General features: G+C 46.0%; 1 protein-coding gene across 3 annotated transcripts; it reads left to right on the plus strand.

Moving 5' to 3' along the window:
* Window positions 1-22,009: 22,009 nt before the first annotated feature.
* Window positions 22,010-58,917, plus strand: WT1 (Wilms tumor 1). Of its 3 annotated transcripts, none has more exons than XM_017826997.1 (9): window positions 22,010-22,841; window positions 27,072-27,194; window positions 27,414-27,516; window positions 33,439-33,516; window positions 42,594-42,696; window positions 44,056-44,206; window positions 51,504-51,593; window positions 53,271-53,363; window positions 56,721-58,070. In XM_017826997.1, the coding sequence occupies exons 1-9, from the start codon at window positions 22,451-22,453 to the stop codon at window positions 56,840-56,842; spliced, it is 1,254 nt and encodes a 417-aa protein (XP_017682486.1). In that variant the 5' UTR covers window positions 22,010-22,450; the 3' UTR covers window positions 56,843-58,070. The 3 variants fall into 3 exon arrangements, with proteins under 3 accessions (XP_017682486.1, XP_017682487.1, XP_017682485.1); XM_017826998.1 differs by having other exon boundaries at window positions 53,271-53,354; XM_017826996.1 differs by lacking the exon at window positions 56,721-58,070 and adding an exon at window positions 58,177-58,917 and having other exon boundaries at window positions 22,345-22,841.
* Window positions 58,918-61,243: the final 2,326 nt, after the last annotated feature.

Genomic DNA, 61,243 nt, shown 5'->3' on the forward strand with positions numbered 1-61,243 from the left:
CTGTCCTCCTGTGGTGTGTGAGAGGGAGCGTCCTGCTGTGAAAGCCAAGTCACTTCATCCCCACTCTGCCAGGTTCTGTTCCTCAGGAATTCTTGAAATGGAAACAGAAAGGAGGTAAATCTATTCCCGTTGCTTTATGGCCTTTCAGTGTAGAAGGCAATTTCACATAAGTGTAATGTGATTTAAAGATGAAGGAGTTACCTGCCAAAAGCATTTAAAAATAAGGTTGTATGCAAAGCCCAAAATACTTACTTTGCCAGTGCTTTTCATTCTGATGAATTATCATTTAAGATACTACTTTGGACTGTGAGAGGTAAGATTTCATTGCCAAAATTTCATTGCCGTTCCTACAAAGACTGTCTCTTGTATTTAAATTTGAATTAATAATATGAGTGGCCTCTGCTGTAATTGCTACAACCTGATTTGGGATGTGCAGAAAGCTTGTGAGATTAAAACTTTTTGGAGGTTATTGTTAATGCAGACACAGTCTTCAGCTTCAAACTGCCTTGGAAATACTTGTATTTAATGGTACAGCGCCTCAATGTGTGTTTTTACTGTAACTTATAATTTTGTTAGTTAGTGTCTCTTAAATATGTATGTTTCATAGGTGTATATACAGAAACACAACAGAGAAATGTTTGAAAAAAGACTAGCAATCTCTGGAATAGAGAGAGATGGTGAAAGGCTTCATGAAATCTGCCCTACCACAGGAAACACGGTTTGCTGTAAAATGTTCAGTGGTGAAAAATGTGACCACACTTACTCTCTACTGTTTGAAATATTCCTTTCCCCCTCCTCCCCCAACATTCTCTTGACTCTTCGAAATCCTTATAACAACAGGGTTTTTTTAAGGTCACTTTCATCCCACAGTTCCTACTGAAAAATGCTTTGTAGGTGAACACCTGCTTTATTTACACAAAGATGAGCTAACTTTCATGTTTTTTTTAAAAAAAAAAAGGCTTCATCATCTTTGGTGTTTATGCCAGATAGAATACAGCAAGTGATTCCTCTGCTTCAGAATGGAGAATGAACTTTCTGAGTATTTACAGTAATATTTGATGAACAGCACGTGTCTAAGGCACTCTTTAAAAAGTGTAGTAACTGAGAGGTGGCTCACGATGCCCTGAAGAGGATTAACAATTAGAGGGATTAGCAGGTTAGAAGCTTTAACTTCTTACATACTGCTTTTAATCTTTTACTGGGACCACGCTGCAAGGAAGCAGATCTTTCAGCTCTTAACCCACATGCAAAGCACACACTCTGGCTTTTATTTCTGATTTTTTTTTTTTATTCAATACTCTCTATGCCAGCTTGCCTTAATGCGGAATTTGGTCCTCGGAGCTGAGGGGTCTTTTGCCTTCCTCCCTGTAAATCAGCTAATCCAGAATCCCGGGCAGGCTGCCTTCCCCACGCACAAGTGCTGAGGGAAGTGATACTTGAGGGAGCTTACAGGCTCCCTCTTTAACTGAGCAATGATTTATGGCTTTTCACTGAGGTCATTGCTTGGCACATGGTGACGACCAATTTGATGGATTAAGGCCTCAAGCAACTCAAGGGCCCTTAACATTTGTAACCAATCATAATCTGGCTGGCAGTGACCACAACAAAAAACCCCATGTATTCTTGTTTGGATCTATTTTAAACTGGTTTGGATTTGTTTTCTTCTTAGAGACCTACTGCTGCCCTTAGATACTCTTTGATTTGGTTCCAGGGATGGGTCGGAGTCACATTTTTCTTTGATAAACCTATTTTGGTCCCCTCATTGATGTGCACAGCTGAGAGTTGCACGTTTCTTTTTGGTCTGGTATTGCATTACCACATCAAGGAGAGCTTGAGGGGCTCTGAGTTCTGCAGAAGAGGAAAGAGGGGATTTCACATGTCACTGAGTGCACATATGCTATTTTTCCTTCATGTCCACTGAAGAAGCAGGTTCAACTTAATAGCACCTTAGTTATCACCAGTTCATCTACACCTGTAAGGTGTGTGGAAGGCAGAGCGCTCCAGAAACAGCATCAGTAAGACTTTACTGCAGAAACTGCAAGGAGGAGTGGTGAGCTCTTAGAGAAACCACTTTTTCCTAGATGGACCTTCTGTCACAAGAGGTACATTGTCACCCCTGTACTACTGAGCAGTTGGTAGCTCAGGTTTGTGAAGTGTGGAAATTTCCTGCCTCTGGAGGGTCTGCACAGACAGTTTCTCCCTGTTTCCATAAACACTTCTTAGTGAAAGCCATTCTCTCCTTTAGTCTTGGAGATGCCATGAGTCTCTGCCTCTCCATGTGTCTTTATTTTGTCTCATTATTTAATTTGGATTGTACAATATCTTGTAATACTTGTATTACTGCCTACTGCAATGTGAACTGTACAACAGTCTCCGAGGATGGAGTAGGAGAGAAGCTCTGAATAAGGGAAAGTCCCTGAGTATACATTGCTCACTTATTTAAAATTAAGCCCAGTTCAGGAAGAAAACAGTCATGTCAACTGCAATGCCCTGCAAGGCTGATACTAATGTCAGTGGCAGTGTAATGCTCTGTGGCTTTGGTACTGAGCCCCTTCCTGTAAAGTTAGGCTTTGGAAGCTGGCTTTTTATGTAAAAAATATCTTGCTCTACTGCATGTCTGGGAAGGAGATATTTCTCCCATATGTAATGTAGGCAGCTCAAACAACAGCAGTGAGAATCAATATTAACTATATATGTACTTATTTCACCCACTGTAGTGAAATAGCATCTCTTGCACAGGAAAGTCCCATTTTATTTAGGCAGACTTGTTCTGAAGGTGGTGATTTATTTTTCCTCCATGGTATTTCACAACTCCAAGAGCTTATTTAGAGAATATTGTTATGCCTTTTGGGTTTTACTTTTCTCTGTTACATTCTGAGTGACTATAGGTTGAAAATAAATTCCCTAAATACTTATTATTGTTTTATTCTGTGCCGGTGCCTTGGAGCTGTGCTGCTGCTCCCTCCCCAGTGGTGGGGGCTGTATGAATGTAGGAAAAGGTGAATTTTGCTTCAGAGAGAGATAAAATATTTCTGTGACATGCAAAGGAAAATAAATACCAGAAAGGTTGTTCTTTTGCTCAGTGTAGCTCTTTCAGAGTGACTTTGTGTGGATGAACATGTTCTTTCCTGTGAAGATCCTCTAGCTCAGGATTGTATATGCAATGCTCCTGAGCTAAAATCCATGCTGGAAGCATCAGCACATGCCTTCAGCACTTTGGGGCTCACACACATCTGTTCCAGAGAGCTAAGAACTCTCCTCCCAAATGGCCTCAGATCTTGATGTTCATCTTAGAAAGTGCACCTCCTCCTTTTTACAGATGGAGGTGGGAACCAAGCACTCCTTGACTATGGTCATACGATATGTCCCTGCAGGAGCTGGGACCAAGACCTTCTGCCTTGTAACCTCGTCACCTCTGCCTTGTCCACAGAAGGGTGGGGATGAAATGAGTTTTCTTCAGATCGCCAAAAATGTCATCAGACATCAGATCTCCAAACCTAAACTGTCTCCAACGCCTTCTCATGAGTCCAGGGCCTCACCTCTTCCCCTCTGTGCAGCTGCCAAAACCTCTTGCTTCCTTTCGCTGACAGCTTCACCAGTGCAGCTGTGTATTTTCAATGAGTAGCACTAGGAAAATTTGGGGATGGAATATAATGAAATTTTTAAAACCCACAGGAAAGTTTCTGGTTTGAACATATTAGTCACTCAAGTCTGATTAAAGCTTAATTTCTGAGGAAGATACCTGATGATCCAAGGAGCTGCGGGGTGATCTCTGCTTTGCTGTGTGCCAGTCCCAGCCCTGTCACTCACATCCTCATTAGAATCAGTAGGAAAACCAAGGTACTGAAGGCCGGTGACAGATTCATGGAAGGATTTGTGTCAGAATCAGTTTGGGTCTTGGGAATTTTTGGTTCTGGTTGCTGTGCAGGGAGCCATGGCAGCATTCCCTTTGGGAAGCACGGCAAAACATGGCCTCTCCTTGTCATCTGATGAAAAGCAGGTAAACATCAGATGCACTTCAGTTCTGAGCAATGCTGAGTTAGGATTCATGCAAGCCTTGTTCAGCAGAAATAAGGTAATGTTTCTAATGCCTTGTAATCCCTCTCTTTCTTTTATGCAGCCCTAGGTGCTGCTGAAGCACATGCCTGGGTAATCCTGCTTGCTTCCTGAGCAAGGGATTCTTTAACTTATATGGGGCATTTTCATAGCTGGTGTCCCTTCTTGGATCTGTTTTGAAGGTATGGGAAGTCGGTGGTGCATTATATGAGACACTGATAAGCTCTGGATTTATTTGCTGGCTGTGGAGTTGTTTAGCCCTGTCAAAGTCCTTGTCTGGGCAATAGGAAATCTAAGAACACAAGTGCCAGATGAATGGAGCCACCAGAAAATGATCTGGGCTTTCTTGGGCATACAGCTCTCTCAGATACAATCGTAGCTCCGTGTCTGTTCAGATGGAAGGTTAGCAATGGGAAAGAATTGCCTCCAGCTTTGACTACAAAAAAGCATCTGGGGATTCTCTGGTGTGAAAGGTCACTCTTCACCACTATGACCACTTTATTCTCCTGAAACAACTCTGCTTCTCCTCAGCAAAGACTTTTGGCTGCACTGTGACACACCCAGTTCTGCTCCACAAGTGAGTTTGTGTGGTCCTTTCTGGCTCCTGCATCTTCTCTTTCCTCTTACCTCTGCAGAATGCTGCAACCCAAGTGATGAAACCACCTCTAAAACTGCTCATGGGCAAATTCTGCTGCTCTTCTTCCTGCAAACGTGCCACATGTTACACCTGAACTGCATGATCAAGACCCTTTTCCTCTCTGCAGTGTGCTTTGGCCACTTATTCTGAGTGAGACCTGGGCACATACCTGTCTTTTTAATTCTTTTCTGTTCCCACATCTCAATTGCAATGAAGAAGAAACTCCCAGAGGTCCAGTGGAAGCCACATGGGTGATTCAGGGCCTTCAGGCTCAGGTGTCTTCAGGACAAGCTGTAGCAGGTACCTCCAGTGGTTTCGACAGACACAGTCACTGGGATAGGAAAATTTATCAAGAAGGTTTAGCCCCAGCTGCTCCTAGTTCCACCCTGTAGCTAGCAAGGCATTGAAGAACTGTCCAAACTTCTCCCTCCTGAGGGTTTTGAACTTGCTCATTGGTAACCTCAGCTAATATGGTATTGAGAACAAACTATGAAGGAGTTAAACCTCTGCATTTAAGAAAAAAAATAAAATGGTAAGCAGAAGAGGCTTTCCAAGGGTTTGTACCATTCCTTTGGGGATGGTGTGGTTAGAAATAACAACTGGAGTTTGAAGTGACAGCTACTGATCTGATATACATTAGAACACGCTGCTGATAATTCTGCTTCTGCCTTTGTAAAGCCCCCTGTAAATGGCTGAGTCTGTGCCCTATCCAGAGCAAAACTGAAGCTGATTTTGGATATCAGTCATGCTTAACAACATTCAGGAATGAAAAGTACCAAAACAATGGAGATGGTGTCACAGGTCTTGTCACATGGGAAGAACTGAAGACTGGGAATGAGAAGGCTGAGATATTCCTTGTAAGACTCTGCATTCTGGACTGACCTGGGCACTTTTATGTCATCTAGTCAGCTTTTGACAGAGCAGGGAATTGATATAATAGCTCATAAATACATCTCTCTGGGGTGGTTTCTGCCGAGTGGGCTTTTTCTTTTGTGGTGTCCTTTTGTGGATGTCACAGGACGACTTTTTATGGGGTCCTTTATAGGAAACGAAGGAGAATCGGTTTACATCCCGCTTAGAAAAAATGGCATCAAACAACTTCTTCAAAGTTCAGCACATTTCCCTAAGCACAAGTAAAAGCCTAAATGGTTAAATCAGTCTCAACTAATTCAATGTTTAGTAAACTCTGTCCTTACTCACACATTCTACTGTTCCCAGGCAGAGCAAAATGTTGATTTATAGGAGACAGTGGTGCAGATGAAAAGAAACAGAAAATATCCTCCTTTGGAAGGATACAGGTTCTTCTCTGGAGTATTTAGATCAACCTGGTGTTTGCACCTCTAGATCAACGTTATTATACATCTTTTCCTTCCCCCATCAATGCAAATGTTCGATTCAGCTTGCTGAGGATTGATCAAATCTCCTACTGCCACAGGCCTCCATGGTTGGAGGCAGGATCTGAAACACCAGCAATAAAAGGTTTTGAAAACCCAGTATCGACTGAGCTGTGCAAATAACTCCTTTTACTAATTTCCTGGCTGAACTGAAACACTGAGAAACAAGTTGTTCTGTGACAGTGGAACTAATGAATCCTAGCTGCCTGGATTCGAATCCTTGCCTCTGAGCTCTCTGCCCACCCCTCAACCCCTGCTCCCTACATGTCCCCCGTGATTCCCTCCCCTCCCACTATCCTTGCTTCCCTTACTTCTCCCCAGATGACAGCTGGGCAGTGGTAGCATGTGCTGTAGTTTGTTCTGGTGAGTAACTGGCCGGGGGGGAGCCAAACTGTGCGAAGAACTGCTGAGCTCACTCGGCAGAGCTTCCTTCCTGCACCATTGGGGGCACTGGTGTAGGTCCCTTTGTTTCTGTTGAGCTGCCAGTTTCTTGAACTTTCTGCTCGCTCAGCATTGCTGGGAATGTCACGTCTGGACAGAATCTGGCTGAAACAGGTCTGAGGTTGAGAAGTTATTGGAGAGACAGATGGACTGGCAGTGCAATCACACAAGCCTTGTTTCCTGAGGGAACCTGCCTTCAAATGCTTTGCTTGAGCTAAGATGAAGTATTTTTGCTTTGTTTTCCAAGACTTGTTAACTGCTTGGATTAAACTAAATATGTGTATTAAATGACACTGCAAGCATGTTAGTACTTTTCTGTCAGTTTATTCACATATTCTTTGGAAAAAGAAGCAGTGCATTTATTTCATTACATATTTTACAAGTAAAGCATGGCACAGCCAATCCTGCCTAGTTTATGTTGGCTTCACATAATTTTTGCTGTCATGATGCTATTTCTTTTATATCCCTCCTCTTTCCCTCTGCATTTGATGCATCACCCAAATGTTGCTGTCTTTGTGGGAGAAATACACAATATCTTTGAGCATTTGCTGTCTTCTTAAAAGGTTATGGTACTAGTCCTTAGCATGGTTTCAGGTGTTTTAGCTTACTTAATGCAGAAGGTCAAAAATTATATAGAAATGGCTAAATAGACCTAAAGTATTAGTAAACTGCAGCCTTTGGGAATGACAAGCCCTGGTTTGCCATTTCCTTGAACAGGCATCATGTCCAATCACTCTGTTTGGACAGACAGAATTGAATACTGGAATGGAGTCTCCTGGCATGTATTGCCACGTCCTATTTAATGATAAAGGTGTTTAGGTTTCCTCTTTGTGAACGTAGCAACCATCAACATTAATGGATTGCTCATCCTCATGAAAAAGGAAAGATGACTTGAATTCATAAATATCTCATTCACTAGACCCAGTTCATCTCAAATGTTTGTCTTCCTTTTCTTAACTCATTCTACAATTTTGACCAGCATTTTGTACTGCACTGCAGGGCATTATGTGATCTTGGTGTTTATAGAGACAACACAACATAATTAGGGTTTCTTTTCCGAGCAAGGAGCTGATTGCTATTGCTGTACTATTATATAGAAAGAACAATAATAAAAAGATAACCTCAGGAGGCCATCAACACTATCATCATCTAACTTTTGAGTAAGAAGAGTCGTAAGTACTATAAAAAGGATGCAATTGGCAAAATCAATCACTAACTCAGAATTGTGTTGAAATCCAGGCCCTAGTTGCACAGTACCAGATGTTAAGCTAAACTGTTAAGAATTAAGATATTCTAATAATCAGTTTTCATCTGCTGTTGTTCTTTATTTGTACCACTGAAGCAGCTGGGAACTGTGGTGACAGACCAGTGCCATACTGTTCTAGGCACTGTATAAACACAGAACAGAGAGTAGGAGTCCTGCATTTAAGGGTTTTAAATTCTCATAAAATATATCAGTGCTTTGAAGAACATCAGGGATGACATTATCAACTATTAATCTATACAGTAAATTATATATTGTCTTTTCGTGTCTTCATTTCTAGATCCTATTCAGAAACATTTTCTCTTGCATATATTTATTGATTTTTGTCCTGTATTTCATTTAACATATTGTGTAAATGTACTAAAAGAAGTTATACTTTGCGAGAACTATCTGATCACTCCATGCTGCAGGTGAGCTTTAGCTCATTAGTCTTTGCATTGCCAGAGCAAAGAGGTGATTATTGAGGCAGGTTAGATGGAAGTACAAATGTACATTGGTAGGTTATAGGGTCTTTTATTATTACTGTATTCAAATCCAGTCTCGACTGTAGTAAATGCATCATTGTCACACTGCTAGCTGCTTGGTGTCTGATAAATGGAGTTCACAGAGTAATTCCTACTCACAGGAATAGCCAAACTTGATGCTAATTGCCAACTTTGTTGCCATGGTTATGCAGAACAAACATCTCCCTAACCCCCTGGGCAGGAATCAGGCATAGCACAAAGGTAGCTAATTTACTGCTCTGAATAGAAATAGGTTGAATAGAAAGCTTTGGTCAGTGAGGGATTCTAATCCAGTTCCAGTCATTAAGCATCCCGTGTAGAGAAGTGATTTTAGGGCTTACAAGCTGTTAAAGCAGATGCACAGGTTTCTATTTTCTCTGTTACAAATATCGAGCCCATTTGTGCTTTCGGTTCCGAAATTTGACAAAGTTGTTTGGCCATGGCAAAGGAGAGGAATCATTTCTACACCTCCATTATCTGCCTTTGTTAATGGATAGACAGTGTTGGTTTATGTGAAAATTTGTTACATTTTTATCCACCCGCTCAGCTCTGCCTTCACTCCCAGTAATTGTGAGCTTCCATAATGAAAACATCAGAGAGAGTTTTAGTATGTCATGGTCTACCCAGCTAAGACATGGCTGAACACTTGTGTCTGTTTGATGCCACTCTGTTGATAATAACAAGTGGAGCTCATGATGCAAATTTGATGGGTGTGCCGCAGAGATGAGAAAGAGCTAAGCTGTTTCTTCTAAAGGTGGGAGAGTGAGAGGAAAAATAAAGACTAGGGCACACATGGAAAGCCAAAGCAGTTGGTGAGGTGCCTGACGAGTTGGTTTGAAAGGATAGAGGACCATTGTGCTTTAGTCCCCAGCTGTAGCTACAGCCCCTACTTCTGCAGTTCTTCTGCTGGCTGCAAGAGCAAGTTTGGGAGATGGAAAGGAGATGAAAGTGTGATAATTTTGATGTTTTGTATGGCTCACTTGCTCTGGCAACATCCTTTCTGGCCTGTGCTCAGAGGGAGTGCCGTGCACAGCCACTGGTGCTCACAGCAGTGCAGCAGATACAAAAGAGTTGTGCCTCCAGTTCACAACTGCAAAACCGACTCTGTCAATTGGCAGCCGTGTTATGTTCTGCCAGCAAACTACACAAAAATATATTTTTAATTAACTTCTTCAGTTATAAAGGCCATTTAAATGACATATGACTTCCAAAACAAGATATTCTGTGGGGTCTATATATCTCTCCCCACTCCTATGTTTGCTTTTCCTGCTTCGGCATCTGACATTAATGTCTGTCACTGAACATCTCAACCTCTGTATCTTTCTCATGGGAGACACAGATCAGAGTGTTTAAGCTTTGTAATTTGGCATTGCTGGCATTTTTGTTCACCACAAATGTTTCTGATGATCCTAATGACTTTTCATCAAGTTTTGGGGGAAAAAAATCATTAAGAATGGAATAAAAAACCCCACCTTGTTGATCTGAAGTGCTCTCTGAATGAGCTCTGGGAAGTTTAGATTCGGACACGGCATCCAACCTTTCCATTTGTACTAGAAGTGAGACTATTTGTAGATACTGTTTGAGAGAAAAACAGCACTGAAAACTTCAGACAAAAGGTTTTGGGTTTGTTCAGCAGAGATGTGACTACTGATCAAAAATACATTCTGTGTGTTTCCAGTTTATTGAGGCATACTCAATTCCAAGAGCAAAACTGCTGTCTTTTTATTTTTACAGTCTTTGTTTGAACTGAGATCCACATTCATTGTTACTAAGCTTTAATAATCTAAGGGTCACTTGAAGGGCTTTTGTTTGAGAGACCTTTCAAGCCAAGCCAAGGCAGCAGTTTAGAGAACGTTTCTTGTTTGTAGACAAAAATATATTAAAACAACCAAGGGAGCTATTACTCTTCCACATAATTATTTTTAATGTCTCATTGGACATGTATGAAATGCCTTTCAGTTCCTGTGGGAGAATTACTTTTTTGCATTTTGCAGCATAGCTTTTGTTAAATTTCTGTGCTGCTTTTCCATTGAGCAATCCTCACCCCAAAAGACTTTATAAACACGAACAGTATCTCCAGGAATATGCTCCCAGCATAATCCACATAAGTACTCAGAGATTTGTCAGTGGTCATGGGCCTGATACCTCACATACCTTGTGCCATCTATTTTATTTTCTAGCCATAGTCAGGAAAGAACGTGACCCCAGTTCACAGTGGGAAAAGTCAGAGAACAGCCAAGAGTCCTGCATGAGATGGGGCAGGGCCATGTGCTGCAGCAGCCAGTGGTAAGGGCAGGGGGGAGAGGGGAAAGGCTAAGACTCCCTTCCACCCCCTTTCCCTTGGTAAATGCACGCCAGGTAATCGGAGCACCTTTGTGTCTTTGAAATAAAAACGATCGGCAAACGTTCTGCGCGCTGCGTAGCTCCTTTCAGTTATCTAGGAAAGGCTGGAATGGTGGGCATCCTTCCCAGTTATAACAAGAGTGCCTTCAGGGGGAGGAGAACAAGCACAGAAGTTGAGGGGAGAGGGAAAGAGTAGCTTTATGGAAAGACAGAAACCATCCTGCAAAAATGTAATTCTAGTAAAAAAATATTGGGGCTTGGCTTGGCAAATGCACATTGTCTGCTAATTTAGCTCCACAGAGGTGCAGCCTTATCAGGTAGATGCAGGGGCTTTACTGGGATGTCTCCTTCCTATTGTGTATTCATACTCCTTTAAATCTGCCTGTTGCCCGTTCCATTTTGAAAGGTGCTCAAATACTGCTTGCTCAGGCACTGAGAGCTTCCACATAGGAGCTGTCTTAATTCTGCAGCCATCGCCCTTCTCCCAGGCACAGCAAAGCTTTCGGTGGCCCCAAATGGACTGTGCTGCTGGAGTGGTCCTGGCACTCGCTTTGGACAAGGGCCCAGAAGGCATCAGGGCTTACTCTAAACCTGAAACCTTGCATGGGTTAAAAAAGAAGTTATTTCTATTGCTAGTTCCAGTGAATTTACCTGTCTTTTCTGCTGTAAAAAGAAGGTCTGACTCTTGAGCTCAAGGCTCTGTGCCGGTTTTGTCACCTTGCACAAGCACGCACCATTATCAATGTCTCATCATGAAGCTGACAAAATTTAGCAAAAATGGGCATCTAGATAATTGTATTTGCTAACTAGATGTAAATCTAATTTCAAATATATAGTGGTCCCAGGCTTGAAAGAGAGAAATTACCATGTTCGGCATCTTCAGAGGGCTAAACTTGAAGTCTTTCAAGCTAAGCTTAAAAAAACGTAAGTTACGTAGATAAAGTATGTTTTTCAATATGCTCTGGTTTGTGGAATGACTTTGCCTTGTTTATGGATAAAACTTAAACATTTTTAGCAGACTGTGGAAGCTGGATCTTCGAGCAGGATATGATTATAGAAACAAGTTACTGTAAGTGTGGAACGCAGTGATGTTATAATGTTTTAAACATGACTTGCTCAACAGTAAGTGATTTAATTGGGTAAAAAATTGCCTTTACATTAACTTCAGTGTCTTGAAATAATCATTATGTTGTATTTCAAGAATATATTATAAGACTGTAAGGGTAACATGCACTTACCAGTATCTGCCTGATGTCACAGTGGCAGAACACTTATAAAATATTTTGTACATAAAAATCCCTGCAAATATGTACCTAACGACACATTCTTTGAGACAAGGATTGTAAAGCAACCCAGGGCATTTTTTTAATATATCATTACTTGAGGGCTTCCTGTGAAGTTGATCTTGCAGTGTCATCCAAAGTTCCCTGTCCTGATTTGACAATTTTATGGCTTTGAACTCTCACTCAGTTGTTCAAGGTGATTTAATCATTGGTTTGTGTGTCTTTACATTCAGAGACTGCCAAATGTGATTGTTTGCAGAATATTTGTTCAATTTGGAGTGTTTCTATTCAGGAGAGATGCTGTTAGAGGGAGCTCAGAGGAGTGGACAGTGGGAAAAATGAAAAAGACTGAGTATGTGCAGCCTGTATAAAGGATAGGAAAAGCTGGGATGAAAGAACATGATAGTCTATATGTAACTGAAACATGTAAGCATGAGAGAGAGAGAGAGAGAGAGAAGAATTATTTAGAGTTTGGCAGGAGGATGTAATGAGTAATAGATGGAAAGATGAAGGGGAAATAAAATGGGCTGGATGAAGAAAAGCTTCCTGACCGCGAGATCTTGTTTGATTACTGAAGTTTCCCAGGGGACTTGTGTGATTTGGGAAAAGTTGTACAAAACTGTTCAGAGCCTCGCAGTGCTCCACAATGCATAGCTCTGTAGTCACCTAATAACTTGGCATCCAGGAGTGGATAGTGCTTCCCACCTTTCAACTGTGTTTGAGGTTCTTTGGATTCCTTGGATTTGCTGGGCAGCCCAGAGCATCCCTTGTGTGCTGGCCTCTGGCTTCTTGTTTAGGTAGGATTGCTAAATAATATGACAGATCTTGAAGAAAACCTACCTCCTCTGAGCTTGTGCATGCAAATGTGTTTATTGTGGTTGTGAGACTGATCCTGGTTCTTTGATGCTGAGGGCAGGAGACTGCAAGGTTGGATTCAGCTGTCCAAGGCAACAGGATCTCTGAAGATGCATTAGGTGGCAATTGCAAATGCCTTTGTACATGTCCTCATGAACCTGGGCCCAACCCTTCACGGTATCTGTATGGATATCACTGATAGATGGTGTTGGAATGGAGCATATTTCAAGTGTTAAATACTCCGAAATCCTTATTTGGCCAGAGAACTTATTCAAGAACTTTCATTCCATGATAAAGCATATGTAGCTATTATGAGGTGTTCATGTTACCCAATCATAGAATTATTTCGTTATAGATCTGGTGTCTGGCTAAAGCTGACTCCAGTAGTTCCTCTGAGAGAAGTTTATCTGATGAAAAATTAAGTGTGTTTTTAGCTGATATCCAACCAATTTGCTGAACTTATTTTGACTTCTGCCTAGAGGTTCTGAGAGTAAATTGATAACTGAGACTCCATTTGGATTTGAACAATTAGGAGAGATGCATGCAAAATCCCAGAGGTAGTGAAGACCACAAGGCTTCCATAAATTGGGGAGCTCAGATCATAGAGTTAGAAAAATGGGTTGACAGGCTGTTTTCCTGGTGGGTCTCTTCTGCTTGGCCTTTCAGTGTATTCTTTGTTTCCTAGCAGCTGCTCGAAGCATTTCCTCAAATGCACGTAGAATATTGCAAAGGCTGCTGCTCCTCAGGGTGAAACAACGAGATAAATTGGGAACAGCACTGTTTAACATCTTTGTCAGTGACACGGACAGTGGGATGGAGTGCAGCCTCAGCTGGCTGACAACACCAAGCTGGGTGGTGCAGTCACTTGCTGCAGGGAAGGGAGGCCATCCAGAGGGACAGGCTGGAGAGGTGGGCTCATGGGAACCTCAGGAAGTTCAGGGGCCAAGAGCAAGGTCCTGCACCTGGGCTGGGGCAATCCCAAGCACAGATAGAGGCTGGGTGGAGAACAGACTGAGAGCAGCCCTGAGGAAAAGGACTTGGGGGTGCTGCTGGACAAGAAGCTCAACAAGAGCCATCAGTGTGCACTCACAGCCCAGAAAGCCAAACGTGCCCTGGGCTGCATCCAAAGCACCGTGGGCAGCAGGTCAAGGGAGGGGATTCTGTTCCTCTGCTCTGCTCTGAGACCCCACCTGGAGCACTGCATCCAGCTCTGGGGTCCCCAACATAAAAAGGGCACAGACCTGCTGGATCAAATCCAGAGGAGGCCACAAAGATGCTCAGAGGGCTGGAGCACCTCTGCTATGGAGACAGGCTGGGAGTGCTGGGGTTGTTCAGCCTGGAAAAGAGAAGGCTCTGGGGAGACCTTCCCACAGCCTTCCAGCACCTGAAGGGGGTTATGTGACAGCTGGAGAGGGACTTTTTACAAAGCCAGGCAGTGATAGGACATGAGAGTGGCTTTAATCTGACAGAGGACAGGTTTAGATTAGATATCAGGAAGAAATTCTTTACTGTGAGGGTGATGAGGCCTGGAACCAGAAAATTTGTGGCTGCCCCATCCCTGGAAGTGTTCAAGGCCAGCTTGGATAGGGCTTTGAGCAACCTGGTCTAATAGAAGGTGTCTCTGCTCATGAGGGGGGTTGGAACTAAATAATCTTTGTGGTCATTTCCATCCCAAAGCATTCTATGATTCTGAATAGTGCTGAGAGCTCAGTTTTGAAACTGCACACAACCCAATGTCTGCTCTGCTCCCAAGAACTAATTGTTTGGAACTGTTGGAAGCCCTGAATTTTGAAACAAATCACACAGAAATGTAAGGTTTTTCCTGTAAATTAATCCACTAATAAATAATTTTTTGAAAAAATCTTCTTATAAAGATACTCCTTCTTTAAAATATCTTCTTATTTGAATTTAATATTTATTATCTCATGGGTGCATGATTAACTCCGTATCAGTAGGTACATAACTTGTACATTCTGAGATATATCTAATGTCTACCAAAGGAAAAAAATAAATCATTTAGATCTGGAACAGTGATCACAATGGAAGTTTCATTTGCAAAGGATTTATGGGGACTTGAAGTGAGTATTATGTTTTGAATAAATGCACCATTGACCAGTATCAGATTTCCATAGGCTTTATCTTGTTTTTCCTAAGCAACTGCTCATAAACTTTTTTAATATCTTGACTAGCATGATAGTGCTACTTGCAAATCTGTTCATAGAGCTATTAATCTATGATACTGCAATCTAAAGAAAGGAATCACACTTACTTACTTGTTCCTTTCACTATTTCATTTAAAAAACATAAATAACAAGTTGACAGGGTTTCTTTGTGCTTCTTTCTTTCCAGCTAACATGTTAAATATTTCAAGAAAGGTTTGTCAAGACATCACAAAAGTAGGTCTCGGTTCTGATCTGAACTTTATTGAACTCTGCTTTCATGTAACAGGAAGGAAAAACAAGGGTAGATTTGATCAGTCTGCGCCCATGACTCAATAGCCACAGCAAACTCTCAGCGCTTTTAATTCCTGTGTCAGAGCAGTACTCAGATGAATTTAGTGGAATCAAACGTGCATAAAATCTGAAGGGAAAAGAATGTCCTGTGTCTCATGACGAAGAAATTTGACTTCTAAGGCAAGTTCAACACGTGGGCTCCCTCCCTCCTCTCCTTTCTTCCCTCACCTCTCTCTGCAAGCTTAGTCACTGACTGTCCCTGCATGTCCCACTCTCAGCACGAGCCCTGTGGGACAGGTCTGTTGGTGGCAGTAGGGTCAGCAGAGGCTGCAGCTGGACAATGACAGACACGAACGTGAAAACAGCCCAGTCCTGCAGTGACAGGCTGATGAGAACCATGCAGGCACCTCCACAGCCGGGCGGGATTGTATTTGATTCTGTGGGGGACACCAGGGCTCCTTTCCCTGCTTGTAGCAGGTCTCTGTTGGGCTGATGGCCTGGAGCCATGGAGTTTTCAGATGGCTGTTCACGCTCGTGGCCAGACCAGGCATCCCATACAACAGCATGTGATACCTACACAAGGGAGAGAGACTGGCTGTAAAGCTTCAGTTTTGAAGAAAAAAAAAACATATTGAGTTGGAAGGCTCACAATTAAGAACTGGGAAAACTTTCGTTTCAGTTGGAGCTACATTTTTTGCCGCCTGTTGCTTCCAGCCAACTAGACGAGAAAAATGATCTTTGCTTTTTGCTGCAATGCACACATATCAGTACGTGTAGTCCAGAGACAGAGGAGAGACACGCACCTTCATGTAGCTGTGATAACGAAGGACTGGGTTTGCTCAGTTGCTAAGGAAGCTAAAGGGCTGTGCTGGAGGACTGGGGGCAGTGGAATCTCTGCCCAGGCTGTGAAGGAGCCGTGGGTGTCGGCGGGTCTGTGCTGATGGGGCTGGGAGGAGGGACTCGCTGTGTTGCAACACATTTCCAGCTCGAGCCCTGCCACCCCCTCACGGGTCACATCACTGACACATCGCACAGAGCTGTGCTGTATAATGCAGCCATCTGCATTTCTTTGCTTACCCAAGGTCTCCAAGCACTCCACAAATACTGCTGGAGTCCCCCATTGTTCTGGCAAAATTACTGTCACCTCTTCCATTTCTCTGGAGCATGCAGGACGTATTAAACAGAACTCAGGAGCTTTTGTTTCTCTTCTGCTTTAGGCAGTAGGCACATTGTCCCCACTGCTTGTCTTTACACTCACCAAACATCTGTAGGCAGAGGACATGCTTGGCTTTCCCCACTGCCTGGGCCAAGTACTGGTGGACTGACATCCTTAAGCAATGATTTCAGTGGGACCACTCTTGCTGTACACCACCCTTAGTCAAGGGTTTACAGGGACGAATTCCTCTGAGGTGTGTAGGATGAGAACAAAACCCAGTGGGAAGGGGTTTAGATCCTCACCTAAGACAGACCAGCTTGCTGGAGCCCCTGGTTTCCCTCTGAAGAGGACTGGTCAAGAGAGTATCTTTACACAGGGGCTGCAAAGGGACTTTGCAAGAGCCAAGTGAGATTTGGACGTTGCTTGCGTTGTTAAAGTGTGTTTGTTCAAGAACGAAGTTGAAAGATAAAGGCGTGGATGGTTAGTGTTTAGGAAAACATGTTCATGGACAGTCTGCTGGAGAAACTGGTAAAGGATAATTCATCTTCTGTCCCTGTCCTGTAATACCTGAGGCTACTGGTGCCTTTCCTTACCCGTGAGGTACCAGGGATACTGCAGTGTGTGGCTGGGGATAGCAGGTACACTTCAGCTGGAGCCTTTCTCTTTTGAATGCATAAATGTTTCGTTTATGTTTCTGATGTGTACCCACATTCAAAGGTGGTGCTCAGGTGGCTCAAAGAATTCTTTGAATTGGTGTCCATGCAATGTATTGTTACTGAGTTGTTTCTATATTATTACATTTCGAGTTCAGTGTGCCTTTATAGTGGGATCTGCATTCTGCAACCAGGGAGAAATTAATTCCTTAGATCTCATTTACCTTACATCCGTTTATAATCTACTAAGTTTTAGAATATTTTTATTTTCCTCAGCCAAAACAATAATTTTATTACTTTCAAAGCCATTAGAGGTATTGTGAAGAACTGAGCATATTACCTAAGAACCATTTCCCCCCAAATTTCTTTTGTATGTAAGTACCAAATACCTATAAAAATTCTATGTAATAGTTTCAGTATATCCCATTGTATATCTAAGACTTTAAAAACGTCACACACGCCAGATCTGAAAGATGTTACCGATACCCGGCTTTCCATGAACTCCTATTCACCAGAACCCCGGCGAGGGGCAGGATACACGGGGATGCTTTATGGCCCTATACAGCCCCGTGATTTATACTGAGCCTCGTCTTAGCAGCACGCTAATAAATTTGTCGGAGTGGTACCTCGCCGCTGGCTGAAGCCCCACCTCGCAGCCCTGCGGGCACCGCCCGGGGGCAGGTGCGGGAGGCGGAGCGGGGCCGCCCCGCGGGTTGAACGCGGGGTCAGGGCCGCGGTCCCGGCGGGGCCGGGCCGGGCCGGGCCCATCAATTTCCCGTGCTCGGTGCCTGCGTCCCGGCGCGGCACTAATGCGGAACAAATTGAGACATATCCTCTCCGTAATTAGTTCCAGCGCTCCCAAGATTTACGGGACGGCAATGGCCCGAGCCCGGCCCGCCGCCGCTGCACGGCGGGCTCGGCGCTGGAGGGGGGGCGGCCCTCGCCGCTGCCCTCGCCGCGGCCAGCGGGGGAAGGAGCCGGGGCGAAGGGAGATGCTCAGCACCCCTCGGGCTGTTCCCCATCACCGCCGCTGCCCTCCCACCCCGCCCCGCGCCGGGCCGGGGTCCCGCCTCGGAGGGACCCGCCTGTGCCCCGCTCCTGTCAGCAGAGGGACGGGGAGAGGTCGCGCATCTTCCCTTCTTTGTGCATCAAAAAAAACCCGAAACAAAACAAAAAACCCGAAAACTCATTTCCCTCACCGGATGAACAAAATGTCCTTTATCCAGCTCGAAAGCGTTCCAGTGCCCCCGTCAGCCCGGACAGGGAAGGCCGGTCCCGCCTTGCCCGCGGATCCCGGCTCCCGCAGTGCTCGGCAGTGAGGAATGCGGGATCGGGCCCGCCGTGATGAGTTCCTGCCCCTCCGCGTCCTGCGCTCCTGGAGATGCTTCGCAGCTTTGTTTCTGCTGCTCTTGGCGCTTAAATAATCAAACTCTGATCAGCTCCCTGAGTGAAAGCAGACAGATCCCCCTGCGTGCTGGGAGCGGCGTGAGCAGGCGTGGAGGGGCTGGGGATTTATCTCTGTTTAAGTCAGTCTCCCCCACCCCCGAGCCGCGCGGGGATCTTTATGGGTTTAGTAAAAGTGTAGTAAGAATTACCGATCCCATAATTGGTTAGTATGGCGGAGGGAAGCGGAACGGGAAAACATCGGCTGGGGAGGTGCTTCAGCGCTGCTCAGGTTGGAGCAAGTTCCCGATCCTGTTTTTCCCAGGATCAAGTGGGACTCTCAATAGAATACTCCTACTCCGGTAAATATCTGTTGTTTAATCTTGTCGAGTATGCCTTCGAGCACAATCGAAGATTAAGCATTATCAGGAATTACCATAGCTATGGAACAACGGGCAGCACAATGAAGCCTAATTGCTGCCTGTCACAGATTTGGATAGGGCCGTGTTTGGAGGAAAGAGGGCAAAACGTTCCGGGCCGCCTGGGTCTGGACATGGACAAAGGAGATGCTGTCCCAGAACTGCCACCTCTCCCCGGCCATTGTTTTCAACTGGGTTTTCCCGGCGTGCGGGACTTGAAGAGATTTACGCCGCATGTGATTGGAATCCAGGTCGGGATCTCCGGGGAAGAGGCAGGCAAGCGTCCCCTGCACGGGGGGAGCAGCTCCTCTCGGCTGCCGGGGCGCCCCCGAGGGCACCTGCCGCCAGTGCTCCCGACCTGGGCTAGAGGAGATTTTTCACTCTCCCTGGTGCTGGATAGAACGGAACGGCTGCGGGAAGTGGCGCTGGCCGTTCCCCAAAAGTCCCCAGCCCGTCCCGGGGTAGAACGGTCCGGGCTTTCCTCCCCCTCCTCAGGCTCCATCGCTGAGGGTTTCTCCCAGGACATCCCGGGACGCGCCTGCCGGGCTCTCTCCTTTCCCCGCACGGCTGAGCAGCCCTGGATGCCCTGGCAAGGCTGAGCTGAGCTGAACTGAGCTGGCAGCCCAGGAATCCCCCGGCCGAGCGCTGCTTTCCCCATCCTCGCTTGGGCTGCTGGCAGCCGCGGGGAGGGAGGATGCGCTGATGGACAAGGGGTCGTCTTGTTTCACCGCTGGGATATGCGAGAGAGGCGAAGATTCGGAAAGGCTTCGGCAGTTCTTCCTCCCAGGTGGAATAACGGCAGACCTAAGCCATCAAGAAAACAGTTTTTTCCTTTCAGGAAGATTAATCAAGCTAGTTTATTTCAAGAAAAGAGAAAAACCCCACACTATTTCGAAAAACAGCCCGCTGCAAGAAAGGCTTTTTCTGTTTTAACCAAGAGAGGTCTAGTTTTCATGGGAAATTAAATACCCTGCTTGGGCTGGCCTAAGACTTCTATTTCTGTGTGTGCGTTGTCCATCGTAGAGCCGAAGATCATGGAATCGAACATAGAATCGTTTAGGCTGTAAAAGACCTTTAAGCTATCGAGTCCAACAAACCTCATGTCTCCGTCGGCCACCGAAACGAGCAAACCCAGCAGCAGCCCCGCTCCCGATCCCGCACCTTCCCGCAGCCCCGCAAGGCCCCTGCGGGTACCGGGCAGGGGGCGAGCGCGGTGTGCGGGAGCCCCGGTGCGGCCAGAGCGGGAGGCAGAGCGGGAGCAAGCGCCGAGGCCGGCAGTGTCAGCGAGGGCAGCGCAGTCCCCCCGCACGGGCATGGGCTGCCTTCACAAGCGCCATCCGGGGGTGCTTTAGTTTGCTGAAGACTCTTAAGAAGCGGCAGATCCTCTGAGCTTAGGGGATATTTACTATCGGCAGAGATAATCAACGAATCTTTCGCACGTACGTTACACGTAGATTTCTGTAATAAGTAGATTTGTGCATCAAAAAACAGATTTTTAAGGGAAATTATCTGTAGATAGTTTGTGAAAAAATAAAGTAAATTTCACTAATAACAAAATCCGACTGTTACGGTTAATTAGTTTTAAGAGAATATGAATTTATACTTGGCTACACCAATAACGACCTATTTTGATTTATTTTGCTGTAGAATTTACCCTTTGAATCTTAAAACATCGCTTCAAAATTGGCGATGCTGGCGGTAACCTTTGATGCCGCGGCGGGAAGGAAACACCGAAAGTGCACATTATCACCGGGAAGACAAGAGGGTCGGTCTGTCCTGCGGCAGGTAAGCGTTCACGGCGTCTCTGTCACTGCTTTCGCTGCAGAGGGGGGTGAGGTGCGGGCAGGACGCGGCTCTGCGGGGGGGAGGGGACCCCGGAGGCATCTGCGGTGCCGCGGTTTAAAAGTGGCCGAGGACGATGCGCAAGGGACAGAGCGGCGGGTCTGGTACTTGGCGAGTGCCCTGCGCCGGGGCCAGCCCTCGGGAGCTGTCCCACGTGTGCTCGTAGAAGCAACATCCCCCACCCCGGCTGATTTTTAATTAGTAGTTCCAAAGGAAGGCGGCAGGATCCCTCTTATTGCCTTTAGTGAGAGCGTGTCCCGCGGGGGCGACAGGGGCTGAGGGCTCGCCTTTGCCCCGGGTCCCGGCAGGCTCTGCCGCCCTCCCCGGGGGCTTCCTGCCGGGACAGTCGGTCTAGGTGGGCTCCCGCACCGCCAGAATCATGGCACCCCTCGCTGCCAGGGCCGCCCCGAAACCCGCCGTGTCTCCTGGGAGGAAGGACCGTCCGGGGATAACGTGTAAGGTGCCCTCGGGGGCCTTCCCGCCTCCGCCGCTGCCCAGGAATGCGCGCTGAGGAGCTGCTGTCCAGGAGGCTGGGGAGGAAAGAGAGACTCCGGGGCTTCCCAGGAGCAGTGCCAGGTGAATCTCTCAAAAGCAGGTTGCTCACAGCGCTGCCATCCTCCCCCGCCTGCCCAACCCTTCCTTCCCTCTCACGTACAGATAGGTCGGACAGATAGGGCCAGGACTGGGCACACGCCGATCCCGGTCCCCTTGCAAAGGGCACCCCCCCCTCCCCTCGCCGGCGGAGCCCTTGGTGCCCTGGCACGGCCGGCCCTGCGCCTCCAGGGACAGGGAACACCCGGTGTGCGGGGCGGGACCACGGGCAGGCAGCCCGGACCCCGCAGGAGCTCGTGGAGACGCAGGTTCCTCCCGTAGCGGGAGAGAGGCACCTGGAAAGACACTTTCCCCTCGCAGGAACGGGGTCCGCCCGCAAAGGGCTGTGTCACTTCCCCTGGCTCCCGCAAGGGCGGAGGCTTCCCCGGGCGGTCCCCGGGGCCTGCGACCCCACTGCCCTCCGGAGTCCCCACGGACACGCACGGAGCTGGCGGGGGAAGTCGTCCAGCACGTACTTACTGGCCACCTGGATTCCTCTAACAGTCTTGCAAGTCTCTCCCAAAGCGAAGGGACGTTAGGGTGAGATTTAGTGGCGCTTGCACCAGAAGAAGGGTGGGAGTGATGCGTAGGGGAGATATATTCTCCCACAGTCACCTCTCCCCCTCCATCCCCGGCTCTCCTCGTTCCCCCCTCCCCCCCGCGTGTCTGGTCCGGCTGGGTTCAGCAGAGCGGGCTGTGGGCAGCCCCTCGGCGGAGGTTGTGTGAATGGAGGATCGGCGCGCTGACTCCTCCTCCCCTGCAAGCGCCTCTATTTGAGCTTTGCAAAGTTGAGGGTGAGCAGGCATCCGAGGTGAGGCGTGCGAGGCGGCTGTGCCCCCCTAGCACGGACAGGCGGACACACGCGCAGACAGACGCGCCACACACGCGGACACACAGACACGGGCACACCCCACCCTGCCCTGCGCTGCGAGCGGGTGCAACCCCGGAGGCGATCCTGGAGAACAACCTTTCCCTGTCGCTGCTGCCGGCTCCCGCAGGGCTGGACCCGGGGAGCTGCGTCGCGGAGCAAACTTCCCCCAAAGGGCTGAGCTCTTCGGCCTGGTGCCTGCAGCCGGAGCAGGCCTCCGGCTTGGCGGGCAGGGGCCAGGTGTCCTGGAACAAGTGCGGCCCGGGGGGAGACTGGCTGCCCGGCGGCAGGCAGAAGGTCTGCGAGCAGATGGGCTCCGACGTCCGAGACCTCAACGCGCTGCTGCCCTCCGTGCCCTCCCTGCCGGGCAACAGCAACTGCACCATGCCGGTGAGCAGCGCGGCGCAGTGGGCGCCCGTCCTGGACTTTCCCCCGGGGGCCTCCTACGGCTCGCTGGGGCCGCACTCCTTCATCAAGCAGGAGCCGAGCTGGAACGGGTCGGACCCACACGAGGAGCAATACCTGAGCGCCTTCACCGTCCACTTCTCCGGCCAGTTCACGGGCACGGCCGGCGCCTGCCGCTACGGGCCCTTCGGCGCCCCGCCGCCCAGCCAGCCGCCCTCGGGCCAGGCTCGGATGTTCCCCAACGGGCCCTACCTGCCCAACTGCTTGGAGAGCCAGCAAGCGATCCGCAACCAGGGTAAGGGCCGCGCTGCCGGGCGCCCCGGGCTCGGGGGGCGGCCCCCGGAGGCTCCCGCTCAGCCGGGCCGGGCCGGGCCGCGCCTGATGTAAACAGCAAGCCCGGTCTCCGCGGCAGCCGAGCCGGGTCGGGCGAGCCAGCCTCCCCCTGCCTCCCTTCCCTCCCTGTGCGGCAGCCACGTCTCTCCGGGGAGCTTTAGGAGCCACGATTTGCTCCCACCCACCCCTCCCGTGGGGCAGCGGGTGGCTCTGCCAGGCAGCTGGAGCCCCCAGGCCCCCTGCCCGGGTTGGAGCAGCCTCTCGCCTTCGCAAAGGTTTGTTCGGTCCGGAGACAGCGCAAGTCCTGGAATGGAGGTGGGGCCGGTGGCCCGAGACAATTCCCTCTACGTATCTTGGGGGTGATGGGGTGGGGGGGGGTGTGGGGTGTACCTCCAAACCTCCTCCCGAATCCGAAAAGCGCCGTCCGCACGTTAGTGTTTTCAAGCCCCTTGTCGAATTGACCTCGGGAGGGCTGAAAGCCCCCGGGCCGGAGTGCACAAACAGGGCCGCCTCGTCGTTTCTTGTCAGCATCTCCAGGACCGGCTGCGCGGTAGCTCTCTGCGGTCCCCGGTGTTTGCACAGCCCTGAGAAACTCCCGTGGGCTGAACGGCCGGGCGACAGGTCATCTGCCTGTGGCACCGGGAACAGCATCTAATCGTTTTTCTTTCAGTGGCTGCAGTATAAATATCTGTGGGTGCAAACGCGAGGAAGAAGGGAAAAGGGGACAGCCTGAGGGGAGCTTGCCCGAGACTTTTCGGGTCTTGTTCCCTCTCCTTCAGCTGGCCCCGGAGCCGCGGGATGTCGTGAGTTGCCCTGCACTCCCCGGCCCCGGGCGAGGCGCCGGGAGAGTCTGACCAAGGGGAGTGGGGCTGTGGCGGCCTCGAAACCCGAGGGACAGGGGACCGGGAGGGGGTGCGTGGCTCGACCAGAGCGGGGTGAGTCGCCGGCATCTCACTGCTTTTGGCAGCTCGCAGCTCGGGCTTGCTGTGCGCCACGGGGTCAACCACGTACGGCTGGGGATGACCATCCCCGGTTCGGGCTGTCCGCGCTCGCTGGCGGCAGGGCACGGGGCAGAGCAGAGGCCGAGGCCGGCCGGACGCGCTCAGTGCTGGACGCTGAGGCGCTCCGGAGCGATGTTTGCAGCGAGGACAGGCAGGGGCGGTGGAGGGGAAGGGATTGTTCGGCAGCGCGGCCGCGCACAGGCCCCCCCGGGCAGTGCCGGGTCGCAGTCCCGATGCCACCGCTCTGCTGCCCTCGACCCCCCACCACTGCCCGCGGGGTCCGCCCGGCGCCGGGATCCAACGTCGGAAACCGCAGAGCCCTGCTGCCGGTCCCGGCTTGGCAGCATCCCTGGAGCTGGGGAGAGGCGCGGCCTCGCCGAGGTCCCGGAGCAGCTCCGTGTCCCGCGGGGTCCCAGGCTCCGGCTGCGGGACGGGAGGGGAGCGGCACAGAGCCCGCCGGGACAAGGGCTCTGCTGGGGAGTTTTAAAAGATATCTGAAAGGATTTTAGACATCGGAGAGGATTTGTAATCGCTGGGCCGAAATAGCGACGAGAAGATGGAGGGAAGGGTGAGGGAAATAAATTCGGCCCTGCGTTAGCCAGGGACAAAATAGCTGCGACCCCGCGCCATCCTGCTTAACCACCATCGCCCGGGTTTAACCACCCCGAGGAGAAACGGAGCCTTTAACCCACCAAAGGTGGGTTAAACCACGTTGGGCTTTACTCGGGCTCGGCGCCTTGCGGGCGGTGCTCGGCCCGCGGCACCACCAGCCCCGCACACCCCCGCACCTGTGCGGGCCCGGAGAGCCGGGGCAGAAGGGCTGACACCTCTGCACCTCCCCGGCCCTGGGCACCGAGACCCCCCAGGAGCCTGGGGAAGGCTCCGTGGCGGGGAGCAGGGACGGTGTTCCGCCTCCTTGCCGGGCTCTGCCAGGCCGAGCTGCCTCGATGCGGGCCTTGGGGGATCCCCTCGATTCGGATTTCCCTTCCCGCACATGCAGCACTGCGGCTTAGCCACAATTATTTTCGGCGGCACGCAGAGAGGGAATTCGGCAAAGGGTGTTTGCCTTTTTTTTTTTTCTTTTTGTGGATGGATAAAATGTTCTTGCTTTGGCTCTCCTCAAGGTTGAACTCTTTTTTTTTTTTTTAGACGGTTCCTCCGACCGTGGGAAAGATGCTACCTTGGCTCTGCGATGACATTTCTGCCAAGTCTGGGATGGGGTGGGGGTTAGGAAACTAAGGCTTTGAAACCTCTGCCCAGTTTTCTTCTTCTCCTTCGCCTTTCATCCAGCTGGGCTCCTCCAACAACTGGATGCCTCCAGCGGGCCCCGTTCTCCAACAGATGTACGACTTTCAATTATTTTCAGCACATTTTAATCAGGACTGGTTCTGATAACGCCCTAATTAAAGAGACCTCGCTATCGGCAGCTCGGTTCAGAACTCAACTTTCTTATCACATTCCTGAAGCTTTGGGTCAGGCAACACCGGAAAATGCGGCCAAAACCTCGTTCTGCTCTGAGCTGAGTTTTGAAGGTCACCGAAACTGTGTGGCGGGCCAAAAGTAACGTAGAAAGTGTCAGTGTTTTCTGAAAGTTAAAAAAGAGGCACAGGGAAATGGGGGAAAGGGAGTTGAAGGTTGAGCCTCCACCCTGAGGGCTGAGGGAGGAGATAACGAGCGAGAAACAGCTGTAGGATGGGAGCCCGTAAGGTACCGGCTTGTCATCGCTGCTCGAGTCGCCGCGACAGGAGCTCTGCTCTTAGGGTCAGGGCGATGTGAGAGACATGTGGCTGGGAACAAGCCAGTCCCACTCCTATCCCAGCCCCGCAGTCTCAGGGCCGACCTAAAATCATCGAGAAGGTGAAGGTTTCAAAGTCTTCTGGCTTATATTTTCCCCCCTCCCCGTTGCTCCCTTCGTTTCTCCCGCTCAGCCGCGCAGGTTAATGACATCCTGTGATGTCGCTGGATCCAGCCTGTCTGCAAAGAGAATAAAATGGAGAAGCAACATTCGGATCCCTTTGCTGCCTCTGCATTTTATTCTCCCTGAAACCCGCTGTGATCACCGACCAGAGGCGGTGAAACAGAGACCTGCCCTGCGCCGAGCACCCGACATCGAAGGGGAACTGAGAGAAGCGCCTGAAAACAATCCCGAGTGCTCCCTCTCTACTAATAAAATCCCTCTCCAGCCACACAGCCCATCCAGACGGGTCTGTGGAGGATGACCGTGCTGGAATAAGAAGGTTAAGGGAGAGGAGTGTGAGGGAGGAAGCGGTCGTAGTCCCTTTGGTTTCTTTTCCCAGCCCGCTTCGGACTTTTTGTTTTGTTTTGTGGTTTTTTTGTTTTGGTTTTTGGTTTGTTTTTGGTTGGTTTGTGTTTTTTTTTTAGTGACTCTCGGAGGAGCTTGGTTCTCGGGGTAAATGCTGATGAGCCGAGAAGCCTCCGAGATAATATTACTTTGTAATTACTTTTTTAGCTGAAGTTGTTTAGCCAGCTCCAAGTCATTAATGAAAGTTGGTGTCCAAGCACCTGATTTACGATTCCGTGTCGGCCCGGGGTCAGCAGAGGTGGTCTCTTTCCATCTGAATCTGCTCGGTGTAGGAAACAAAATAGGCTGTTTATTATTTTGGAGAGCAATTCTCACTGAAAGGAGGAGTTTTATTTTTGCATGTAACATTCCGCCTCTTTATTGCAGACTCTTCAGAAAGCGGCTCTTAAAAAAAAATAAAGAAAAAAAAAAGCAAGATTAAAGGGTAACTTCTAAATTGGAAACGCCAGATGAGTACACTAAGCAGATGGGAATCTTCCTCTTTAATATGAGCAACAATTAATGAAAACATCCTTTTTATTACCGAAGCCGATCTGTTCTCTTTAAGCACGAACGAGACTTCCGACTTTCCGCCCCTCGGAGCGGGCAGCCCGGCTCGGCTCTGCCCGCAGTGGGGGGGTCCCGCGGGGGTCCCCGCGCCCGCAGCCTTGCGAAGTGCGTGTGCTGAGAGGGGCGGTGGGAGAGTGAACGAAGGGGGCACGCTCTGGCCCTGTCCTTTTCCTCAGCGCCGGCAGCAGCCCCGCGGGTGCGATAATCGCGAAGTATTTGGGAGCCCGCGGCGCTCGGCCGGGCGTGGGCTCCTCTCTCTCGACGCTCGGAGGGGCTTGTCGGGGGACGCCTGCTAACCCCGCTGTGGTCTCTTCGGCAGGTTACAGCACCGTGGCGTTTGACGGGACCCCCAGCTATGGCCACACGCCGTCTCACCCCGCCGCTCAGTTTACGAACCACTCCTTCAAACACGAGGACCCCATCAGCCAGCAGCCCTCCCTAGGTAATTTCAGCCTCCGCGGGAGCCCGTCTCGAAGGGCTTTGCCGCCCGGCTGGCAATCCGGGGTGGCTCCGGAGTCGCACCGCTGCCCAATCCCCTGCAGGCCTGGCACAGATGCCCCGATGCTGGAGGACGGGGCCCTGGAGCCCGCTCTGCAGCGCAGGGCGAGTGGAGGGGCGGCCGGTCGCCGCAGGGGTTAACTCTTTCCCGCTTTCTCCGCAGGGGACCAGCAATACTCGGTGCCTCCCCCGGTGTACGGCTGTCACACCCCCACCGACAGCTGCACGGGCAGCCAGGCCCTGCTCCTCCGGACCCCCTACAACAGGTACCTCCGCCGGCAGGGGAGCTTTGCCTTCCCTCCTTTCGCGCGGGTTGTTGCTGGGACGCGGTCTCTCTCCCCCGCATGCCGTTCAAACAGCTTGTCCTTTACGCAAAGAAACAGATTTATTTTTACCCTTCTCAAAAGAAAAAAAAAGATTCGCACGTAAAACCCAAACCGTACCAAACAAACCCAAACCAAACCCAAACCCCAAAACCAAACCATAAACCCAACCCAAACAAACAAACTAAACCTCCAAAAAAACAAACCCCACAAAACGAAAAAAAGACTCCGCGCCTTCCGCCCCGGGCCCCGACGTGTCCCGGAGATTTCCCGGTCCGCCTCGCCCTCCCGGGCCGGAGTTCGCGGGGAACGGCGGCCCTGGCAGAGCATCCCGGGCGAGCTCGGGAGAGCCGCTCTCCAGCGGCAGGTGCCGGCCGCCTCTGGGAGAAGGGAGCCGGGCTGCCTGTTCTCCTTGGAACACTCCTGCCCAGTAGCCCGCTGGTGCAAAAACTTTGGGATTTGACCTTAACCACGCCGGTGGGATTTACCCGGGACAGCCCAGCTGACTCTGGGGCTACAGGGACCCGCTGCTGGCCCGGCCCCTACGCCTTCTTCCCGCAGCCCCGGAGCTCTCCCTCGAGGCCGGGAAGGTGTGGGAGCTCTGGTTGGTGAGCAACAGTGATAGGCAGAGCGTGATGCACGCAATTAAAACTCAGGTCCGTCTGAGGGCTTCGTCTTGCAGACCAAGAGCCCTTCCGGTGGCTCCCAGAAGTGATGGGAACTGGCCTGCAGGGAGGTTATTTATTGAAATCGGGGCAATAAACCTATCGGATTTCCTTGCTGGGAGAAAGGTGCGTCTGGAGCTTTGCTGCAAGCAACGAAATCTCTTTGCCAACAGATGGGCCTGTGGCAAGCGCGGCTTCCCGTTTGCTTTTTTTTTTTTTCGGTCTGACATCGAGGCTGGGCGTTGGAGTTTTACAATGTGTTTAGTGAGTAAAAGAAGTTTCCCAAAATTTATTCTTCAACTTTTTGTGAACTTGGAGCCAGTCCCGTATCTTGGAGTTGCTAAGTAACTCTCGCACACAAAACAATGTGCCTCTGAGAAGGAAGCCGCGAGCGGCTCCTCTTGTAGGCTGGTTATATCATCTCTGATTAATCAACACTGGACGTGAGACAACAAAATTCTGTCACTTCCAGAAGCCCCTTCGCTAATGAACGTGAGTTGACGTCAAGGGAAGGAGGGAATGAGGTAATGAAGGAAGGAAAGAAGTCTATCCAGAGAGATTAGCTTGCAGAATAATTGGCGGGGCGAACTCCTGCGCTGAAGTGACAGAGATTGCTCGCCGTGCAGGGAAATCTATAAATATGGTTTGTAGGGAGGCTCGGAGACGGCAGTTCCGAGCGGCCGCGGGCAGACACCGTTCTCCCCAGTCCCACCAGACCCCAGGGCTCCCCATCGCCCCGCTCCTGGAAGCTGCAACACCTGGGAGATGTGATTCCTATACGAGATCGCTGATAGTGTCGAGAGCTCTCTCCTCCATGTGCCCCCACTGAGGCGGCGTCGGGCAGGGGGTGAGCACAGCGGTGTCACCGCCTTAACACGGCCACCTCCCGCCCAGCGCTTCGGGATCCGCACCTGAGGTCGGATTTCCTCCCGACCTCAGCCTTGATCCTGCCCTACTCCCTGGAAGGTTTACGGTTTACTCCGATAGGATAAGAATTTAAGCTCTTAAAGCTCACAGAAGCCAATACTGGTGTGTGGGGGTGTAAGTCAGGCAGAACTTGTTCCACGTCGAGGGCAGCCCCACAGAGCTCCCGCATCGAGGCCCGCACAGGTGGGCGAGCTCGGTGCGGCCTCCCCTTAATAAAGGAGATTAATAAGTGTCCTCCTAATGAACGCATTCAAAAACGCCTGGGAAAAAACCCGATCTTCCTAACAAACAAGTGTTCTTGTGGATGAGTAGTTGTGGTGCAGAAAGGGAGGGGATTCATTTGCCGCATCGCCAAGGCCCTGAAAACGGCCTCACTGTCCTTATTTGTATTGATTTGGCTAAATTGTTTGTTTGTTTGTTTTTTTCTCAAGACCGTATTTATTCCGCACCTCCTTTGCGAAGGTTTCTTTCACTTTTCGCAGTTCGGGTGAAGTTTGACAGCTCTGCTTTGACAAGTGATTGCTCGGTCGCCGCATCCGAGCGCCGGGGCCAGCCGTGATGGATGCTCATCCCTGGAGGGGGGGGTGGTTCATCCTTCCTCGAACTGGCTGGGGACGGCAGGCGCTATCGTTCGCCTTGAGCAGTGGAGAGGAGGGTGATGTGGCGGACGAGACGAGGTCGGAGGCGGGAGGTGTTGCCTCTCTCTCCGGGGGGATGCGCCGGCCGGTGTTTGCCCTGCAGCACCTCCTCTCTGGAGTAGCGCTCGGGCGTTGTTTGTGGTCCCTCGCCCACTCCAAGGTGGGTCTGCTCCTCCTTGCGTAGTCCTGTCAGGGCCACACCCTCGTGTCGAACACGACCCTAAGGGTGATGCCTGGGCGGGCAGAGGTGAAGCGAGAGAGCACCGCGAGGAGGTGTAAAGGAAGCCACCTCCATCCGATGCTCTCTCTTCCCGCTCCTCGCCATCTCCCCGGCTGTCTGCAAGGGACCGCTCTGGGCTTCCCCGCTCCCCGAGGACGCCGCGCAGGGTCGCGGGTGGGCGTGGGCAGGAGGGTCCCTCCGCCAGTACAGCTCCCGGCCCGGCTGGTGCCCCTCTCCAGTGCGGGGGCACTCGGGGAGAGGGCCTCGCCATCCCTCCCGTAGCGAGGCAAAGCACTGGGGAAGGCGGCAGCTTGAAGGAAATGGTTAAAAGATCGTAATTCTTATACTGGAAGCAAAACTATCTCTGAAATCTCTCGCCTCGGCAACTACTTGCTCTCTGTTTATAGCGCGGCCCGCTGTGCTGCCAAGGAGCCCTGCGCCTGTGGTTGGTAGCTGGACAGGGATGACAAACCCGCGCAGATCACAAGTGTGCGTTTGTGAGTCCATTAAAATGGTGATGTGAACTTTTCTACCTCGCGCTGTTTAATGTAGTAAACATGCTCGATGTTGAAAATTTACTGTGAGTCACACTTGCAAAGACTCTAAAAGTGGAGGAGTCTCAGTTCAGATTATAGCTGTTTCTGTGCAGAGGTCAAGAACTCGATAATACTGCAGTGCAGGCCAAAACAAACTCTATATGATCTACTACTGGTTTCCTTTTAAGTTCCCTTTTCGCTCAGCGTTGACTTCCTTTTATTCCACTCCAACTTACATTAATCCCCGTTGTAGAAATGTTCCCCCCCTTCCTCTCGTTTCTCTTTAAAAGCATCTCTGTAATGAAAATAAGTTATTTTTAGTGTCTTCTTTGTGGCCGTTAGAAGGGCCAAGGATTCAGATTGGAATCAGCGCAGGCATATCCCTGGAGACCCCGCTTTCCTCCTCCTCATCATTCAGACCTCATCCAAAGCCGAGATTTTGAGCGGAGCTGTTAATTCCATGAGATCATCTCACGGTACTGTCGATAATAGGCCATGGCCAGGCGTAAATGGCGTTAGGGACGCCCTGTTCTCTCTCGTGTCAGATGCGAGGTGTTTAATCCCAGTCGGTGCCCGGTGGCCCCCGGCGTGGCCGTTCCTGCCTCCGGCTTTAAGGGGCGCGAAGCCCGGCGATGCTCACCTGCCTCCCTCCTAGGGCCGATTCCCACGATTTAGCCAAAGCTTGGACAATTCCGGTTTGTTCGAGAGGGAAACCTCGACGGGCCGCGGCTCGGCATAGAAAAAGGGTTTCTCCCCTTTACGACTGCCAGCAGCAGAGATCGCACAGACCGCCTCTGCAGCCCGTGTGAGGGGGGTGCGGGTTCCCCTCCGCGGGCACCCCTGTCCCGGGGTATTCCCCACCCGCGAGTCGGCAGCGTATCCCGCGGGAATCCGCTCTCGGGGCCTCAAGTCAAACTTCTCTTTCTGTTCCAGTCGCGCAGCTGAAACGCGCCCCCGCCGGGCCGGGTTGGCGTGGGGTCCGCGCCCGGGCACCTGCTCCCCCCGCACTCATCCCCGGCTCCTGCCCCACCGCACAGGGGTGCGAAGGCTGCGGGTCTCTCCTGCGGCCGCCCCGTTCCGGAGGCACTGGTTGTGGTAGAGCGGGGTTTAGCCCAAGTAGCAGAGTTCCGCTCGCCCTGTATCTCCCAGTGCTTCCCACGACGCCCAGCTTTCCCGGGAGCCGCTCCGGGCTCCCTTCGGAGGCTGAAGGCAGTTCGGGCTCCGCCGTTCAGCTGCGGCTGCACAGCCAGGAGCGAAGCGCGGCCGTACCGCGGGGGTTCGGGAGGGGTTTTGGCCAGGGGGGCTGCGGTGTCCCCTGACCGCGGGCACTGCGCTGGTTTGTTTTGGACACTGTCACCCAAAGGCGGCATGGAATACAGTGGCTGCGAGCTGTGACAAGATGAATAAGTGTATTGCTTTATGAAAAAGCAAAGGAGGGGAAAAAAGTGGATATTGTGGGGGAGGCTCTTATAAATGAACTGTCAAGCGAAAGAAAGTTAAAGGGAAATCTCCTGCTGTAAATGCATCGGGCGGGCACTTCTAATAAAAATCAGGGTCCTGGAGGAATTAATTACAGCAGCATTACAGGAAGAATTCGTGGAATTGCAAAACGTAGTTGGCACAGACCAGCACGGACTGCTATTGCAAATGGGGAAACTGCAGGAGAGTTTAACAATTCCTGAGCTGATATGCAGGACATTGTAGTAGCATAATAGCACTTCAGACATACTAATGAATAATAGTGTCCAGTGATACTGACAAATGATATTACGCATACTTCGAGATTGAAGTCACTTAATTTGTTTTTATATGCAAAAGCTTCCCACTGGAATCTGGCTTTTTTAGGTCTCTTCTACCTGCCACGAAGTAAAAAAAAAAAAAAAAAGAAGAAGAAGAAAAAAATACTCTCTTCTAATAACAATGAGATAAATTCACCGCCTAAGTCCAGCGATTTTAGGTGTGATTAATCAACGGGGAGACTTGCGTTTATTGTGCGCGGCTGTTCCCCGGCATCAATCACATCTCCCGGCTGAAGGGCCGGGGGCTCCCGCCTCGTCCCCCCGCCTCTCGCCGGGGAGCTGCGCTGCGGGGAGACCCCGGAGCGGGGGAGCCCCGCAGGCGGCCCGGGGGGAGCCTGCCCCGGGAGGCGGCACCTCCTCGGCCCGCTGGAGATTTGCCGGGCCGGGCGAGCACTCCCGGGGCTCCGCGTCCGCCTCCCACCGTCCCGCACCGCGGCCGCGCTGCCCGGGTTTGCCGCTCCGGTGGCGGGGAAGCCGCGGGCCGCAGCCGCCGCCGGGCTGCCTTCGGTGTGTACCGGCGGGGAAAGAGCCTGTTCCAGCGGCGAGCCTCGTTTATCGCCCAGCCACTCCATTTTTCTCCCGCTTGTCAAGCCCCTCTATGTAGTAACATCCATCATGAGTCACGATAGCTGTTTCACTCCGTTACCCACGTGGTCCCTCACACTCCTGGTTAAAATAGTTAACAGATTTGACTTTTTAAAACAAATAATCCGCTACGTTAGTCCACCCGGCTGCCTATATTCGTTTTACTCATTTTGATATCGGATATTATGTGTGCCAATATCGGATATAATTTTTCTGTAAGGAAGAAGTTTTATGTCTCCATTTCCAGCTGTTTAAAAATCGTCAGGCTTGCAGATTCAAAGGAAGTTTTCGATCCACAGCCTTTATTTTCTTCTATTTCCTTTTATTTGTTTTTTAAATTCATAATACGTAGATAGAGGGATTATATAAATTTACTTTCTGCTATTAGATAGTTATAGTTAAAACCAATAACAAAGAAATTGTTGATATCTTGATGTATTCTTTTTTGTTTGATATCTGTAACTTTAGTTCTAATTCTACATGTTTTCTCAACAGCGACAATTTATACCAAATGACCTCGCAGCTTGAATGCATGACATGGAATCAAATGAACTTGGGATCCACACTGAAGGGGTAAGGAGCTTTGTTCTCTTCTAACCTGTTGCCCTAGTGTAGCTGTGTTACTGAGCTAACTTCATCTTGTATTTTACGTCTTGAATCCCATGACATGCACGAAAAGAATAGTGTCCGGTCCTGAGAATGGCTCATCATCTGGCTGCAGTTTGCCGGGATTTTGATAATCCCTGCAATAGCCTGGGTTGAGGGCTGGGGTGCCGCGCCCATGGAGCCCAGCCCTGGTTGTTTCAGGGGCGAAGCGCCGGAGCCGCCCTGTCCCGCCGGGGCCGGGCTGGGGTCCCCGGGCAGAGCAGGGCAGGGATGGGCTGTGCCCGTTCCCGGTCCCTGGGCCCGTCCCAGAGGAGCAGCCGCGGCCCCTTCGCGCTCTCCTCCTTGAGCTGTCGCCCCCTTCCTACCATCCCTCTTCCCTTTCCCTGCCTTCGCCAGGCCCTGCGTCCTGTGTCCCGGCCCGGCCGCCTCCCGGCTTCCTTCCTCCCGGCCATTGTCGCCCTCCCACCTGCCGGGAAGAGGCTCCGGCCCGCCTCCCCCGCGGGGCTTCCTGCGCCTGGGCGGGCAGGAAGGCTCCGAGGCGCCGCGGGGCCCCGCCGGGGTGGCGGCCCACGGAGGGGGGTCAGGCTCCGGTGCCTGTGCCCGGTGCCTCCATCAGCCCTGCCAGGGTTGGGGATCCTCCGGCGGGTGGGGCAGGACCGAGACCCACGAGGCTGATGCACAGCCGTGTCCTCACCTCGTTTCAGCTGCGATCGCGACCATGAGTGACAGAGCCACCTTTCGATCTTAGCCAAGAGAAAGCCACGGAGTAGATAGTTCGCTGCTCTGAGTAGATAATTGGCTGTGAAAACTCCCCCCACTGAAGGCAGGTATTGCCAGGTTTGAGATGGTCTCAGTGCCTGTGCTTGTGTTGCCCCAAGTGAACAACAGGAGAGGCCGAGGAAAGCCTTGCATAGCTCTGTGCTTTCAGGCATAGATCTGTGCTTTCATGGCAGTTGTCCATAAACGTCAAAATTCTTGTTCAAGGTGGGTTTTGTGGACAGTGCTGTCGTGTGATGAAGGAATAAAATGTTATGGATCTGCTTCTAGCTCATTCACAAATGGTGGTTTGAAGGTTAGAGGGAGAAGATAGTAACATAGTAAACTATCTGTATTGAAGTGAAGGAGAGAATTGAGCCTGAAGAGGTCTGTCATGGAGCTCTCTTATGGTTAGAGAAGATCCAAAAGTCCTGCAGTTGTGTACAGTTCACTGTCTTTGCTGCTGATCCCCTCTTTTAAAGGTTATTTCCTACTTTTTTTTTCCCACATAAGTGTTTTTGATTTCCTCTTTAAACTGTACCCTTTAAAGATCAGTCATTTCAGTATTAGACACTGTTTTGTCTCTTCTGAAGAAAATATCCTGCAAAATGGAGAAACACATCAACCTTGACTGAGGTCCAAGTTATTAAAGCAAGGAAGAGGTTATTCTTTGGGGAACTCAGTGAAAAAAAAAAGTCACAATAGAAATATTAAAGGAGTACTGAACAAAATAAATGGCTTCTTACTTGTCCAGGAGTCAGACTGTTAGCAGTGTAAAGTATGTGACCTAGGATGCATGAAAAGGGGGGGAAAAATCAAGATGAATGATCTATGGTAAAACAAAGCTGAAAGTTTTGGTATAGGCCAAGATTGTAGAATCTGTGGAAAATCAGTGCTAGACATAGCCTCATCACTGGTAATATGAGCCAAAATAGTTATCTGTCTTTTCTGGCTGAGAGTTACAATACACAGTACCTCCAATCTCAGTTGCCATGAACATAAGGTATTCTTCCCCAGATTTACATCTTCAAAATATATGAACTGTTCATAAGTGATTTCCAGGCGTTTAGTATTTCAGATGCTTTTCTCAACCTTGTAGTTGTAATTTAAGAATTTTGGAATCAATCTTTCTGTTGAAATATGGAGCTTCTAGATTCTGTCCAACGATGACAGTCCCTATTTAGCTCCTCGCCTTCAGTTCTCCCCAGCAGTTCTTCCTGGCTTCAATAAGGCACATTAGAAGAAGGAAGAAGACGTTGCCAGTGAGTTCTGCAAACAGTTAGAGAACTCTACAATTATATAAAACTTACAGGTCATACACTTTATACTTGACAGCAGCCCAGGTCAGTAGCTTGCTTTCTGGGTTCATGTTCAGCACAAGTTTAACACACTGAAATGGAGCTGTTGCCATGCATTTCAGGCAGTGTTAGTTAGCAGTTTCTATGCTGAATTTACCTGGCAGTTTGTCTGAGAGCATTCTAGTTTTAGCTCTTTACGTTCTTGCCAATATTTGAGTGATGAGCTCCAGAATCTCCTCACCCCAGATTAAAAGTTCGAATTTGAGAAAGGAGTACTGCCAGGTGTCCAAAACTGTGTCCTTTTCAGTCATTGTGAAAACTATTCCTGTTGAGTTGCAGGCTTAAGAACAGTCCTCTTTGTGTGTGATCAAAAGCCGGGCGTCTAAACTATTGAATGATTTTATCTGCTCAGAGCCTGCTGCAGCTTATGTCTTTAAGGCCATAGAAGTCTGCTTTTCCCAAGTGTTTTTTCCTCCATGGATATTTTCATATTGGATATTGGAACTGACAGCAAGAAGTTCTTTTTCTCAGTGGAGTTTAGTCTTTGAGTGCTTTCAGTAGCTGTAAGCATTAGGAATCTGTGGAAGGCGTGGCCTGAGACAAGCAGAGGTGAGCAGTAAAAGGCATGGAATAGAGTCCCTGACCAGCCATTGCTAAGTGGTGAAGAGAGACATCTAAGGTGAAGTGAGATGTTGTCTTCTGGCAGAGCACAGCAACGTGACAGACTGGCAGGGGAAGGGGAGAGAGGTGAAAATGGGGAAGCACATAGAAAAGGCTGCAGCCACGAGTTTTAGATGTTTCTACTTGCTGGCAGACCAAAAGGATGTCTGATGGCCCAAGATGAGCTTCTCTCTTCGAGGAGCTGTCCCTGGAGAAGAAAACAACCCACTACTTCTACCATAGAGTCCAACTGACTTGAATCTGTGTTTTAGATTTTCGTTTAGGTTCCGAATGCCAACTCGATTGAGCTCTGATTGAGCTCAGGTTGTTCTCATAACTCAGGTGAGGGAAGAACAGTGCCTTGTGAACTGGTGTGTTGATTGTGTTGCTTGTTTGTCCTGGGACCTCTCTGTCACCTTCTGAACTTTGGGTAGACAAGAGGGAAGGTGGGCTTGTTGTCTGCGAGCTGGCAGCTTCAAGAATCCAAAAGGAAAGCTTCATTGCTAAGGCAATAAACACCCCTGGGAGACTGGATTTTATCTCCTCAGACTGTTTGCTGATGATTTGTTCCTAATTTTGTGGTATTTTGTTTGGAGCTGCTGAGATTAGATTTATACTGTTGCAGGAAAGCCAGTGGGTCCTTTGCTGACCTGAGAACTCAGGTCCCAGACATCTCAAAATGCATGTCCCACATTAGTGGACACCTTTTCAACTTGTGTCTGTTCTTAATATTTTCATGGAGTTTTTTTGTTTATCCAATATTAAACACACTGCTTCACTGTGTAGTAGTTGTAAGAGTAGATAGAACTCATGACTATAAACCTCCTCTTGATATTTTGGTGAGTTATGCATAAAAGTGACATGAAAATAACTGATAACAAGCAGGAAATGATATGTCATGGTTGACAAGAAGTGTAGCTACGTTCCCAACAGCAATACTTGACAAAATTGTCTCTTCAGCTGCTCGAGCAAAAAGTTTTGATCCATATTTCCCACAGTCATCTGAAATTGAGTGCATAACCAGACAAAATGTTGGTTTTCCCCTTTCAGTTTTGCTTGGGTGTTAAATACTCAGCATGTTCCATGGAAATTGATATTTATTGCTGTTTTCTCACACTCACTGGAAGACATATTAGGTGTGCTCTCTGCAGAACACTTTTAAACTGCATCTAAAACAAGACAGTGAAAACTTGTTTTGTTTAGGAGTAAATTGCAAAAGCTTTTATGTTTAGCTTTGGTGGTATTATTAGTAAAATTTTGAGGTGCAAAACTTCCTGCTTAGGTTCAGTTCTGCAGTCAAGATGAACTGGAAATGGACAATAACCTACTGTAATACTGAATTGATCCTTTCCCACTTATAGCTGAGGCTCTCATTTTGAAAGTAAGTGTTGGGTAAAATCCTGATTCCACTCAGGTCAAACCAAAGAGAGACTATTGAAGTCAGAAATACTAAGATCCCCTGAAAATTCAGATCCTTCCTTTCATCAGCCAGCTAGTTCTCTCACTGAAGATGGCAGAAGAGCTCTTATCTGTGAAATCGTGTTTTTTAATATTCCTTTGCCTTGGAAAGTACAGATAAAAATGCAGCTTTATACTCCACCCTCTGCAATAGTGTTAGACAAAAACCAGGCAGAAACAGAATCTTCTATATAAGTAATCAGAATCTTTTTGCTGTCTTCATACTTATTTTTCCCAGGGTGCTAGGATGGTAAATATTTTAGCAGAGGGAATTAGCTCTACTTCTCTTCCTTTATGTTCTGTTATCAACGGCACTAGCCCACACCCTCACTTTGCCTCATTTTTGGCTCTGTTTCTAAACCCTAAAATTCCTGTTCCTGCACTGAAACACAATTAAATTGAGGTTTAATGTGGTGCCTGTTTTATGTAATCTTGCTTTCTGGCTTTTTTTTTATTCTTCCAAGTCTGAATCTCATGAATCAATGTGTATTCACATTTCATCTGAAATTTTCTAACTCTCCTCAGTGTGCCCTAAAGCTTCCCTTTTTTGGTTTATGAAATAATAATAAAAAGCTTAACTCTTCAGATTAAGTTGTAACTGCTTTATACACTAGACAGGCAATTTCAGTCTAACAAAGTAAAAATGGTGTGAGAGAGAAATTGCAGCTTGATTATTTTTTAAAATATTCAGATTAGAATGTCATCTTTTATGAGGGTTTTTTTATAACCACTCAGATTGATACAACTCTCTAAAGCTGCTCTGTTTTTCATCACACATTCTCATCTGTAAAACCTTCATTTTTATTAATCTTTGTACAATCTGTACAACTTGGAGATTAATCATTTTAAAAGAGCTACTCTCCGAGTGTTAAGGATTTGCTGGGCTAATGGTAAATGCAAGCCCTTTAAATACTCTACAAAACAGAGCCTTTCCTTAGCATTCCGTGTTGTGTAAGTATCAGCCTTTGTTTCCCAGTTATCTAGAATTACATTTTATGGCTGTGTTTCCAGGTCTGTTTCTGGCTGTCTAGATCCAGAGAATAAAATACACCGAGTCCTTTTTTCACCAACTAACCCAAACTCTAAATATTTATAGTCCAGTTCTGCCCTTGTGCAGTTCCCATTGAAGTTAAAGGGAGCTGCATATTTACAAGCAAAGGCAGAACTGGATGGTGAGGCCAAATCCTCCAGTCCTTGCTCAAACAAAAATTTGTGTTGGACCCTGGCAGGCCAGTTTGGCTGCATCTGGCCTTGCTTAGTTTTGAGTCCACTTAGGACCTGTGGAGGGATCAGTGTAGTGTCTCTCCTGACTGTAACTCTGGGCCTTACTGGGGATTTTTCTATTTTTCTTTCTTTTTTTTTTTTTTTTATTTACATTTTTTTGGTTAATTCAACTGTTTGCTCCCTGATCATGCCCCTGGCTTTAGCTGACTTCTCCTGGGGGCTGCTCAGCCCTCGGAGCAGGGCAAGGCACAGCGTAGGAGCTCTGGCTGTGCTCTCAGAGTGCACTTGCAGCAGGGCAGCGAGTGGCTCCGCTGGCAGTTCTCCAGGCTGCTGTGGTGTTGTCTGAGCAGCCTGTCCTGCTGAGAGAGAGCATGTGCTTTGGTGGAGATCTAGACTGTCATCTAATCCTGGGAGTCTATCAGGATAATTTTTCATTGTTATATGTATAGACTTGGTTCAAGGCGTTGTCTCTTTGCCTAGTTAAACACAGAGTGCCCGACTAGAAAAGATGAAAGTTAAGAAATGTCCTACCCTCTGGAGATTTCCATTTAGTTAATGTATTGCAGATATAAATTCATCAGTTACTTGTATTGCTCATGTTTGTGGCACTGCATCTGCTCATTGTCTCTTGCGTGCAATCAAGCGGGTGTTTGAGTTTAATAATGTATTTAGATTTGTATCGCTTCTTCTATCACTGCTTTTATTATAGTATATAAGTTGCAGCCATATGAAACAAGCCAGCTGTGCCAACTGTGGTGCACATTTTGGGGCATACATCATGGATGCATGGAGTAAAGAGGCAGGGAGAAGAAGAATTATCTTTCACAATGAGTTTACTACTGATGCAGAGTGAAGGCTGAAGTTCAAGGGAGCAGCGTTGTTGGGACGGTTTGTGAGAACTCCTCCTTCAGTGTTCCAGTTTCCCACTGGCTGGAAAGAATATCCACCTGCTAATTCCTATCTCCCCAAAGGTCAAATTATTCCTTAGTGCTTCATAATGAATAAACAGTATTTTAACCAAGAAATCTCTCGTGATCCATTTTGCTGTCATCATCCATATGGCCACGCTGAGTACCAGCCAAAGCCGATGGAAATGTGCCCAATATTAAATGAGAATTAGGGCTCCTGATTATTAAAGTGTCTCTCCTAGGGAGCTGGTTAAAGACTTAGTATATTATGAGTCTAGGGGCTCAGAAAACAGGTTTTAATCTTCACAGCTTTGCAGTTGTATGTGCAGTTTTAATGAAGTATAACTAGAAATAATGTGAGGAAATATGTAAGAGGCTGAATGTTGAGGAAGGCTTCCCAAATGTGCAATAAAAATTGAGATAGAGATCATCTGGAGGATACCTCTCCTTCATAGAGCCATTCCTTAGGGCACAGTCAGGGTCTTTGTTCTGTTTCTTATTCCTGGGAGGAATTATTTCAGAACTTACTGGTCTTTACAAGAGAGGTTATCACTGAAAGATGAAAAACATGAGAATTTGGAGGGAAAGCGGGGCTGTGTTTTATGGTGTGAGCTTTTACTGCATATTCCTGCTTCTCCTGGGAATTCCTCTTATCTGACTTTGTGTCTGTTGTTTATTTAGTGTTTAAAGCTGTTAGGACAGGTGGGAATGGGAGGGTACATGGTTACTCAGGGTGACCAACGCTGAAGTTCATATTTACCCTTGATTACTGCTGTGTTACAGATCAGCAATAGCTTCTGCTGCAGAACTCCCTCCTTATCAGTGGTAGTTCTCATTTCATTTCTGTTTTAAAATGCACTGTGTAATTTGTGATCAACAGGTGTATCACCACACGTTGGGTGTTTTCAACATCCTTCCTCCTCCCCTATTTCTTTTTAACATGTACAGACTTACTGCCTTTAAATAGAGAGGAAAAATTGATGCTGGGAGGGAAGGAACCTGAACTGATCAAATGGTAACAGCAAATGATAACAGCAAATGGTAATTTGTGACTTATATTAGGGTGCAAAAGGCCACATCTGGGCCCTAGGGAGAGAGGAGACTCTATTTATTTGGACATGGTGCATATCTACAGAAGAGTTTAATCCATTTAAATCAGATGACATCTTCTTTATCTATTATTACAGACATTACTACAGATCAGAGATACTTTCTTGCCACCCCTCTATAACTTATTTCATTATAGTCACCTGTTTACTGCTTAAAATTGAAATAAACAGAGCATACCCTCCCAAAGGTGTAGGCTTTGATTTGAATAGTTAGGTGGAGCCAGGATTTGAAGCTGGTGGTGTAAAGCAGCCAAGGAATAGACCCCAGGGAACCCACTTGCCAAGTGGCAGCCAGCGAGTCGCTGTGGGGCCAAGTGAGGAGGAACGCAACCCACCCGCTGCAGCCAGAGCTGCTCACAAACACTGCTCCCCTCCTCCTTACCGAGGTTCACAGACCCTTTAGACGTGTCCCATGTTCCAGTCCCACTGCCTGTTCTGCAAATCACTTAAGAGGTTTAAAGATTCCTTGTAATTCTACTCTCTGCACGTGAACTTTGAGCGAAGAGAAAGGAAGGACCAGTGAAATGCTGGGCCTCAGGGACCCCTTCAAATTGCTATTGCAAGCATTTGGCAAAGACTGGGATAACATCCTACATATCCATCTTTGTCCCTAGATGTGTGCCCTTGGGCTTTGTGCTGCACTTTCTAATTTCCAGTGTTGTGTAAAACATGCACACTTACCACTGCCAATATATATATCTACATGTGATAATGTACACATTAATGTAACATACTCATTCAAACATAAAACCTAGATGTATTTACAGAATTTTGACATTAAGAAGGCTGCAAACAGGAAACACAGCAATGTTCCAGCATTCTGGACAGGAGCACACAGGATTTTGAAGAACAAAATTAGATGAAACATATGGCTGTGACACACACAAAACATAGCAAAAGTTGCAAATTTTGAAAATTAATGTGTTGCATGAGAAATCTTGAAAATTTGTACCTAGTAGGGATAGACTGATTTTGTGGGTTTTTTTTTATTTTATTTTATTTTTATAAAGGGTTAATTTGTAGTGCATCCTGCAAGCTGATGTGTGGGATAAATAGTTTAGACACTGATTTGTAATCTCTGTTTATGAGTACATGACTGCTATTCTTATAAATGTCATCACTTTCTTGGTAGTATCTGGTAATATCTGAGTCATGAGGTGCTGACAAAAATCCACTGCACTTAATGTGAAACTTGAGGCATTTTGCTCATTCCAAAAGATATTAGCAATAGCCAGCCCCACATTTAACTGATAAATAATGTGTACATGTGCACATGACACTGTTGTGCTGCTATGTGAATTTTTCCCTCTTACCTAAAATCTTTGTGGAAATACATCAGAGTTTAAATCATGACAATTTCTTTTCTTTTTTTTTTTTTTTTTTTTTTTTCTGGACTATCTTGATGGATACTAATAGATGTATGTATGGAGTCAGTGCATTGTGCCAGTGGGAGCAGATCCATCTGAAGGCAGAGGGGGTTTCCTTTGGTGAATTTAATTTGAACTTGGATATTATGGCTATAAAAGTGAACTCTCCATATGTTATCACTGACGTAAGAAATGAAACCTCTCACCTGGAGCTGGGTACTGAAAAATATTTAATTTTTCCATTATTCCCCTCTTTATTTGCAGCCATACAGCAGGATATGAAAATGAGAACCACAGTGCTCCCATGTTATACAGCTGTGGGGCCCAATACAGAATACACACCCATGGAGTTTTCAGAGGCATACAAGTGAGTACAGTAGGGCATTCTCCTTTGGAAAGTAAAACTGCTGCCTGTTTATAGCGTTAATTTACTATTTCACTGGTATTTATAAATCCATCCCTGATTTGTGGTTTCCCTGTGTTACTAGGAAATGCTTTATTTAAATGTCCTGGCTTCACCGAAGCCGTTGAACTATAACTTAAGATTTCTTTCTGATGCAGTCATTTAAAATTCCTCATTTCTTCTAAAGTTACATCTGCACGGCAATATTCCTTCCATCCTTCTCAGGATGGTCCCAAACATACTTTCCAGCTTCTGGCTCCAATCACTCTGACCTTGTGGAGCTTCTGTGGTTGCAGTGGACTGTGTCTGATAACTGTATATGTGTGAAACTGTTAGATGGCATTTTGCTTTTATGTATTTCTGAAACTTCACTAATTTAAGCGTATTTCCTTAAAACAAAATAGAATATGTGATCGTGTCCTAATGACTAAGTAATTAGTGAGTATTTGGAAGGAACTTACCATTCAGTTACCAACCAGGAGTTAATTTCCTCCTTTCTGAGACAGTCATATCATTAATAAATACCACTGTAAAAGATATACCTTCTTAAAACTGATGGCAAAGTCATTACAGAATATCTGTCTCTTCTTGCTCTGTGTTGTCAACTTACATCGGTGTTTTTAGATAGCATTTTTTTCCTTTTCCTTTTCTGTATAGTTTAGCAAGTCATTATTCCATGTCAAGCTCTCAGAAACAGGTTCCTGAGCCAGCTTTTGTTGAGTGAATAAAAGTAAGTGGCTGACATTGTTTAAGGAAGTTAATTGTCCCAGAAGGAGGAGATCATCTTTGATGGAACATTGTGACAGTGGCCAAAATGCATTAAGGCTGAACTATTCATCAGCTCCACCTAGACAGTTGTTTTTGTTTTGTTTATAATCAGGTTGTATTAATCCAAGACATTACTTTCCTTGTCCTTTAACTTCATATGAGTATTTAAAATAAAGAGGATAGTAATACTCTGGCTCATACTTTTATCTGGTATAAGCTTAAAACTATTTCCTATACCAGTAAGAGTTCTGCCAGGATTGTGTGGCTATACAGGAGGTCACAGTGTGAGCCATTACACATAAATATTGGTGAGAGAATTCACTGAGTTCACTGTATTTCACCTTCGAATAACTGTGATACTCTGCAGAGAACAGATTAAGGTGTGATAAGGTTGCAGATCGTTAATGTAGAATCAAATAAAACTGCCTGTTTACGGTGTGATCTATGTAAATATCTCTTTGTCCTGGCGAAGTGCCTCTGATTGTTTGTCTTTGAATATGCTAAGTAGGAGCTGGAAAACACACAGGTTGCATTAGCGGGTCTCTGTCATTGCAGGATGTCCGGCGGGTGCCAGGAGTCGCTCCAACCATTGTCCGATCGGCGAGTGAGACGAATGAGAAGCGTCCCTTCATGTGTGCCTACCCGGGCTGTAACAAGAGATACTTCAAGTTGTCCCACTTGCAGATGCACAGCAGAAAGCACACTGGTGGGTATAAATCACGGTGCAGCACTGCACAGCAAGGTGGGCAGGGGGGTTTTAAAATAGCATAGGGGGCAAGAAGTGAACTGCCAGGTCAGGGACCGTGAGAATCTGTCAGAGGAGTGCCTATGTCCTCTGTCATCTGGGCAATCCCTCTTTTGGATGCAGAAGAGCCTCTGAATCTAGTGAAGAAAAACACAGAGCACCACTGACAGCAAGTAGATCATCTACTTCCCTCCCTCCCTTACTGTTACAGGGCATCATTTAGGGCTATGAGTTGTTTTCCCCTTTAATTTTTTTCCTTCTTTTCCTCCTCATTTGGGAGCATTGAATCTTGTCCCAAATCTTATCTAATGTTGACTATTAAGAAGCTTCTTCTGCAAGAGGAATCTAGACATTTAACATCCTCTTGTTCTCCTGAGTAAGCCTTTTCTGGCTGGGGGGTGGAGGCAGGGATTGGCAAATAGCTTCCTGGCTATGGGATCTTTCCATGAAAAATTGAGCCTGAAGCCATTCCTTTGTAGGCTAAGGTCTGGATTCTCTCTGAGTTCAGGCAATAAAAATTACAGCTCAAAATGTGGAAATCAAATGCTCTTCTGCACCTTGCCAGAGAGCAGAGTTATTTCCCCTTTTGGAAGATTTATACTGTTGAACATGTAAAATTATGATATGTCTTTAGATATGATCCTTACGAATTTTTTTTGATTGCCTCTAATATTTTTATTTTTACAGTTCTTTCTGTGCTAATCTAAAAGTCTGTGGATAAAATCTGTGAATTTAGATGTTCAGTTAGCCACTGATACGCCAGAAAGTCGAAGGGATGAAAGAGAGAACAGAAGGGCAGTCCATGCTGCAGTGACCTAAGAGATTGTCAAATATTTCATAAAAGATAGTTGCAAACTTTTGCTTTTGGAGATCGTGTGGTTAGTTAATTGCATAAAATACTTACAGGTGAGAAATGAACACAAAGCACTTCTAATTTCTGAATGGGCAAGTGTCAAAATATTCCGATAGCCATCTTCAGCATTGCTCAGATTAAACATTCAAGATAATTTAGATTGTAAGTGGAGTTTCATCTTTAGAGACAGAGGTCTGCAGAAATGCTATTCTATTTTCTGTAAATAAATTGGAAACAAGAAAATTTAGAGATCTTTTGCATTGAGTGTTTCTGCTGTATGCCTAACCAGCTCTGAATTTTAATCCTAATCACTGTTTCTTTCATTCCTCAATTGATTTACTCTGTATTCTAACAGTCATTAGTTGTTCTAGTCCTGTATTTTATTCCATTTAGTTGCTTGGCTTTCACAATGTTATTTCTGGATGAATCACAAGGACTTCAGCTTATATATTTTTATTTTTTTTCCTTAGCTGTAGAAGGTTTTCAGAATTATACCACATACAATCTAGGCTTGTAGAGTCACAAAAGCCCCAAAAGACATTGGGGATATGCCTATGGCTGTCTAACACCCCTAGAGAGGCTTCTCCCATTGTCTTTGAGGTCATACATGCCCCACACTTGGTTTATGCTGTAGTGGAACAGGGTAAAGACATTTTTTTCCCCTCAAATATCTTTTCTGTACAGGTGGGGCCCAGACCTTTCTGCCCATGCATTTTGGTATGTTGACAGCAAAACTTATTTATTTCTCAAATCTTTTCAAGTTACTTTCCATAAGAGGCCGACTTGTTTTGTAAAGCTTGTATTTGCTGATACAAACATTGCTATGCAAGATTTTAGGGTTGATTGCAGTTAAACAGAGGAAGCAAGGGATGATGCACTGCTGGTGTGAAAATTGCTTGAGTTACTTGCCTGGCTGATGCATTCAGATTTAGGATTATAAGGGAGTTCTCCCCTTTATCAGCTGGCAAGATTTTGTCCTCAGCCTGTTGTATGGGCACTAGACATTTCCTATTATTATGATCTGGAAATTTTACTTGCCAAATTCCCAGCTGCTGTAGAGGCTTAGAATATGATGCCCTGCATTTCCTGTCTCTTGCTGTGTTCTTAGTCCTAGTTTTTGGGAGTGCTTGGTGAACTATGCTCCAAGGGAGCATCTGGAGTGGGTAGTCTGCCAACATTTCTGAGTTAACATATTTTCTTGGCTGCTTGGTGTGTGGATGGTCTGGACTCAGTGGCCATAATGGTACTTTCCAGTCCCATGCTCTTCAGGGCAGTTGAACTGACTGTTGTGATGCAAATCCATTTCCAGTCTCCTTTGTAATTTCATGTCTTTGTCTAACCCTGGTTTGAAAAGCAAAATTTGTAAACCAGTTTTGTCTGAGGGCAGATCAGTCATCACTATGGAGAATGTGTCTTGATAACAGTTATGGTAGATACAGTTCACACTTCTCTGCACCTTCTTTCTTTTCTCCCTCTGCTGTTTCTGTATGGCAGGGGCTACCTTACGAGGCCAGTATGACTCCAGTGAGGCTGTTGGTTTATGTTGGTAATTATATGGGTGTCTCTTGGGCTCTCTGATCATCTTTCTGTTTGTAACCCAATGAACTCCAAACCTCAGTTCTAGAGTTCTCTACTAGGTAAAGAAATTGGGCTTGGTGGAATCAGCCTGTTAGGCAGAAAGCAGTTGGCAACCATAACACCTAATATTCTTAATAAACAAAGGGATGTGTCTCTTCCTCTTCTGTTGGAGAGCCAATCTAAAATCAGGAGAGCTGTCAAAAGTTAGCTGAAGTGGAGGATAATTGGGTTGTGTTTGGTATACCTCTCCTCAGCCAACATAAAATGTTACTGCTCCTCCTGTAAGGTGGTCCTGGATTCACTCATGGGTTTGGAGCTCTTCCACCTTAAAGTATCTCAGTGTAGTGGTAGGTCAGGTTTTAAAATTATGAACATGTGATTTGAAAACAAGCTGTTACATATATCTAATATTAAACCAACAGATATTATCTTTGCAGAATAATGTTTGCTCTAGGTTACCTTTTTTTTTTTCTGTAATAGATACATACAAAGACTGGCTCATCAGATCTTCCATTCTTCACCAGTTGCATCACTGCAAAACCAAACAAGGCCCTGAAACACAAAGTTGAATTCTATAATCAGTTTTTCCCAAAGTTTCAAACAGCCTCATTTGAAAATATGTTAACATTTTGTACCCTCCAAGACTGCTTATTCATTCTCAACAATGCCTTTATTGAAACATGTACAGCCAAAAAAGCTTTTTTCTTATCTCTGTCTATTTTGCTGCAGCAGATAGGCCCCTGAAAGGAAATGCAAAAAATACATCTAACTTTTCAACAGTACAGAAAATAATGTGAGTTGTCATTCTGTGGCAGACTTCAGACACTTCCTTTCAGAAAAAAATTGATGTCTAGACCTCCAGAAATTTCGCTTGTGGTGGAAACATCAGCATTCTTGCCAGAGACCCTTTGGGTTGAGTGCCACTCATCAGAAAAACTAGATTTCTTCTAACACAGAGCTAAGCATGTTTGCAGAGGAAATATGCTCTGCCAGGGTTATTCTTTTGCCTAAATATGCTCAACTGCAGGTATGAGCTTCTACAGTGAAGTATGAGAATCTGTAGATCAGAAAGGTTGTCCTTTATGTGGTAGGGGACTCAGGTCTTGGTGGTGAATTTCTGAAGCTCTGGGAGATGTAAGTAGTGAGGTCTAACAATCATCTAACAATGATTTCTTTGCTTGGACAAAGGCAAATATCCTTTTACTAGGGCATGTGTGCCACTATGGTGCTAAATGCTTTACAGTCATTACTGCAGTTCATCATTACAACCCCTGGGAAAGACAGAGCTGTGTCCTCTGTACACAGAGATGACAGATTGATAGACTGATGTGCTTGTGCCCGAGCTGGGACTCTTAGAGTCGGGAGACTCTTAGGAGTCTAGAGTAGTAGCTCCTAGGGTAGCACCCTTTCATTGATGTTGCTTTGAAACACTGACCTTCATACCTGAGCCATGGAATACCATCCACAGAAAATGAAAGCTTACTTGGGTTAAAGAAGCAAGTGGACAAATTATTGGAAAGAAACTTCATTAACAAGTGTTAAACAGAAAGCCATCTTTGGCTTAGAAAGTTGTGAACTCATGAACTGCTGGAATCTGGGAGAGTGTCCAGGGAAAGTACTGCTGCATCCTTGCTATCTTCTGCTCTCCTGCAGGCATCTTCAGTGAGCCAAGGTGGGAGACTGCTGGGCTGGATGGGCCTTTGGCCTCACCCAGCATGGACTGCTTTTAGGCTGTCATTTCTACAGAGTAAAATAAGAATACTTTTGAATTTAAAATGCAAGATGGTTTCAGCACAGTAATGACATGTCACAGCTGAACTATGGTGTGAAGATGACAGAAAATGTTATCTGTAGAGGCTCCCTACTAAGTAAATAAACATACATTTTATCTAAGTTTGCTAAAGCGAATTATATTGAATAGAAAAATGTATTACCGAGGCAAAGTTGTGATCATGAGGCTGTGCTTGTTTGATTAGGTGGGTATACTTATTTGAGAAAATGGGCTTAAACTGGTGAAGGAAGAATAGACCAACCATCAGATTCTCATTCACACTTGCAGTCAGTCTCTGGTTTCAAAGTCAGCCTCCACTCCTCATGTTTTCTTGTTAGTGATGGGCTTTTGCTCTTGCAGAACTCCCTAATTAAAAGCAATGACTATGAATATTTTGTGCAACTGCTACAATAGTAGGATTTTCTGTTTTCCCATGCATTTGCCCTGGAGAAAATGTGGACCCTTCCCCTAGTTCAGGTTAGCTATTTTTGAGCAAATAAGTTTATTTTATTAGAAGCATTTATTGCAATAGGTGCAAAGGTTGATTCACACTTGTTCTGCAATGGTTGAGCTTTATTTTTTTGGAAGTATTTTGTTAAATGTTAAAGATCTGGTGTTCCCTCTATCCTCTCTCATCTTTGCTATTTCATTATGCACCAAGTTTGGCCTTTCTTTTGCGTGCCCTCTTTCAGTAATGTAAGTAATCACAGAAGCCTTCAAGTCCCAGAGGGAAGGACTGGTGAAGCTTCATCTGCATCTCCTGTTTTATTTTGAAATTGTATGTGGTCACATGAGAATGTGACAGCATTATGGGATATTTTCACAAGTAAAGAGACTTGAGTCTTTTACTGAGGAGGCTTTAATAGGCCTGGGGAAACTAAACAGTGCTCTAACCTCTCTCGGTATAGGAATTTAATGAGGTACTAACAGGCTTTCTCTAATCTGGGACATTTCTGTTGTCCTGTTCTGATGAAACTTAAGGGAGCTAATGGGCATGTGACAGTCAGCTTTGGCAGGCATTTTGCTTGGCACTAGCTGACATGGAAGATGTAGAAGGAAAGGGAAATTAGGATTTCTGTCCAAATGTTGTGCCTCTTTTTGTTTATTTGCTTTTTGTTTTCCGCGCACTGTCATCACATCCCTATGAAAACATTTTGGATTGATTCCTTTAATATATGCATCGGTTAAATTTGTCTTTAATTTAATCAAGACTATTTCTCAAAGTATTTAAAGAAATACTTTCATGTGCGTGCCATCAGACCCACTATGCTGTTTTATTCAAATACTTCCTTAACCATCTTTTGCGTTTATATTGCAATTAGCAGACAATCATCCTGTCACTGCATTCTGCTCTGCTGACATTCCCCCTCTTAAATCTGCCAAAGGGCTGAATTCCTTGGAAGTAAGTGGTTTCTGAAAAGCAGGGCCCCCCCCAGGGAGTCCTTGCGGTCAAAGTGTATGGAACTATTTCAAACACCTGTGGCAACTTTAATCTCTCATGCTAATAAATTAAGCACAGCAGACATGGAAATTGTCCACACCTAGGTCTGAGAATCAGTAAAACTCCTTTGGGTGACTGTCACAGGAAGTTAGCTTGTTTTGATTTCAGCTATAGCGGTATGAATTTGGAATGCTCTCCTTAATATGCTGCTTATTCCATGTCACCTGGATTGGAAGGCCTCTGCTTTAAACAAAACTTGGAATACCAGTGAAACCAGAATACATTTCCTCATCGTAGTAGAATCAGAAATGTAGACATTTGCAATGAACATTTATCAAACCAATGTGTTTTTAAAATTATACAGAGAGAGATTAAACCCACTGATTTAATAATAAACCACTTCAGCCGATGTTTTTCTGTAGGTGCTTCCTACTGAACCTTTGGTTTACATCTCAGCTTCCCACAGTAGACAAAGCAGGTCCCAGCTGCACTTGTGTGTACCTTCCAGATAAAGCCTGGGATCCTCCCAGCTTTGCAGTGGGAGATGTTTCATTACTGGTTGTGCTGAGGCCTCTGTGCTATGGCACTGTAACCAGGCTTTATGTAGGAATAAATGTAATTGTATCTGAGGCTTTGGCAGGATTTCAGTGTTGTGCAAAGGGACCTTAGTCTTAGATGTGAATCAGATCTGAAAGATCCTACAGCTGCTCCTATAACAGCAGTTGCTCTGGTTTGTGCTGGCCAAATTTCACCAACTTTGTGCTTTGCTACGTGCTGGCAGTATTTCCCTTTTTCCTCAAACTCCTTGGTTGCTGCATTTCTTTTTGCATGTTTGTGTGGTTGGTGAAGTCCCTTGCATTGAAAACCATGCTCATTTGAGACTAGCTTGTAGGGATTTCATTTTCTAAAAAATTCAGAATCTCACTTTTTGTCCCAGAGAAAACCCACCCTGGGAATCTCTGCTGACCTAGATGGGAGGAGGGGAAGAGTTTATATTTACCTGAGGCTTTGGAATAATTCATAACCTTGACTGTGGGATCCGTGCAAATACATGAGAATTTCTATTTAATAGTACTTTATGGAAGAAACCTTATCTGTGTTTTGGGGAAGAATATGCATTTTTCTGTGGTTGAATTTTGCTCAGTTTCTTTTAATTAATTTAGTGCAGTTAATTTAGTGCCATCTACATGGATGTAGTTTTTGCTTTAAATCCAATTTAGAGCAAACTACAAGTTGATCCTTTGTACAAAAGATGTATTACTGAGACAGGTGGAAAGGGTTTAATGTGGTTTTTACAGAAATACAAACCAAGAGATTCCTGTTGTTTTCCAGCAGAAAAAAAAATTAAAAAAACATGCAATCTGAAATTTTTTTGTAGCTTTAACCTAATAAACTATTTTCTTAGAATGAGGAGATTTGGTATCAGTGTCAATGCAGTAGAATTGTACCAGCCTTTCCAACAGAGTTTTATGGTTTAAAGCAAATGAAGCCTGGTCTACCACTAGACTGCTATAGAGAGAGAAGACTTTCAGAGCAACAGGTTTCATCTTCTGATTCTAGCTGACATATTCACTTACTTAGTCACATTTTCTGATAAACTGTTTTTCCTTTACAGGTGAAAAACCTTATCAGTGTGATTTTAAGGACTGTGAACGAAGATTTTCTCGTTCAGACCAACTCAAACGGCACCAAAGACGACACACAGGTTTGTTTACAAGACTTCTCTACTAATTGGAGCTCATCTTTATGTGTGAATTGTGACCTCAAAGTATACTTCTAAATATATATCTAATTTTCTAATGTTGTCTGCTCATACGCAATACCCACAGTGCCAAATTCCTGAAGTTAGTTTTAGGAGAGGGCTGTGGCTGGTTTGTTTAATTAACCTTTCAGCACTACTGTGGTGGTACCGGTGACTTTTACTTCCTAACACCATCTTTTGAAACAGCTTTCTTAATGACACTACTCCATACTGTATGCCTGATATAGGGAATATATGATTTTTAAAAACTAAACAGTTCTGCAAGAAAAAGTTGCCAATGTGTAACCTGAAAAGCATTACTGTTGGTGTGTGAATGATCATGTGGCAATGCTGATAGGTGCATGTGCATAACCTGAAAGGCTTGTGGTATTGCTGTGTGCTTAGATGTGGAAACTAAAAGTAGAGAAAGAAAAGTCACACCTTAAGCTATAATGCTTAAGGTCCCAATTCAGCAAACCACTCAGGCTTAGCCTGAAGCCTCTGTTGAATTCTGCCAACTACAGAAGGACTCTAGGAGCAGCAAGGAGAGAACCATCAAAGACCTGTCTGGTTGAGTTGCAAAAATAGCCTGGAAAGTGCATGGCAGTTCACATCCAGCAGAAGGGCAGCAGCAGGCATCAATGGGTCCAGATCCTAGCTAGACTCTTTCTCAGTCGATCATTTAATGGGGGAAATGTTCCAAGACAACCAAAACTACTTGTGACTTCAGTTCAACTTCAGTATGTTTTTTTTTGCACGTACACCACTCTCTGGAAACCAATGAGACAGCCCATTTCAGAATTCTTGGGGGTCTTCCATTGACAGGGAAGGCAGCTGCCCTTCTCAAAGTCACAAAAGAGGAGATGGTGATGGCTCCAGCCCTCTAGCTGGGGGTGGAACCAGGAGGGCACTGCCTGGAACATGAGAAAGGGCTTCAGAGTACTCTGAGTCACAACAAGAAATTGCATCTGAGTTTTCTGTATTTCAGGGATTGGTCTAGCAACTGGTTTACTCACTGCTCTTCAGTGAGTAGTAGTTCTTCACAGGTGGATTTCTGTCTGTGTAAGATGTTCTATCTCACTTAAACATTGTTATCAAGAGATGTAGGAAGTGCCTCTGAAAGCTGGTGGTAAAATTACTCTTATTGGTGTGATAGATTTTTAGCAACTGCATGCTAGGACACACCTGTGGGAAGCAGTGCCCAAGACCTGTGTGTCTACCTGTGTAGAGCAGAAATGTGAAGTAAGTTAAACCTGGTGGGAGCATATAAAAATGTACTTCTGCACCTTGATTCCTCATGGCATATTTGCTTATACACAATACCAGTAGTGCCAAACCACAGGATCAGGATTAACAGCATCTGCAGATCCTCCTTAGTCCAGCAGTGTAAGTGGGTGTTTATTTATGATGTTCAGATGCTTCAGACCTAGACATTGGAAGATGAGGTTACAAAGGGGTGGTAGCCTGATTAATGACTAACTTTCTGTAATGTGTAGGCACGGAGCAGGGAGGAGCAGTTACAGTAACTAGTACAACAAAAAAATCCAGGCTTTTGAAATTTCAGAAATACAGGATTTCACCCATCCCTCCAAAAGATGTTGGGATATAAAAATAGATTTTTTTTTTTTTTTTGGCTCTTAGGCGTGAAGCCCTTCCAGTGTAAAACCTGTCAGAGAAAGTTCTCCAGATCTGATCATCTGAAGACTCATACCAGGACTCATACAGGTAAAACAAGTGCGTAAACTTTTCTTCACATTTATATTTCATTATTTTTAAATTTTAAATCAATGTTGTTGTATATTACATGCTTAGAAAGTCTCTTAACCAGGAGTTAAATATGCAAAACAACAGAAAGAATTTCAGAGTGTGCTGGTTTTTCAGTGTGACTCTATTCCCCAAGCATGATAGTCACTTTTCACAAAGGGATTTAGGTGATTTTGGAAACTATGCTTTCTTCCTTCATGTTTAAAGAAATTTCAGCGTGGCAAAATAAATTTTGTCAGCTATTATGAAGTGAACGTCATGGTCTCAGCCCACAAATGTCAAGTTGATCTACTGCCTTTACTGAAAAAACCCTACAAGATAGAAATTTTAATTCTAGCTTCAGCCAAAGGTCTGTAATCTAAAGTATTCATGCCTACTCATGCTTCTCCTAAGTGTCAGTTGAGCCTAATGCAGGATAGCACAGCAAAGCTCTTGCTGTTGCTGCTTGTACTGTAATCTCTCCAGAAGATAAAAGGAGTGCCTTTTGCAAACTCACACTGACAGACACTAAAGTAAAAGCTTACTCAAATATTCAAGGGCCTTTTTTGTAGAAACCGTAGTATTTCACATAAATACAGGGGGAGGGAAAAAAGGAGGCCATTTTAGTCTACTCTGCCCTCACATAAATGTAAACACCATTAAGAAGCAACTGCAGCAACCTCTATTTTAAAGTTTTAAGAATTATTCCTGTGAACTGACATTTTCTGTTCCTTCCTCTATGTATGCAGTGTTTTTACCAAGTAATTGTTTACTGACCACTTTTGGCATGTTATTAGATTTTCTATACTGGTGTTAACCTTTTAAATTCAGTCTCTGTACAGATGGACAAGGAGCCTGAAAATCTTTTTCTCCCCGCTAAGAATTCTTTTTTCTCTTCCGGACCATAAAAAACACACATTTCAGACTTTCAAAAATAAAAGAGAAATTTTAATAAAGGAAATGATTCAGCTGAGAACCAATGGCATTTTCTGTGGCACTGGCCAAATAAATGCTTCACGTAATGGCCATATCTACACTCGCAGTCCGCACACGGCAAAGGGCACAGCCGTGTTCCTGGGCTCTCCCCACGGTCTCCTGCTGAGCTGCAGGGCCTGGGTCTCTGTGCATTTGCATGAAGAAAAGATGTTTTCTTAACCAGCAAGAGGTAATGTTCTGGGAGAGGCAAAGTGGCGAGACGTGGTTTGTCACGTGCCAGCCAAGCCGGGATAAGCCACATTCTCCATCACATTTCATTGCTAACTGATCTGCCAGCTCAGGACTTGCATGAATCCAGTGATTTTTTTTTTACCCCAGATTAACTAAAGTGAGGAACTTGCTCTCTTTTTCCCTAGTAAACCTCATCTCCCTTTTCTAGTTCCTCCTTGCTCCATGTGGTCCGGGCCCCTGTTGCTGCCTGCAGGTTCTGTGCAGCCCAGCTGGGTGCTGCTGTGGGGATGCTCCTGTCAGCATTTGGATGTGTCATGCTCCTCTGACTGTAAAATACACATGTCCTGAGGGCGATGAGCACGAGTGGTGGGTGGGGATTTTTCATTTCCATCTTGCCCTGTAGCTTCATTCCTCTTACTTTCTTGTATCCCCTAAATTTTGCAACAAAGCACCGAGTTCAAGATAGCTTGCTCCATGTTAAATCTTGATGAAGCAAAGCACAGGTGTCTTCCATCTAATTCCAGCCTAATTTTAAGTCAACTACCAAATTATTTGTTCAGCTAAAAATTCAGGGTTTTTTATTCCCCACAAGCAATTTTACTGTGACAGCAATCTTTGCTGTAGAAAGCAAAAAAAATGAATTAGAGGAAAGCTTTATACATCCATATACATGTTTAGCAATGGAAATGTGATTTCTGATAGCTGTCCCATGAAGCTGTACAAAATAATTTGTGCCCAGCACAGAACTAATAGAGATTGCTGTTCCCCTGTTGTGAGAGGAAAATCAGGGTTGCTTGTGAAACAGCAAAACTGTGCTCCTCTTAATGTGTTGGTGCATGAAAAACTGGCCAGCAATAGGTAACTCACATCAGTTCATAGGATGGTTTTGCTAATGCTGCTTGGGTGAAGAAAGACTGTTTTATACAATCTGTGGTTTTAAACAGCAGCTCTGACCAGATCAATTTTGTGCTGTACTGTTTTGTGTGCTCATGTGAGATAGTTGTTGCTTTTGCCAGCATGTGTGGTAAGTGGATAAAATAGATTTTAGGCACCCCCCCTCGCCCAAAGTATAGCTCATGGGAGTTTACAAACAGAAATACACACTTATACCATTATCCCAGATCCCCTTTTGCCTGAATGTGGATGTTTGTGAAATGCACAAAGTGTGAGGCAAATAAGAAGATGTCTGGGTGAGCTTGTACCACCCCAGTGTGTCTTGAGTGTATTGGAGAGCACGAGGTGTGTAGACAGCAAGAGCCCAGCCCCGGAGCTGAATCTGCTTTAAAATATTGCATTTATTTTGAGGGGAAAAGAAAGAAAATGAAAGAAAGAAGCATGAATCACCAGGCACTGCTCTGAGCTAATGAAAGCATTCCATCAGCATTCCTGCGGCATCAGAAACACAGCCTGAAATTCCACTTAAACATTGTAGAAAATCAAGAGACCAGATTAAACTACTAAAAAGTGATAGAATTTCTTGTTAAATTTGAATGTGCTTTGCTTGTAGACATTTGTAGTGTATACCATGCTCATGGAAATGTTAGAACAATACTATTTTGAGCGTTTAACATCTCCTATAGATGTGAATCCACTTTATTTAGACAGTAGTGGAAAACTTTGAGTCTGGCTCAGCAGACTTCATGCTGAACTCTGCGGCTTCTACCACATTCACTTACACTCACCAGTTTCAAAGAACTTCAGCCAAAACTCGTTGAATTAGGTGGAAAAAACTCTCCTTGACTGGAGGTCAAGTTCTAAATAGTCACTGACAGTTTTCACAGTGACTAACAGTATGTCTGCACCACAGCCCGAGGTGCGACTGAAGCTTGTGCGAGTGCCAGAGTGACTTTTAAACTAGTTCATTCGAGAGCTAAGAGTAGCATAGACATGGCAACACGGTGTTCAGCAAGGGCCTCTCTTCAGGAATGAACCACTGCAAAGTGTTCTACATCATCTGAAAAGGCTGTTGTCAAACATCAGCTGAGGGAGATGTAGGAAAGCACTGAGCGCTGACGTGAGCGGGAATTTGGGGCAGTCCCACACCCTCTCAGGACAGCCCAGGGTGCCTTCCCTCCTGACAGGGGCTCTGCTCAGCTCCTCACAACCCCATAGAAAGAACAAAAGTAGCAGTGTCTCAGACGAGCTGTATGCTCAATTAATAACAGGGTGTTTTGTTAACAGGTGAAAAGCCTTTCAGTTGCCGGTGGCCCAGCTGTCAAAAAAAATTTGCCAGGTCTGATGAATTAGTTCGTCATCACAACATGCACCAGAGGAACATGACTAAGCTGCAGTTGGCCCTTTAGACAGTTCAAACAAGTGAATAAACCAGATGGGACATTATGAGCTACTGCAAACTTTGTCAGCCATCTTCGATCACCTCTGTCAGAGAGCTGCAGCTGTCTTCGCATCCCATTTGACACAAGTTAACTAAACCGTAGGATTCTGCTCAGCCTTGTCTTCCATTTGGAGTTACACAAGTTCCTACTCAATAAGTTCAAGAGATTTTTACCTGTGGTTTTGTTAAAAAGTAAGCAAGATTGCCTCAGTTTCAAGATTACCATAAGCTGTTCTTAGCTTCACGTCTGTCTCCATTTTTTTGTGTTATCCTCACTTGAACTTTTCCAGGTACAAATTGTTGTACCTTTTTAAGTCCTGCAGTGGATAGGGTGATTCCTCCCTGTTGAAGGTTAGTTCTATGCTTACATCATCTGTGCACATGCTGAGGTTTCCAAATGCTGGTACATCTATCCTCAGAAAATGAGACAGAACAGTCACCTGAGATACTTTTGGTAAACTTTGTACTCGTACTGCCAAAGGGCAGGCTTTTAAAGTTGGAAGCTCTGCTTTTGAATTTCACAAATCAAACCTTTTTTTAAAGAATGTCTTTCTAGAGCAGCTAAAGCTGGATGAACCAGAGCCTCTCTGTACAGAAAATAAGAATCTTACCATTAAGTTAACTTGTTTTTTAAATAATCACATAATTGGTCTCTCAAAACTGTTTTGTTTGTCAATTAACTCTCTCCCTTTCTCTCTCTCTTTTTAATGTATTTGTTTAAATTTATTCTATCATAGATCTCCTTTACACAAAACTAATTCTGATCATTGTAGACATTTGGGATTTGTTTACAATGTAAAGCCACACTGGTTATGTGGCTCACAAGCTGTATAAACTTAAAACTGAACTTTTAATGGGGCTGGTCCAGGATCTCCATTAACAGATTACTCTTAAGATAAGTAACTTAAAAAGACTCTTTGTCAAGTATATGTGAAAAAGACATTATTAGTGTAAGGAAATATATTATTTCAGGGTTTTGGGAGGAGGGGTTTATTATTTACTTTTCATTGCTTGAAATTGTGTGTATATATATATATCTGATAATGTATTGCTCTTAGACATCTCCAGTTAGAAAGTGTATAAATATTAGAAGCATCACTGTTCTGATGTTGTTGCTGTTAAAAACTATGGATAACACTAAGAATGTAACCTGCATTTTTCACTGAGCTTTCAATTAAAGCCCATTCAAAGAGAAACAAATGAGAGTCCAACAGATGTCTTGTTTCATGTCTGGTATTAAATTTCAAATGCCCTGTCCAATAGTATCCTCTTTTTTTTTTTTTTTTTTTTTTGTATATAAAGGTACCACCAGCACTGATGACCACTAGTTAACCTGTCCAGGTCTTGACCACAATTTATCCATCTCACTTGGGAATCATACTGGCAGCAGAAAACAGTGTCAAGTTTCATATTGTGCTATAAAGCAGTTGCTTCAATCGTTCGTCTTCTTACCCAACTATTCCTTCTCTTTCGACCTGTGAGATTTGTATAAGAACTTTATAGAACAGTAAAATCCCATTTATAAATAGCGGTACTGGCCTTCTATAGAACTGGGCTGAAACCATAAGCACAGATAACTTCTTAGATTAGGATGTCATAGACTGACTTTTAAGTAAAAGTTAATTTAGAGTTGGGGCGGCTTAAATCAGTTCAGCAGGTTGAAAAAGACAGTCTTTCTTAGATGATGAAGTGTGAAAATGAAGATAAAAAAATATTACTGTTTCTTTGTCATACTGCCTACTTTTCTTTGGAAGTAAGTACAGCCTGCCTCAGTGCCCTCTGCCCTTGCAAAATATTTGTATCTCTTTAGCAAAAATCTTTAATGTATCTTGCCAAGCTTTTTTCTCTAATGTACACAATGGAGTTCTATGATGGGTTGAGCTTTCTCTCTTAAAGTGCAGCTGCATCGTCAAGAAAACTCAACAGTTAATTCTTCAAGTCCTCTTTTTCGCATGGGTATTGCATCACTGTTAATTACTGTCGGGGTACTGTGAGTCATTTGTATCAGTCAACTTTATCTTTTGCTGTCAAAAGACCGCATCTCTCTGGAGAAACTCATAACAAGTGTGGCAAACATCAAATATTTGGAGCGAGCGGTGTACATAAAACTCCACAGAATTAAAAAATAAAGCAACTCCTCCTGCTTTCTTGAAAGAAAAGTTCAGCTGCAATAACAATGTCCTGTGATTTACCCAGCAGCCTCCTGCAACTACAAAACAATCTGTTTTTCAGTCAGCACCCAAAATAGAGAGCTGCCACGAGTGTTTACACTGAAAGCCAAAAAAAGAAAAATCAGCCTCCAGTTGTGCCTGCATCAGTCAAACATAAATAAAACCATCTTTTGTGAAATACAGCCAGAACTCCACTGCAGCACAGGCCAGACTTCCAGTGACCTGTAAATAGCTACAGCCTTGGTTTGCTGCTTGGGGAATCACATGCCAAATAATAATGGTAGATGGCTACAAAAAAATGAAGCATGGGTTGATGAGTGACAGAGCATGTCCTTTTGCTTTTGCTGTCGCCACTTTTTCAATGAAAGACTTACTGCTACTCTGCTGTTTGATGAGCATTACATCCCCCAGACTGCCAAGAACGGTGAGGACAATGGTAAACGTTTACGAGATTTTCGAAACTTTTATTCCTAGTTATTTTACAGTCTTTGTCATGAGAGACATTTTATATCTGTCCCTTTCCTCTCCCTGTTTTCAGGATTCTATCAGCAAGGTAAGGCACCTTTATGGAAGTGGTTTACTGCCTGAATTTCTCAGAAGCAGCCCCCAGATTCTGGCTCTTTCAGCACGCAGAGACTGCTCAGCAGGCTGAGTTTCTGTGAGCTTGACCTCCATATGAAAGATGTGGGGGCTGTGCTCTATTATATCTTACAAGTATCCTTAGCTCTCTGGAAAATTTTCAATCCCACGATTAATCGAGCAAATCTTTTATGCCCCTGCCCTCTGTTCTTAGACTGAAAATAGTGACTGACGTAATTTTGGCTGATGGTTAATGTCTTACTGGTATTGGCACACTGTTCCTGTCCTCTGGCTTCCACAGACCACCCCCCCTCCCTGAATGGTCAGTGTTAATTATATAGATAACACTTCTACTTTTGCTTGCCACTTCATGAGGTATGGTATCTTAAGTAGGAAAGGGAATGTGATCTCTTCCCTCTCTTGTGGTGTCAGCTGGGATTCAGGGGTTGACGTGGACCAATGTTTTTAAGGTAGGTGAATCCAGCAAAGTGTCTGTCTGCTTTAGGAAAGCGTGAGAGGGTTGTAACATGCCTGGGTTGTAACCACACGATCTTCTTCTGGTGCATGTCACAGTCTTCATGGGTGTGGATTGTAGTGGCCAAACAGGAGGTACCAAGGTGTTGTCCTCCTTGAATTAGGCAGCCCACCTGAAGGCAATCCATCCTTCAGACAGGTGATGATTCCTGTAAGGGATGGAGAGGGACTTGTAAAGAAGCAGCTCTTTCCTTCTGTCTCTGAGGTGGGTTAATCAAGTTGCTCATTTTGGAAGCCACTCCAACCAGGCCTGTTTCAGGATATCAGTAGGATTCATTTCACTGCTCCAACAACAAACCTTACAGCAACTGGGAACGGTTCCTGAAGATGCAGGTAGGTGCCTTAAACCAGTGTTTCTTCCTCCTTCCCTTTCCCCGGACAGGCACTGAGAAAACTTTGTCATGTGCAGCCTGTTTCTGTCATCAGTGTGACCTGACAGCAAATGCAACATGGTAAGCAAGCTGCTCCCTGCACCTTGTCTAAAAGCCCAACAAAAAATTCTGGAGTGGATTGAGGGACTCCAAAAAGGTCCTAGGTCTACTTCTTAGCATGAGGTGGGTACATAAAAGCCACCAGCAGGCACTAGTATGCTGCCAGAACACATGAAAAAGTTCTACTGTTTAGTCCTGCTCTTGCCATCTTTGTACCTTCCCCTTGGAGCAAATACAGGCAGGGAGAATCACTCGGTTTTCCTTTGCTTGAGGAAAATCCTCATTCTCCTCCCTGCCCTCCAATTAACCAAAAAGTAATTAAAGGCAGTGTGTGCAGTTCAGAATGGCACTAATGGACAAGAAAGCCCAGCTGCAATATTTAGAAAGATCCAATAAAAGAGTCATTAGGATTCTTTGAGTTATTGGGAGTCCTGATGACACAAAGGAGCCTAGTGAAACAGAAGACCTGGTCACAAGAGTGATGAGTTAAAAAAAGCCCAAACCCAAATCCCAACCCCACTGACACCATTCTAAAAATTAGACAATTAAGAGTAAAACCAGGAATGTAGCCAGAACTATTCCACCTCAAATAATAAACACAGGGATAAGTTGCCAAGTGAGGTCAAAGAAGCAAATGGTAAAGTGAGTTTAAGA

Source organism: Lepidothrix coronata, unplaced genomic scaffold (genome assembly GCF_001604755.1).
Source record: "Lepidothrix coronata isolate B3197 unplaced genomic scaffold, Lepidothrix_coronata-1.0 Scaffold133, whole genome shotgun sequence".
Taxonomy (NCBI): domain Eukaryota; kingdom Metazoa; phylum Chordata; class Aves; order Passeriformes; family Pipridae; genus Lepidothrix; species Lepidothrix coronata.

Coding starts and splice junctions, on each gene's coding strand:
- WT1 (XM_017826997.1), top strand. CDS start 22,451: ATGGGCTCCGACGTCCGAGACCTCAACGCGCTGCTGCCCTCCGTGCCC. Junction 27,517..33,438: donor CTCCGGACCCCCTACAACAG/GTACCTCCGCCG, acceptor TTTTCTCAACAG/CGACAATTTATACCAAATGA. Junction 53,364..56,720: donor GACTCATACAGGTAAAACAA/GTGCGTAAACTT, acceptor TTTTGTTAACAG/GTGAAAAGCCTTTCAGTTGC.